The 57,548-nt window shown below is 52.7% G+C and overlaps 1 protein-coding gene and 2 long non-coding RNA genes across 4 annotated transcripts; 2 read left to right on the forward strand and 1 right to left on the reverse strand.

Annotated features, from left to right (window-relative positions):
• Positions 1-19,214: 19,214 nt before the first annotated feature.
• LOC135292808 (uncharacterized) lies at positions 19,215-23,058 on the forward strand. Of its 2 annotated transcripts, XR_010354972.1 has the most exons (4): positions 19,215-19,428; positions 20,468-20,611; positions 21,734-21,793; positions 21,947-23,058. It is a non-coding gene; the product is annotated as an uncharacterized LOC135292808 (long non-coding RNA). The 2 variants fall into 2 exon arrangements; XR_010354971.1 differs by lacking the exon at positions 19,215-19,428 and having other exon boundaries at positions 19,439-20,611.
• An 8,421-nt stretch (positions 23,059-31,479) lies between these two features.
• Positions 31,480-32,880, reverse strand: LOC135292851 (uncharacterized). The gene is made up of 3 exons (XR_010355017.1): positions 32,783-32,880; positions 32,043-32,157; positions 31,480-31,643 (listed from the first exon to the last, which is right to left on the reverse strand). It is a non-coding gene; the product is annotated as an uncharacterized LOC135292851 (long non-coding RNA).
• Positions 32,881-40,531: 7,651 nt separating this feature from the next.
• LOC135292801 (serine/threonine-protein kinase pim-1-like) lies at positions 40,532-48,368 on the forward strand. The gene is made up of 8 exons (XM_064406877.1): positions 40,532-40,723; positions 44,929-45,021; positions 45,211-45,577; positions 46,196-46,375; positions 46,631-46,780; positions 46,956-47,099; positions 47,729-47,864; positions 48,150-48,368. The coding sequence occupies exons 1-5, from the start codon at positions 40,532-40,534 to the stop codon at positions 46,735-46,737; spliced, it is 939 nt and encodes a 312-aa protein (XP_064262947.1). The 3' UTR covers positions 46,738-46,780; positions 46,956-47,099; positions 47,729-47,864; positions 48,150-48,368.
• Positions 48,369-57,548: the final 9,180 nt, after the last annotated feature.

The raw sequence follows: 57,548 nt of genomic DNA on the forward strand, positions 1-57,548 counted from the left end.
ACCTTGTGCAGAAACTGCAAGTGTGCCATGAGGGCTTTTTAATCATGTAATTAGAAAATATGCTATGAGATGAAGGTTAGGAACGTATAATGTGCCCATGAAGTTAAAAAAAGTATAAAACTAGTACTGTGTGAAGAACGAGCGAATGATTTTGTGGTGGAGCTTCCCCCTCACTGCTGGTGATGAACAAACAAATACCTGCCCTATGGGCCCCACACTATGGAGCACTGTTTTATTACCTACTTTTTGGGCACCAATTAATGGCCTAGAGTTGTGGGGAACTCATGCTGGTGTCTTCCCAGATGGTGATGCACTTTGCTTTCCTCAGGAATCACCTCTTCCTCCACCCATCTGGGGAGAGTTCCAATGCAAATGCCTCTTGCAGGCACCTTTTGTCACTGTAGACTGACAAAGGAGACCTTGCAATGGAGAGAGACTCCCTGGAGCTGCTGTGGAGAGCTGAAGGGGGAAGCTTTGTCCCTCAGCTTTGAAGTCTTGTTGGGGGGCTGCTTGTGCTCTGGGGGACGCACACCAATGATGTTTATCCAAGCCCTGCAGGTTCATTCCTAGGCTTCCTGACACGCCACAGAGACTTTGGGGCTGTCGTGTTGTCCTGGCTTGTAAAATAAGCATGTATTCTATTTTTGCCATCTGTTGGGGGTTAGGCAGTTTTTTTCTTATCTCTTTCAAGAACAATGACACTGCCAGGAAGATAATCTCCTGCTAATGGGCTATTGAATTACTCACTGTGGCTGGTAAGATTAGTTACATCATCCCATTGGGAGATGCTCCACCCAGAGGGAGGAGCCAAGCATCCCTGCCACCATAAAACAAGCATTTCTGAGACCACAGACAGCCTTCTTCGCTGGATTTCCCAGAGGAATCAGGAACCAAGGCCTAGCTGCTCTTTCGCCACATTTTCAGAAAGGATCTACACCCTTCTGCAGATCGCCGCTCCAGGAGGAGCAGCCACCATTTGGCTGGACTACTATCAACACCCTGACTTCTCAGGGTGTCAGGTTTTTCTCACTCTGCCAGTGGTTTTTTGCTTGTGCTAAATTACATTGTTATTTAGGTTTTTTTTCTTCCTAGTAAAAAACTGTTATTCCCATTCCCATATCTTTGCCTGAGAGCCCTTTTAATTCTGAAATTGTGATAATTTGGAAGGAGGGGGTTTACCTTTTCCATTTCACAGGAGGCTTTTGCCTTCCTTCACAGACTCCTGTCTTTTCAAACCAAGACAGGCTTCATGAACAACAGACACATCTTTCTGACCCCCCAGATTTGACCAGCACATCAACTATTCCCTCCTCACAACTGCCCAGCTTGGCAGGAATTCCACAGCTCCACCAGGCTTGCTGCTGCCTCAGGAGCCATCAGCATCCATCCTAAGCCCTGCTGCTCACCTCACAGACATGGGGGGTATTGACAAAAATGTCCCCAAGCTCCAGAGTGTCACAGCTGAGTTCAACCACGGGTCCTTGGCCTTCCCCTCTGAGGTGCAGGGGCAGCCTGCTCTCACGGCCTGGGGAGAGATGTCCATTTCAGAACAAGCATTCCCTCTGTTACACTGTCTTTTCCAGGCTGCCTCAGTGCTAGTCCCTGACTCTGAGCTGGATGGAACCAGCTCCTGATGCTGCAGGACAAGATATGGATCCATCTCTTCCCTCAACAGATATCCCTTGGGGCTGACTTCTAATTCCTAACCCATTCCTTGGGCTGGTTTCCAATTGGAGCCACCAGCTGGCTGAGTTTCAAACATCTCTGGGGTCCTGTAATGGCAGACCAAGAAGTAATGGGTAGAAATTGAAGGAAAGGAAATTTAGGTTAGATATTTGGGATGACATTTTTTCCTATGAGGGTGGTGAGACACTGGAGCAGGTTCCCCAGGGAAGTTGTGCACGTTCCAGCCCTGCAAGTGTTCAAAGCCGGGTTGGATGGGGCTTGCAGCTACCTGCTCTGGGGGGAGGTGTCCCTGCCCATGGCAGGGGCCTTGGCACTAGATGATCTTTAAGGTCCACTCAGTCCTTAACATCCTAGGATTCTGTGCTTTCCTTCCCATGCACCTAGAGGAGCTTGGAAATCCATTCAGTGAAGGCACAAAGCTCATCCAGAGCTGGGCAATTACCAAACTACCTGGCCCAGCAGCACAGGACTTTGTTGCCCAAGTCCTCACCTTCTGACCCTCAGCACTGGGCTCTGTTTCCACAGACTGAGAGCTGCAAGGTGACAGCTCCCACACAGGGAGAGAAGCAGCTGCTGGCCAAGGCTGCTCCTTCTACCAACAGCCTGGGCTCAGTGGGGCTCAGCCCCCTCTGCTCTGGTGCTGTCTGGCCAGTGGAGCTGATCCAGGCTCAGGGAGCACATTTCTAACCCAGCTCCTGCCACCTGATGATGGATCCATGTCCAATGGAGCCATCCTGGAGGCCAGGGGCCTGCAGGGGCTTAGTGCTTGTTCACTAAAGCTGCTCTGCTCTGCAGCTCTCTGGCCTTTGAGGAAATGCTGGCAAAGGCATGGCATCAAAACCTCTCCCTGCACTGCCTGGGCTGTGCTGGGATCAGGAACCCAGACACAGCACTCTGAGCCCTGGCCTTGCACGGGACACTCCCTGGGAGCTGCAGGGCCACTGGGGATGTGCCAGCACTGCCCTGCTGACCAGGGACTCTTCTCAGCACTGCCAGGGCAGCCCAGTGGGCTCAGGCTTGCACCATGGCTGCACTGAGGGGGAGAGAAGCAGGGCACAGGAGCTGTACCTGAGATGCTGCAGTAAGCCACACTTCCATACTCCAGAGATTCCAGGGGTTTGAAGGTCACCTGGATTTTGGCCAAACAATTCGGCCTGATTTCTCCCTCCTACAACACAAAGAGATAGCAAAACATTTCTCTTCCAACTTCACATTTCCTGTTTGCAACCACAGGCCTGTGAGCCTTTGTTTAGAGCATCAATGATGAGTGAACAACACAAGGAGCCAAGGAAACCCTCCAAAGGCAGCTCAACACAGCGCTGGAAGCTCTCAATGCTCAGCTGATCAGCTCCCACTCTCCACAAGATTCCTCCTGCTCTGACACAAGCTCTTGCTCACATCATGCTGCTGTCAGCTGCAGTGGGATGCAACTGCCCCTGTGCACTGCTGCCTCTTGGCCTCACATGGGCCACAGCAGTAACCAAGAAGAGAACATGATCCCCTTCCTTGAAATACAAACATTAGTTAAGCTGCTTTGAAAGAAAGCAGAGATTGGGATTATTCTGGGCTTTACTCCAAGGGAAGAAGGGATTTTGCACTGTGCAGACACCAGGCATTCATCACCTCTCACAATGCCAGTGCTCAGAATCAAGGCTCTGGCTGATGGCAGCACGTGGCAGTTTGCTTGCAGAAACAGAAAAGGAAAAGGTTTTCTGTCCCTGTGTGCAGGAGAACTCAAAAGGCCCAGTGAAACCTTCCAGCCTTGTGTCCAGGCTCACAGATGGCACTGGAAGGCAGACTCAGAAATTGTGCAAGGCGAGGTTACAGGAGGCCATTGGCATTTCTGGGATTAACCTTGGGCTGAGTTTGGCCTCCTTTTCCCAGCCAGCCATTGCCAGCTTCAGGTCAGTGTGTGAGCCTCTGCTGAGCCCCACATGTGGGGGCAGCCCCTGCCTACAAGAACTGCTCCCTGTGACACTGCAAGGACACGGAGTGCCCTGAGCTCCAGCCCTGGCAGCAAAGCTCGGCTTTGTCAGGCTCCCAGCCCTGCCTTGAGCCTGCAGGGCAGAAATGCTTTGAGCAGGGAGCTCTGCAGCCGCTCCAGAAACTCCATGTCCTCCCTCCCAGCACACGGGGCCAGCTGAGGATCTGCCCAGTGACCGCAGCCGGGGCAAGGGGGGCGGGGGTAGGGTGCTTGGGAGGAGCAGGAGGAAGAGGAGGAGGAGGAAAATGAGGTTCTCAGCTATCACTTACCATTGGCTCAATGAAAAAAACGTCACTGGAGAGCAGCATGGGCTCTTCTGGCACCTTTGCCGTCTCGTCCTGGACCATGCTGCTCAGGAGGGCAGTGTCATCTCCACCAAAGCCCTTCACCTCCTCTGTGTTTTTCTCCTCTGGGATGTTTTCCTCTGACACCTCTTTGGGTGGCTGCAGCGAACACTGCCTGCAGCCCCAGGGAGAGACAAGGCCAGCAGATGGTTTCATAAGGCACAGATTTGCAGAGAGAAGTGGGAGTGCAGGAGAGCAAAGCACTTGGGCAGGAGCAGCAGCAGCTCCCCAGCAAAGGCTGACCCCAAGCCACGAGGGTCCCACATGGATCAGGGATAACTTGCTGTTCACTGGCACTGCAGGGACTTTTACTCCACACTTGCAAGCTCAGGAGAGCTTTCCAAAGCCAGCAGCCCTCCAGAGAACCTCCTGGCTCAAAGCCTCTGTCACAGCTGAGGGAGAATCCACCGGCCACCTCAGCTGGCTTTTCCTCCCACTGAGCTGCTCGGGGGAGGCAGATAAAGATCACAGAGCACCCACTGCAGGGCTTCCCTGGGAAGGGGAGACCAAGCTGGCTTGCAGCTACGTGTGACCAGCAGCACTCTTTGCTTCTTCCATTTTGGACCTGCCCTGTTCCCTACTCTGCCTTTCACAGGAGCATCCCAGAGCACTTCCAAAGGAAATGGATGAATTCAGGCACCAAATCCCCTCAGTGACATTCAAGGTTTTAGATGCAATATGCATGAAAACAGAGGCTCTGAGAGGGGAAGGGACTTGGTTGTGCAGGAAAGAGACAGCAAACTCCTGGAGAGATCTTTTCATCATCCAGAGCTTTTTGGCTCCCATCCCACTGCATGGTACCAGAATGTCCTGAGAGGAAAAGGATCCTGCACTATCTTTTCTCAGAAGAAAATCTCTCTGCTCTGAGATCTCAAATACTTCTCTGACAGCAGGACAGGGGGAGAAAACCAGCCTGGATGGGCAAGAAGCTTTTGAAGGAGCTAAGGGAAAAAAAAAAGGTGTATCACCTTTGGAAAGAGGGGCTGGCAACTTAGGAAATGTTTAGGGATGTTGCCAGTTCATGTAGGAAGAGGATGAGAGAGACAAGAGGCCAATTAGAACCTGAGGAAATCCAGTCATTGCAATCAACCTTTCCTTCCCAAAATTCCATCTTTGGTTGCAGTATAAATGGCACTGGAATGCTGAGTGCTGAGCTCCTGAAGCCCAGGGACACACACCCTGGTGCCAGGGATGGTTTACTTGGCCTAAACCATTCAAAAGCACCAACACCCCCCTGAGGCCACACGTTCCTTTCAGTCTTGGGCCATGTATCTCACTGAAATGCATCTTTCAAACCAACCTCCTCTTCTCTTCATCCTCTTCTTCCTCACTAGGAAAAGCCTTCCACTGGAAGTGGGCTGTGATGTTACTCCTGTTTTCAATGAACACAGTTCTGTGGCTTGACTTGGTGATCAAAGTCTTGTCCATCTCCACAGAACTTGTGCTCAACCCAATGTTGACATCGACAGCTTCTCCATGGAGGTGTGTGTGGATTCTCTCTTCACCTGGAACAAAGCAAAGGGGAGTCTTTGCTCAGCTCACTGGCTGATGGAAGCACAAGGAACGCAGCAAACCACAGGTCACAGAGCAAAGTGTCCCAGTTTTTAGCTGAATGAGCAGTTCTGTGGATCAGTCCATGGATCACATCCTGACAGCTCTGGGTGTAGAGCGTGGGGATGTCCTGGGCAGCTCCTTCAACACCTTATTTCTGAGTGTCTTTGTAGAGCTGTGCCCCCAGGGTGACAGTGTGTACAGTGGGGTTGGTCCATGTGCTCTGGTGACTCACTCAGATCACTGGGATTTCTGCACCAAAGTCCTTCAGGTGACACTGAGGAGCCCTGCTCAGTCCTGCCTTGCCCAGGCTCTCCCCGGGCATCCCACCAGACTCCTGTCTCTCCTGATCCCTTGCAGCCCTTGCTGCTGAGCAGCAAATATGCCTGGGGGCAGGTGGGCAGCAAAAGGAGGCCCAGAGGAACAAGTGAAGTGACAGCCCACAGCAGGAGGGGACCCAGGTGAGGAAACACAACCTGCCTGGCTCTGCAATAGGACAAACCACTACAAAATGAACACCAGGAAAATCATCATCATCATCATCATTTCCCTGTCCAAACCCACAGCCACATCAGTCTTGGGATATTTTATATTGTTCTGATCTCAAAAACTAGGCTGAAGCATTGCAAATTAGATAAAAAAAGGGATAAAGGAAAGATTACTAAGTACAGAGCTGTTTCTACATTAAGACTGAATGGGATTCCTCAGTCTAGAAATCAAATGGGAAATAGATGTGAGAGGTTTGCTACAGCATGAACAGCCTGGGAAATGGGAACAGGAAAAATTTGTTTTGATTCGTCACAAAAAAGGAACTTGAGGGCTTGAAATTGTTGTTAGACAGAAACTACACATATGTGTAAGGGCCACATAGAAAAAGGCTCTGTGACAAGCCAGTGGGGAAGCAGCATATGGGACAGAGGTGTGCTAGAAATCCATTGCATTGGAGAGAGTCTGATGGAGAGCTCACCTACAGCACTGCCCTGGAAGAAAAGAAAACTTCACCCAGGCACAGACACATGGCAGTGGAGAATCAGGGATCCTCCTTCCTCCACTCAGCAACTCCCAGCAAAACAGGAGTCCAAAATCTTAGCCTGTTAGAGGGGATCCACTTTCTCAAGCCGCCAAACAGCAAGGAGTTCTCAGTTTGCTTTGGGGTGAAGCTGAGCAGGGGAGGCACCTCTGGAGGGAATGGAGGGCATGGGACAGCAGGGAGCCGTGGTGCAGAGCTGTCCTGTGGCCGGGCAGGCCCAGCACTCACCTGTGCTGCAGCACACTGCCAGGCACCCGCAATGGTCACCGGCCGTCAGCGCGTGGAATCCCACTGTCACCTGTCTTGCTTTGGCAAGAACCCCTTGTGTGAGGACACGAGGCTTGACTCCATTTTCATCAGAAGGCTGATTTATTATGATATATATTATACTAAAATACTACATTACAACTATACTAAAAGAACAGAGAGAAGAAGATCAGAAGGCTACCAAGACAAGAATAGAATAGGAATCAATAACAAAAATCCTGTGACTGCTCACAGCCTTGGCACAGGTGGCTGTGATTGGTCACTGATTGAAAACAATCCACATGGACCAATGGAAGATGCACCTGTGGCATTCCACAGCAGCAGATAGCTATTGTTTACATTTCTTTCCTGAGGCTCTCAGCTCCTCAGGACAGGAAAAATCCCAGCAGAGGCTTTTTCCCTAAAATATCATGGCTACAAATACCCCTTGGTCTTTGTGGTCCCTTCCCCCAGGCGGGACTTGGGCTCATTTGGTCACTCAGGAGCTGGGCGGGGGCTCCAGAGGTGGCTGTGGAGCATTGCCTGTGCTGTGCCAGGGACTGGCAGCCACTGCTGGGCTGGGATAGAGGCTCTGGAGGGATTGGAGTTCCAGGGCAGGGCAGAGCTGGGGTTACAGGGCAGGGCAAGGCTGGACCTGCCGCTCCTCTCCTACACAAAAAATGTTTCCAGCCAACAATCTCCTCCAGTCTGTCACAATAGGGAAAGTTGGAGTGAAATCCCAAATTTGGCCATGGGGACCTAGATAACAAGGACGGTTCTTTTCCATAGGAAGGAAAGCACAGAGTCCCAGTGTATGAAAGCCAGGTGAGAGCCTGAGTAGGCCAAAGCCAGCCAGACTTGTCAGGAACGGCAGATTTTGTCTGGGACCAATTTTTAGATTTAGGGAATTTTGGAGATGAAATCCCAATCCTGGCCATGGGCGCCTGGATATACAGGACAGTTCTTTCCCATAGCAAGGAGAGCATGGAGCCTTCCCCATTGTTTTGTGGAGAGATAGGAAGTGACCCTTCTGAAACCACTGCCAGCCAGACGTGTCCTGGCAATATTCCTATTTGGAACAATCCCTGGAAATAAGTTAATTTGGAGGTGAAATCCCAATTCTGACCATGAGTGCCTGGAGGAGAAGGACAATTCTTTTCCATTGAGAAAAAAAGCATGGGGCCCCAGTGTTTCAGCAGCAGATGAGGAGAGACCCTCAACATGCCAAGATCAGCTGGACCAGTAAGGCACTCCATGGGAGGCCAAACCAGCCAGACATGTACCATGTTCCCTTGGTCTTATGAGGTCCTGCAGTATCACCATGGTTTCCTTGGTTCTGTGGGGCCCCACATTGTCCTAATGGAGCTTTGATTCCATGGGGTCCAGCAGTGTCACAGTGGACCCTTGGTTTGAATGGGGTCCCACAAAGTCACAATGGCCCCTTGGTTCCAGAAGGACCTGAAGTTTCACAATGGTCCAAATTATTCCATGAGGCCTTCCTGTGTCACAATGGTCTCTGTGGTTCCCCAGGCCCCATAATGACATGTGACTCCTCTGTTCCATGAGCCCTGCAATGTCACAATGGACCTTTGGCTCCATGCAGCCCTGCACTGTCACAAAGGTCTCTTGGTTTCACGAGACCCCACAGTATCACAATGGACCTCTTGGTTATGTGGGGACCCCCAGGGTCACAATGGTCTCACTGGTTCCATGAGGCCTCAGAGTGTCACAATGCTTTGCTTATTCCACGGGGCCTCTTAGTGTCACAATGGTCTCCATGATCCCATGAGTCCCCTGAGTGTCACAATGGCCCCCTGGTTCCATGAGGCTGTGACGTCTCTTAATGGTGTCTCCATTGTTCCATGAGGTTTTGCAATGACACAATGGACCTTTGCCTCCATGGAGTCTCTCAGTATGACAATGGACCCTTGGATCCATGACACGCCAAAGTGTCATATTGGTCTCCACAGTTCCAGAAGGCCCTGTGGTGTCACATGGCCCCTTGATTTGATGGGGCCTCACAGTATCACAATGATTCCTAATTCCATGGAGCCAGAGAGTGACAGTACAGTCCCCTTGGTTCCATGAGACCAAGCAAAGTCACAGTGCTCTCCATGATTCCATGAGACCCCCACAGTGCCACCATGGTCCCTTGGTTCCATGGGCCCTGTGCTGCTGCATTCCCCTCTCCCCTTCTCAGGCTGCCCTGCCAGCTGAGAAATGCTCCTTGGGCCTCGGCCTTGGCCAACAGCCCCTGGGCTCAGCTCCTCTGCAGCTCAGCACAAACACTGTCTGCTCCAGCCACTGCTGTGCCCAACCAGCTCCTGGTTGCTGGAGGAGCAGCCCTGGGAACTGTTTGTGTTCCCTCAGTGGCACAACATCCCTGTTCTCACAGTGCCAAAGAAAGCTGTTGATGCCAGGTGTGGCCAGGATGAACCATTGCTGTGACTGCAGCCACTCTCTTGGGGCCCTACAAACAGCGCTCCAAAAGGAGCCCTTGGAGCTCTCCTGGGCCAGCGACTCCCTCTGAGTGGGGCCTCTCCCAGCCGGGAACTCTCCCGTTTGCTGCACTCGGGGATCCTGAACAACGACGGAGCCTGGGCCGATCCCCCCACTCCTCCAGCCTCAACCCTTCACCCGCTGGGGAGATGCCAAAGGATCCACAGGGAGCATTTCCTGCCCTCAGGGGAATTTCTCACAGGTGCCTTGCACTGACTCTTTGTGTCTGTGTGCACACAGGAGTGCCTGTGCTTGGGGAAATGTGGAAGAAATGCTGCTCTTGGAGGGGTTGGAGTGCCTTGCATAGCTGAGTCAGTCAGGCCTGAGGTGAGGTGAGGTTAAGTCACAAGGTCAAAGTGAAGTTAAATGCTGCTAAGAGTTGTTCTTTTGCTAAGTCGTTATGTTTAATATAAGTTAATAGGTGAGTTAAATAGTATTAAATGTTTTTCCCCTGTTAAATTTCAAAGTCAGATGTTATAAATTAGGTTAAATGCTGTTAAGCTCCGTTCTTCTGCTAAATTGTGAAGTTGAAGGTATCAGTTAAGGTTAAGGTGTAAGTCAAGTCCTTTTCAGTTTGAGCTCTGTTACCCTTTTAGGCTGTATTCCTTTTCTCCTTTCCCTCACTATCCTTGTGTCACACACACACACACACACACACACACACACACACACACACACACACACACACAAGGGACAGTTTTCGGTTCATTTCTGTTTTGATTGTCTGGAGGTTGTTTTGGTTTTGTTGTTGCTTTGTTTCTTTGTTGTGCCTGAAGTGTCCAGTCAGGAGTGACTCTTGCCAAGGAACTTTGTGGTGCTGTCCCTTAATATTAAATCTGGTTTTGCTGATCACTTGCTGGGGATTTTTCAGCGCTCTCAAGCCCTCGTTTGTAACAGGGTGAAGGAGCCCTGGCCCAGGCTCTGGCCCTGGGGGACACAGGGATGCTGCCGGGGGGTCCCTGTCCCCTTGTCCCACCCTCCATGGCCCCGGCCCCCCGTCCCCGTGTCAGGCTCTGGGGTCGATCTCGTGGAACATCCTCTGGGGGAGGCTGCAGCGCCGGGGGCGGGGGGACCCGGGGGGACAGGGGACCCCACTGTGAACGAGCAGCGTTGGACTGCTCTGGGGGGAACTGTGAGGGGGGCTGGGGCAGAGTGACCTCCCCAGTGACCTCACACAGCCCCTGTGATGTCACAGCCCCCTATGAAGTCACACAGTCACCCTGTGATGTCACACAGCATCATGTGATGTCACCGAGCCCCCTATGATGTCATACAGCACCCTTTTGGTGTCACAGAGCCAACTCTGGGATGCCACCCTGGAATGTCATGCAGCTGCACTGTGATGTCACAGAAGACTCTGTCATGTCACAAAGTCACCATGTGATGTCACAGTCTGTTCTGTGATGTCACAGCCTGCTCTATGATGTTACACATCACCCAGTGATGTCACAACCCCCTCTCTGATATCACATAGCCAACCTCTATGATGGCAGGATCTGCTCTATGGCCTCATACTCTACTCCATGATGTCACAGACAGTTGTGTGATATCGCAACCCCCTCAGTGATGTCACAAAACCATTGTTCTGATGTCATACTGGCACTCTGAAATGTCACAGCACACACTTTCACCTCACAGTCTGCTCTACGATGTCATACTGCCATGCCATGATGTCACATCCTGCTCTGTGATGTCACACAATCCCCTCTATGGTGCTGTAGCTGCTCAGTGACCTCACACAACAAATCCTGTGATGTCACAGCCCAGTCTGTGACCTCACACAGCCCACTCTGTGCTGTCACACACCCCCTTGCTGACATCACAGCTGCTCCTCCTGCCTCTATGACACAGCCACAGAGGTGCCACTGTCACACAGCCCCCTCTGGGACATCCCCAAGCCCCTGCCACTGCTGATCCCTGTGAGCTCTGCCTGTGCCCTGCTGGTGTCCCTGAGCTGCCCTGGCAGTGCCCCAGCCCTGCTGGGCTGTGCACAGGAGCTGCTCCTGGCCAGAGCTGTCTCTCTGCAGCGCTGCCCATGCCAGGAGCTGCCTCTGGGCCAGGAGCCCGGCCCAGCTCAGCAGCACAGACACAGCACCAGGACTTTAATGACCCTCTGCAACTTTGGTGCTCTTTGCATCAGACTCAGTCCCTCAGAGTGTGCTCAGAGAACTTTTCAGGGAGTCAAAAAGAGAGTGAAACACAGAAGTTTCTCATACTTTAAACCGATCCTTCTGAGGGACAGGACTGAGAAAGTGTCCTCAATCTCCAGATAAAGCAAAACACTGGAGGCAGTGATGACAGGTGGGGACAAGCAAGGGAAAGGTGTTTCTGATGCTGAGCAATCCTGTGCCTCTGTCCCTGCAGGCTGTCGTCATCCCCCGGCTGCTCCACCTGGCTGGCCCCTTCCTTTGCTGACAGCTCTGCCTCCTGCCTGCCTCTGCCTGCCCACACAAAGCCTTGGGCTGCTCCAGGCTTTTTCTGGGTGATGTGTTGCACCATAGCCCTGCCCTGACAGGGAAATGCTTTTCTCCTGGTGTCCAGTCTGGGCCTCCCCAGCTGCCCTTAGCACGATTATTTCTTCTTCACGCTCATTCCCACTATGAAGAAAAGCTCCAGCCTCTCTGAAACCACCCTTCACTCCCTCCTGGACTACTCCTGTTCTGTCCGCAGTCTCCACACCACTGAGCCCAGAGCCTGCAGCCTCCTCCCGCTGGTTATGTGATGAGGCCTCCAAACCCCACCTTGGGAGATTTTTGCATCCTATCCAAGGTCTGTGAAGATAGAAGAATAGTGGTCAAAATTATTTTCTCCCAAATCTTGCAGTGACAGAACAAGGCTCAATATCTTTCAACTGAATGAGGGTGGATTTACATTTGTTAAAAGGAGGAAATATTTTACAATTATGAGAGTGGCAGAAAACGGCAACTTTTTCCAGAGCAGTGGATTCCCTATCACCGCACTACTCCAAGATCAGCAGCTTTGTGCAACCTGATCCAATGAAACCCTCTCATCCCCAAAACCAGAATTCCTGTTGTGTGGGTTCTCTGCTGTGCTGGGTGCCCTCACAACGCTTCTGGCCAGAATGTCTGCTGAGGGCAGCCAGGCTGCTGCAGGGGCAGTGACCTCACAGCCATCACCATGGCAGCCCTGTCCCCTGGGCCTGGCTCTCCCCTTTCCTCTGCCCCTGCCGTGTCTCTGCTGGCATGAGGAGTTTTGTCATTCATATCTTGTGTCCAAGGTGCTGGGGCCAATGGCTTCCCAGGCAGGCTCCTGGAGCAGAAGTGGCTTTTCAGAGCCCAGGCAGAAATGAGCCCTGAGGCAGCAGCTCTGCAGTGCTGGCCACCAGGCCGGGCTGCCAAGGGAGGCTTCTGGCCATGCCCTGCAAGCAGCTGCTGCTGCCAAGGTGCCTTTGGTGCCTCAGGCTCTGCCTGGCACAGCTCCCAGCATGGCACTCTGCCCTTGTGCCCGAGCCCTTCCCTGTGCTGGGGCTGGCCTGGGGCTTTTCCTGCAGCGGGACCTGCCCTGCTCCTGGCACAGGAAAGGCAGGTCCTGCTGGAGCAGGAGGCTCTGCCTGCAGTGGGCTCCAACCACTCCAGCAAGGCTCTGTTGACTCCAAAACTGCTTCCTAAAGCAGAATATTCTAATAATTGTTATAGAACCTATACTGTGAAGTAAATAACTGTGGTTAAGTTCTTTCTTCTAATCATGATCAGAATCAATCAGAGCCATATTTATAGAAATATATCTGATATTACATCATTAATTGTATGGGACAAATTGCATTAAGGTTCAATTCCACCTGTACAATCTCTACACCTTTGACAAATTCTGGGGCTAGGATTGGATCCAGCTGATCCCAGTCTCCTCTCTTAAAAGGAATTCTGGAAGTCTGGGGGCCCTGCAGGGATTTGAGGATCCATGGTGGCTGTTGGATGTCATTCCTCTATCTCATAACCCAGCAGGATTTTCTGTAATAAAGAAATAAAGCTTTTCCCTGAGGCTCCCACTGTGCCCATGACAGGAACCCCTGGGAGTGTCTGGGACATCCCGGCTCTTTGGCAGCCTGGGGACTCCTGGGATGTCACCGTGGAGCCCCTGTCAGTGCCTGGGACAGATCGGTGCCTTTGCAGCCCAAGGTCCCCTGGGATGTCACCATGGAATGGCTGTGACTGCCTCTGAGCACAGAAGCTCTTTACCATCCCCAGAAACCCCTGGGAGGTCTCCATGGAGCCCCCAGCTCTGCCCGTGACATTCCAGCTCTTCAACAGCCTGGAATGTCCCCATGGAACACTCTGACGGCCTGTGACAAATCTGATCCTTACCAGGCAACCATCCCCAGCCCCCTGTTGCTATGGTCAGTTTCCATGGCAACCATTCCCAGCCCCCTGTTGCTATGCTCAGTTTCCATGGCAACCATCCCCAGCCCCCTGTTGCTATGCTCAGTCCCTTGGCAGCTCCATGCACACCCCAGGCCAGGGGTGGTTGCCATGGACACCAGCTCAGGCCTGCAGCCAGAGCCCGTTGCCATGGCAACCATTGGCAGCCCCATCCCCAGGGTCATGGGATCCCAGATCCACAGAATTGGCTGAGCTGGGAGGGACCCATCAGGATCCTGGAGTCCAACTGCTGGCCCTGCACAGGACACCCCAACAATGCCAGCCTGGGCCTGGCAGGGCTGTGCAAATGCTGCTGGAGCTCAGAGAGCCCTGGAGCTGGGAGCCTTCCCTGGGGAGCCTGGGCATTGCCCCAGCAGCCTCTGGGCAAAAACCTTTTCCTGAGATCCAGCCTGAGCCTGCCCCGACTCAGCTGCAGCCGTTCCCTCCAGTCCTGTCCCTGGGCACCAGAGGGAAGAGGTTCCCACAGCCCCAGCCAGGGACCCGCTCCCAAGGCTGTTGCCATGGCCACCAGGGCTGGGACCAGCTGGGATACTCGGTTTCCATGGGCTGGGGTTCAGGAATGGGATTCCCCAATTTCCTGCTCCCTCTAAAACCGCGCTGCTGCTCACTGCCCTCCCACCTCCCATGGAAAGCACAAAAGGCAAAGATCCCAGGCTGGGATAAGAACAATTTACTGGGAACAGCAATGAGATAAGGAACAAATAGGAACAAAAGCAATATTGATAACAGAAGGGATAAGAAAAACTATTTACAGGGAAAAGTACAACATCACCACTGAGTGGCTCTTCCTGGCCACGTATTTCCTCCTGCCTGGAAAGGACACCTTTCTCCTCAGGGAGAGAGAGAGAGTCCCTTTCCTGCCCCTGGCAATGACCTGAGGTGGGAGTGAATCTAATGACACGGCTCTGGCCAGACCCTCTTGTTCTTCAATCCTACATCAGCTCACTAGCAGGGGCAGGAAAAGTGACAAGTGTCTTCCCACCATGGATCACAGGGAACATGGATCAGCAGGTCTCTTCCCAGTGTGGGTTCTCCAATGGGGGATGAAGCTGGAGCAGCACACGAGGCTCTTCCCACACTCAGGGCACTTGCAGGACTTCCCTTACTGGTGACTCTGTTGGTGTTTGGTCAAGTTAGAGCTGTGGGTAAAGCTCTTCCCACACTGGGGACACTCGTAGGGCCTCTCCCCACTGTGGATGCACCGGTGCCTGGCGATGTTTGAGTTGCACTTGAAGCCCTTCCTGCAGTCTGGGCAGAGGAAGGGCCTCTCCTCTGTGTGAATCCATTGATGCTGGAGGAGACTGGAGCTGGTCTGAAACCTCTTCTGACACTCGGGACAGTCATAGGGCCTCTCCCCGGTATGGATGCGTTAGTGAGTGATGAGCTCAGAGCTGCACCTGAAGCCTTTCCCACACTCCCCACACTCGTAGGGCTGTTCCCCAGTGTGGCTTCTCTGGTGCACGATCAGGCTGGTGATCCACCAGAAGCTCTTCCCACACTCCAAGCACCTGTGAGGCTTCTCCCCATCAGGAACCTGCTCATGGACCACCAGCTCCAAGCTCTGGCTGAAGCTCTGTCCACCTTCCTGGCACAGGGTGGATCTTTACTCCTCAGAGCAACCTGGGCTGCGTTTGCAGCCCCTCCTCGTGCAGGATCTCCGGGGCTTTTCCTCCCCGTTGGGTTCCTGCGCTGTGGAGCCGCTCAAAACGGCCTCTGCCACGAGGTTCTGCCGCGGGGATTTGTCCTCCCTGCTCTCCATGCTCAGCTCCTGCTCTGGGGGAGGAAGGACAAGGACAGGATGGCATTTGCCTCCGGGCCACAGGCAAGGGCAAGGAGATGCCCCCAGGCTGTCCTGCAGCTGGGGGCTGTGCTGGGCTGGGAGATGGAGCAGGAGAGAGGGGAAAGGGGCACTGACTTCCTCCTCACCTGCTTGCATGTTCTGGGGCATTTTCCTCACAGCCTCAATGGGGGTTGGCAATGGAAATCCTGGTTGGAGGAAAACTAAGGATGAGCACGTTGTGTTTGAAGGTCTTCCTGCCCAAGTCCATCTCTACAAGTCACCAGCGACCTAGGCTCCAGAAAAACCTCCCAAACACCAAGATTCAGGGCTGAAAAACCCTCCCCAGGAGTTCCCTGTCCGTGCTCCCTCCCCTCTGGTGTTCAGGGTTGCCCCCTGTCCCAGCTGCTGGGGTCACGCTTGCATTGGGGGTCCCCCTTCTCCTCGGTGCCCGCCCTCCCCAGCCTGCTGGCACTCCCAGCAATCCCAAAAGCTGCCCCCTCTTCTCTGCCCATTCAGGGGTGCCGGGGCTTTTTGGGCTCCCTTCTGGGCTCCCTTCTCCCCTCATTCTCTGCTCCGGGCTGCAGGGGCTCCAAGGAGTCCCCCCTGCCCCTCTCCAGCCTCTGCAGGCTCCCGCCCATGGCGGCGCTCCCCCCTCTCTGGGCTCCCCACTTTGGGCTCCTGGGGGACACAGGGCTCTGCTCCTCCAGGCTGCCTCTGCCGCCAGCCGCCACCGCCACCCCCCGATGTCCCCCCGAGGGGCCTTTTCCGCTCAGCCTTGCACTTCTTCATTCTCCAAACATCCCCCCAAAAAAATCCCAACTGGGAGGAACTGGGAGTCACTGGGAACATGCTGGTGATCACTGGAAAAAACTGTGCTTATACTGGGATCAACTGGGATCACGCTGGAGGTGACTGGGATCATCCTGGCAGTGAGTGCCACTGCACTGAGGCTGACTGGGAGTGCTTGGCAGCAAATGGGATCATACTGGAAAGAACTGGGAGTGTCTGTAACCAAAGGGAGGGTGAAAGAGAGCAACTGGAACCATGTGGAGCACAACTGGTTCATACTGGCAGGGACTGGGAGCACACTGGGCTCATCTCTGGATCATACTGGGAGGGACTGGACCGATACTGGGAGAATCTGAGAGCGACTGGGAACACACCCTGCACATCATCCCCCATACTGGGCCTGACTGGGAGCAACTGGGATTATACTGGGACCACACTGGGAGGGCTGGCATGTGACTGGGATCCAACTGGAGCTTACTGGGATCATAGTGGGGTCGAAAGGGAGTGACTGGGATCACACTTTGGGCTACTGGGAGCACCTGAGAGAAACTGGGATCATGCTGCAAGCAAACTGGAGGAACTGGGCAGGACTGGATGCATGCTGGAGGCAGCTGGGATATTCTGGGCGTGACTGGGGGATCACACTGGGAGAACTGACACCTTCCTGGGGCACTGGCAGCGCCTGGAAATGACGGCAGACATGCTGGGACAAGGTGGGAAATGTTGGGGGGTTGTGTGGATTTTGGGGGGTTTGGATTTTGGGGGTTTTATTGGCGCTTTGGGGGGGGGTGTTCTTCTGGGGGTGTTTGGGGGTTTATTGAATTTTTTTTTTTATTTTGGAAGGTTTTACTGAGATTTTGTTGGGGTTTTTTTGGGATTCTCAGTAATTCTGGGGGTTTATTGGGATTTCTAGGAGATTTTGAGGCATTTCACTGGAATTGTGGGGGCTTTTAGTGGGATTCATTGGGGATTTGGGGTTTTTTTGAGAATTTTGGTAGCCTTTTTGGGGTTTTGTGGGGTTTTTTGGGTGTTGTCATGATTTCTTTGGGTCTTCGGGGGAGATTTTGTGGGATTTTTATGGTTTTTGGGACATTTTTGGGGGGATTTGCAGGGTTTAATTGGGATTTTCAGGGTTATTGGGATTTCAAAAGATTTTGTGGGCTGTTATTGGGATTCTAGGGTGTTCTAATGAGATTTAGTGATATTTATTTCGGATTTCATTAGTTTTATTGGGACTTTTGGGGCTTTTAAGGAGATTTTAATGCCTCTCAGCCCTTCCACAAACCCTGGGACAACCCCAAAGGCCCCAGATCCCCAAATCCCCCACAAATTCCACTAAAAATCCCAAATTCCTCAAGAAATTACAATAAGATCCTCCAAAAGCCCAGAGAATCCCACAAAATCCCAGGGAAACCCACTAAAACTCAAAAAAACTCCCCAAAATTTCATTAAACCCCCTGAAAACCAAGCCCCAATAAAATCCCCAAAATCCAAAACTCCCCAAATCCACAAAACCCCCAAAATCCCATAACCCCCCAAAACCCAATAATTCTCTCCAAAACCACTATAATTCCCCTTAAACTTCCATCAAGTACCCAATAAAGCCCTAAAGAAGCCCCAAGATAATCCCCCAAAACCCTCCTAAAATTCATCAAAATTGCCCCAAAATCCCAAAAATGCCCCCCAAAATCCCCCCAGACTCTCTGGGGCCGTCCTGGGTCAGGGGCACCGGCCGGTGGAACAGGAGCCACCTCAGGGGCCCTCGGAGCTCTGTGGGGAGGGGGCACCATGGGAGACCCCCAGAAACGGGAGGGGGGGGTGGAACCCCTGTTGTGCCCCCTCGCCCCGAAACCCCCAGACCCCGGTTCAGGGGGGGCCTGGGACCCCCCGGGACCCCCAAATCTCCCCCGGGACCCCTCCGGGAGCCCCAAACCCCCCCAAGGTTGGCCCAGGATCACCCTGGACCCCCAAAACCTTCCCGGGACCCTCAGACCCCCCAGTTCTCCACAAAATTGACCCCAGACCCACCTGAGACCCCCCTCAAATCCATCAGACTGCCCAAATCCCCCTCAGACCCCTCAATCCCCCCCAAACCCTGGGAAATCCCCTCACACTCCGCTAAAGCCCCCCAGATGCACCTCAGAACCCCCCAGATCCCCCCAGCTCCTCTCACAATCCCCCAAAATCCCCTCAGACCCTCCCAATTCCCCTCAGATCCCCCTAAACCCACCTGAGAACACTCCGGACCCTCTCAAGCTGCCCCCAAAGATCCCCAAAGCCCCCTCAGACCCACCAAAGCCCCCTCAGACCCCCTCACGCCCCCCAAACCCACCGCACACCCCCCTATTTCCCGTCGATCTCCCCAAAATCCCCAATTTCTCCTCAGACCGCCCCAAACCCCCCCAGTTTCCCCTCAGCGCCCTCCTCAGCCGCGCTCGCCTCTGAATCTCCCGCCTCCGCCGCCTGCACGGGCTCCCCAGCCAATAGCGGCGCGCCCCGCCCCGAACCAACCAATGAGGGCGCGGCTCCCCTCAGCAGCGCCCGCCTCCCCGCGGCGCTGCAGCCAATCAGAGGCGAGCCGCAGCGGCGGTGCCGGTGCCGGGCGCTGCAGAGAGCGGGGGCGGCGCTGGGAGCGGCCGGAGCGCTCCGGGAGCTGCTGAGGCGGCCGGGACAGGGCCGGGAGGGGCTGAGAGGGGATCGGGGGGCCGTGGGAGGGTCCGGGGGGCTGGGGGGGCTTTGGGGAGGGTTCCGGGGTGTGGGGCGGGGTCTGGGGAGGGGTCTTGGCTGGGGGATCGTGAGGGGTCAGGGAGGCTCTGGGCAGGGGTCCTGGGGCACTGTGGGGAGATCTGGGGGTGGGGAGGGGTCCTGAGAGGGGTCTCGAGGGGGGTCCTGGGGGTGCTGGGGGGACTTTGGGGTTCCAGGGTGGTCCTGGGCCAACCTTGGGGGCTTTTCAGGGGGATTTGGGGTTCCCGGGGGAGATTTGGGGATCCTGGGGGTTCCCAGACCCCCCCCCCCTCCCGTGTTTGGGGGTCTCCCATGGTGCCCCCTCCCCACAGAGCTCCGAGGGCCCCTGAGGTGGCTCCTGTTCCACCGGCCGGTGCCCCTGACCCAGCACGGCCCCAGTGAGTCTGGGGGGATTTTGGGGGGCATTTTTGGCATTTGGGGGCAATTTTGGGAGGGTTTTTGGGGATTTTGGGAGGGCGTTTTTAGAGCTTTGGAGGGTTTTGATGGAAGTTGAGGGGCTATTATTGGGGATTCAGAGAGAATTATTGTGTTTCGGGGTTTATGGGATTTTGGGAGTTTTGTGGCTTTCGGGAGTTTTGGATTTTGGGGGATTTTATTGGGGTTGGGGGTTGATTTTTGAGGGTGTTTAGTGAAATTTTGGGGAGTTTTTTTGAGTTTGGGTGGGTTTCACTTGGATTTGGTGGGATTCTCTGGGGTTATGGAGGATCTTATTGTAATTTCTTGAGGAATGTGGGATTTTTAGTGGAATTTGTGGGGCATTTGGGAGTCTGGGGCCTTTGGGTTGTCCCAGGGTTTGCAGAAGGGCTGAGAGGCATCACAATCTCCTTAAAAGCCCCAAAAGTCCCAATAAAACTCATGAAATCCGAAATAAATCTCGCAAAATCCCATTAGAACACCCTAGAATCCCAATAAAAGCCCACAAAATCTTTTGAAATCCCAATAACCCCCAAAATCCTAATGAAACCCCACAAATCCACCCCAAAAAATGTCCCCTAAAAAATCTTGCAAAATCTCCCCCAAGACCCAAAGAAATCAGAGCAACACCCAAAAATCCCAACAAAACTCCTCTAAATCCCACCAAAACTCCCAAAAAACCCCAAATTGCCAAAAAACCCAAATCCCAAATACATCCCACTAAATGCCTCCAAAATTCCAATAAATACCTCAAAATCTCCTAAAAATCCCAATAAAATCCCCAGAATTTATGAGAATTGCAAAAACCCCCAACAAAATCCCAGTAAAACCTCCCAAAATACAAAAAAAAAACCAACCAAAATTTTCAATAAACCTCCAAACACCCCCAGAAGAACACCCCCCCCAAAGTGCCAATAAAACCCCCAAAATCCAAACCCCCCAAAATCCACAAACCCCCCAACATTTCCCACCTTGTCCCAGCATGTCTGCCGTCATTTCCAGGCGCTGCCAGGGGCCCCAGGACGGTGTCAGTTCTCCCAGTGTGATCCCCCAGTCACGCCCAGAATATCCCAGCTGCCTCCAGCATGCATCCAGTCCTGCCCAGTTCCTCCAGTTTGCTTGCAGCGTGATCCCAGTTTCTCTCAGGTGCTCCCAGTAGCCCAAAGTGTGATCCCAGTCGCTCCCTTTCAATCCCAATATGATCCCAGTAAGCTCCAGTTGGATCCCAGTCACATGCCAGCTCTCCCAGTGTGGTCCCAGTATAATCCCAGTTGCTCCCAGTCAGTCCCAGTATGGGGGATGATGTGCAGGGTGTGTTCCCAGTCGCTCTCAGATTCTCCCAGTATCGGTCCAGTCCCTCCCAGTATGATCCAGAGATGAGCCCAGTGTGCTCCCAGTCCCTGCCAGTATGAACCAGTTGTGCTCCACATGGTTCCAGTTGCTCTCTTTCACCCTCCCTTTGGTTACAGACACTCCCAGTTCTTTCCAGTATGATCCCATTTGCTGCCAAGCACTCCCAGTCAGCCTCAGTGCAGTGGCACTCACTGCCAGGATGATCCCAGTCACCTCCAGCGTGATCCCAGTTGATCCCAGTATAAGCACAGTTTTTTCCAGTGATCACCAGCATGTTCCCAGTGACTCCCAGTTCCTCCCAGTTGGGATTTTTTTGGGGGGATGTTAGGAGAATGAAGAAGTGCGAGGCTGAGCGGAAAAGGCCCCTCGGGGGGACATCGGGGGGTGGCGGTGGCGGCTGGCGGCAGAGGCAGCCTGGAGGAGCAGTGCCCTGTGTCCCCCAGGAGCCCAAAGTGGGGAGCCCAGAGAGGGGGGAGCGCCGCCATGGGCGGGAGCCTGCAGAGGCTGGAGAGGGGCAGGGGGGACTCCTTGGAGCCCCTGCAGCCCGGAGCAGAGAATGAGGGGAGAAGGGAGCCCAGAAGGGAGCCCAAAAAGCCCCGGCACCCCTGAATGGGCAGAGAAGAGGGGGCAGCTTTTGGGATTGCTGGGACTGCCAGCAGGCTGGGGAGGGCGGGCACCGAGGAGAAGGGGGACCCCCAATGCCAGCGTGACCCCAGCAGCTGGGACAGGGGGCAACCCTGAACACCAGAGGGGAGGGAGCACGGACAGGGAACTCCTGGGGAGGGTTTTTCAGCCCTGAATCTTGGTGTTTGGGAGGTTTTTCTGGAGCCTAGGTCGCTGGTGACTTGTAGAGATGGACTTGGGCAGGAAGACCTTCAAACACAACGTGCTCATCCTTAGTTTTCCTCCAACCAGGATTTCCATTGCCAACCCCCATTGAGGCTGTGAGGAAAATGCCCCAGAACATGCAAGCAGGTGAGGAGGAAGTCAGTGCCCCTTTCCCCTCTCTCCTGCTCCATCTCCCAGCCCAGCACAGCCCCCAGCTGCAGGACAGCCTGGGGGCATCTCCTTGCCCTTGCCTGTGGCCCGGAGGCAAATGCCATCCTGTCCTTGTCCTTCCTCCCCCAGAGCAGGAGCTGAGCATGGAGAGCAGGGAGGACAAATCCCTGCGGCAGAACCTCGTGGCAGAGGCCGTTTTGAGCGGCTCCACGGCGCAGGAACCCAACGGGGAGGAAAAGCCCCGGAGATCCTGCACGAGGAGGGGCTGCAAACGCAGCCCAGGTTGCTCTGAGGAGTAAAGATCCACCCTGTGCCAGGAAGGTGGACAGAGCTTCAGCCAGAGCTTGGAGCTGGTGGTCCATGAGCAGGTTCCTGATGGGGAGAAGCCTCACAGGTGCTTGGAGTGTGGGAAGAGCTTCTGGTGGATCACCAGCCTGATCATGCACCAGAGAACCCACACTGGGGAACGGCCCTACGAGTGTGGGGAGTGTGGGAAAGGCTTCAGGTGCAGCTCTGAGCTCATCACTCACTAACGCATCCATACCGGGGAGAGGCCCTATGACTGTCCCGAGTGTCAGAAGAGGTTTCAGACCAGCTCCAGTCTCCTCCAGCATCAATGGATTCACACAGAGGAGAGGCCCTTCCTCTGCCCAGACTGCAGGAAGGGCTTCAAGTGCAACTCAAACATCGCCAGGCACCGGTGCATCCACAGTGGGGAGAGGCCCTACGAGTGTCCCCAGTGTGGGAAGAGCTTTACCCACAGCTCTAACTTGACCAAACACCAACAGAGTCACCAGTAAGGGAAGTCCTGCAAGTGCCCTGAGTGTGGGAAGAGCCTCGTGTGCTGCTCCAGCTTCATCCCCCATTGGAGAACCCACACTGGGAAGAGACCTGCTGATCCATGTTCCCTGTGATCCATGGTGGGAAGACACTTGTCACTTTTCCTGCCCCTGCTAGTGAGCTGATGTAGGATTGAAGAACAAGAGGGTCTGGCCAGAGCCGTGTCATTAGATTCACTCCCACCTCAGGTCATTGCCAGGGGCAGGAAAGGGACTCTCTCTCTCTCCCTGAGGAGAAAGGTGTCCTTTCCAGGCAGGAGGAAATACGTGGCCAGGAAGAGCCACTCAGTGGTGATGTTGTACTTTTCCCTGTAAATAGTTTTTCTTATCCCTTCTGTTATCAATATTGCTTTTGTTCCTATTTGTTCCTTATCTCATTGCTGTTCCCAGTAAATTGTTCTTATCCCAGCCTGGGATCTTTGCCTTTTGTGCTTTCCATGGGAGGTGGGAGGGCAGTGAGCAGCAGCGCGGTTTTAGAGGGAGCAGGAAATTGGGGAATCCCATTCCTGAACCCCAGCCCATGGAAACCGAGTATCCCAGCTGGTCCCAGCCCTGGTGGCCATGGCAACAGCCTTGGGAGCGGGTCCCTGGCTGGGGCTGTGGGAACCTCTTCCCTCTGGTGCCCAGGGACAGGACTGGAGGGAACGGCTGCAGCTGAGTCGGGGCAGGCTCAGGCTGGATCTCAGGAAAAGGTTTTTGCCCAGAGGCTGCTGGGGCAATGCCCAGGCTCCCCAGGGAAGGCTCCCAGCTCCAGGGCTCTCTGAGCTCCAGCAGCATTTGCACAGCCCTGCCAGGCCCAGGCTGGCATTGTTGGGGTGTCCTGTGCAGGGCCAGCAGTTGGACTCCAGGATCCTGATGGGTCCCTCCCAGCTCAGCCAATTCTGTGGATCTGGGATCCCATGACCCTGGGGATGGGGCTGCCAATGGTTGCCATGGCAACGGGCTCTGGCTGCAGGCCTGAGCTGGTGTCCATGGCACCCACCCCTGGCCTGGGGTGTGCATGGAGCTGCCAAGGGACTGAGCATGGCAACAGGGGCTGGGGATGGTTGCCATGGAAACTGAGCATAGCAACAGGGGGCTGGGAATGGTTGCCATGGAAACTGACCATAGCAACAGGGGGCTGGGGATGGTTGCTATGGAAACTGACCATAGCAACAGGGGGCTGGGGATGGTTGCCTGGTAAGGATCAGATTTGTCACAGGCCGTCAGAGTGTTCCATGGGGACATTCCAGGCTGTTGAAGAGCTGGAATGTCACGGGCAGAGCTGGGGGCTCCATGGAGACCTCCCAGGGGTTTCTGGGGATGGTAAAGAGCTTCTGTGCTCAGAGGCAGTCACAGCCATTCCATGGTGACATCCCAGGGGACCTTGGGCTGCAAAGGCACCGATCTGTCCCAGGCACTGACAGGGGCTCCACGGTGACATCCCAGGAGTCCCCAGGCTGCCAAAGAGCTGGGATGTGACAGACACTCCCAGGGGTTCCTGTCATAGGCACAGTGGGAGCCTCAGGGAAAAGCTTTATTTCTTTATTACAGAAAATCCTGCTGGGTTATGAGATAGAGGAATGACATCCAACAGCCACCATGGATCCTCAAATCCCTGCAGGGCCCCCAGACTTCCAGAATTCCTTTTAAGAGAGGAGACTGGGATCAGCTGGATCCAATCCTAGCCCCAGAATTTGTCAAAGGTGTAGAGATTGTACAGGTGGAATTGAACCTTAATGCAATTTGTCCCATACAATTAATGATGTAATATCAGATATATTTCTATAAATATGGCTCTGATTGATTCTGATCATGATTAGAAGAAAGAACTTAACCACAGTTATTTACTTCACAGTATAGGTTCTATAACAATTATTAGAATATTCTGCTTTAGGAAGCAGTTTTGGAGTCAACAGAGCCTTGCTGGAGTGGTTGGAGCCCACTGCAGGCAGAGCCTCCTGCTCCAGCAGGACCTGCCTTTCCTGTGCCAGGAGCAGGGCAGGTCCCGCTGCAGGAAAAGCCCCAGGCCAGCCCCAGCACAGGGAAGGGCTCGGGCACAAGGGCAGAGTGCCATGCTGGGAGCTGTGCCAGGCAGAGCCTGAGGCACCAAAGGCACCTTGGCAGCAGCAGCTGCTTGCAGGGCATGGCCAGAAGCCTCCCTTGGCAGCCCGGCCTGGTGGCCAGCACTGCAGAGCTGCTGCCTCAGGGCTCATTTCTGCCTGGGCTCTGAAAAGCCACTTCTGCTCCAGGAGCCTGCCTGGGAAGCCATTGGCCCCAGCACCTTGGGGACAAGATATGAATGACAAAACTCTTCATGCCAGCAGAGACAAGGCAGGGGCAGAGGAAAGGGGAGAGCCAGGCCCAGGGGACAGGGCTGCCATGGTGATGGCTGTGAGGTCACTGCCCCTGCAGCAGCCTGGCTGCCTTCAGCAGACATTCTGGCCAGAAGCGTTGTGAGGGCACCCAGCACATCAGAGAACCCACAGAACAGGAATTCTGTTCTTGGGGATGAGAGGGTTTCACTGGGTCAGGTTGCATAAAGCTCCTGCTCTTTGACAACTTCTGGGGTGAGGCATCCTCTTCTCTGGAAGACCAGTTGAAGTTTTGTGCCACTCACATAATTTCCTCCTTCCATAATTGTAAAATATTTTCTTCATTCCAAAAAATGTAGTTCTGCCCTCCTTCAGTCTAATGGTATTGACCCTTGTTCTGTCACTGTAAGATTTAGGAGAAAATAACTTTGACCACTTTTTTTCAATTTTCACAGACCTTGGTGAGAACCCAAACATCTCCCAAGATGGCATTTGGACGGCTCATCACATAACCAGTGGGGAGAGGCTGATGACTCTAAGTTCAGTGGTATGGAGACTGAGAACAGAACAGGAGTAGCCTGAGAGGGATTGAAGGGTGGTTTCAGAGAGGCTGGTGCTCTTCTTCATTGTATAAAACAGCCAGAGAAAGAAATAATGGCACCAAAGGTGAGGAGCACCCTCCCCCAGGAGGCAGGGACTCTACCCAGACAGAGGCCATCGGGTGAGGGGTGTGACTTAAAGAAGATTCCACTCTTCCATACTGTGGGGCGTGCCCCTGCAAGCCCGGGAAAAGACACTCCACCCCATCTGGTCATATAAGGAATGGTGCCAAAATGTTCTTCCTCTTCTTTACCCTCATTGGTTTTCAAATTCTACTGCAAAGCCCCCACCTCAGATTTTTCCATTGGTTGTCCTCCTTGATCCACCCCTTTGCTGTCCCCTGCTCCTTCTGCTATTGGACCCTGAGGCTAAAACTCCACCACTAAACTCATGACCCTTCCCCCTCATTTCTTGTCTTGGGCCTTGGCAAAATTAAGGATCCTGGGTTTTGCTAAACAAGATATATTCTGTTGCCTTCCTTTCCCTGTTGGTCATCGGTGTTTGCCTGAGGTCTGAGACTCCAGGGCCTCAGGGAGTTTTTATTCCATTTCTTTTGGCAGAACGCAACACAAGGGCAGATGGGGGGGCCCAGACTGGACACCAGGAGAAAGGAATTTCCCTGCCAGGGCAGGGCTGTGGTGCAACACGTCCCCCAGAAGGAGTCTGGGTCAGCCCAAGGCTTTGTGTGGGCAGGCAGAGGCAGGCAGGAGGCAGAGCTGTCAGCAAAGGAAGGGGCCAGCCAGGTGGGACAGCCAGGGGATGACGACAGCCTGCAGGGACAGAGACACAGGGCAGGGACACCGTAGGACAGCCTGGGCTGCACAGGGCACAGGGATGTGCAGCAGCTGCAAGGCCCTGACAGAGCCAACCTGGGCAGCGCTTTGGCCATGGCTGCTGGCCCTGGGCCTGAGCCAGGAGCAGGGGACAAGTGACCCTTGCAGCCCTGGGGCCTCATTGCCTCCTTGTCCCTGCTCAGCAGCCTGGCAGGGGCTGCCCCATGGTGCTGCCTTTGGCATTGCACATCCCCACATGCCAGTGCCCATCCTGGGAAGAGCCCTGAGCAAGGAGGGAGGGACAGGATCTGCCTTGCCAGGGGCTGGGGCTGAGGCCTTGGTCTTTTGCATTCCTGAAACACATCCAGGTTTGCTCAGCACCAGAGACACCTTTGCCTTGCTTGTCCCCAGCTGTCATCACTGCCTCCAGTGTTCTGCTCTGACTGGAACCTGGGGACACTTTCAAGTAAGTTGTGTCCCACAGTGGGACTCATTTAAAGTTAAAGGAAGTTTGGACTTTGATTTTGAGTGCTGAGAAGCTTTTTGAGCACACTGCGAGGGACTGAGTCTGATGAAACGAGCACCAAATCTCCGAGAGGGTCATTAAAGTCCTGGTGGTGTGTCTGTGCTGCTGAGCTGGGCCGGGCTCCTGGCCCAGAGGCAGCTCCTGGCAAGGGCAGCGCTGCAGAGAGACAGCTCTGGCCAGGAGCAGCTCCTGTGCACAGCCCAGCAGGGCTGGGGCACTGCCAGGGCAGCTCAGGGACACCAGCAGGGCACAGCCAGAGCTGACAGGGGCTCAGCACTGGCAGGGGCTGGGGGATGTCCCAGAGGGGGCTGTGTCACAGCAGCACCTCTGTGGCTGTGTCATAGAGGCAGGAGGAGCAGCTGTGATGTCAGCAAGGGGCTGTGTGACAGCACAGAGTGGGCTGTGTGTGGTCACAGATTGGGCTATGGCATCACAGAGTTTGTTGTGTGAGGTCATTGAGCAGCTAGAGCATCATAGAGGGGTAACTGTGTGACATCACAGAGCAGGCTGTGACATCATGGTATGGCTGTATGACATCATAGAGCAGGCTGTAAGGTCACAGTGTGTGCTGTGACATTACAGAGTGGCAGTATGGTATCACAGAGAGGGGTTAGTGACATCACTGAGGTGGTTGTGACATCACAGAGCTGTCTGTAATGTCATAGAGTAGGCTGTGAGGCCATGGAGTAGCCTCTGCCATCATGGAAGGTTTCTCTGTGACATCAGAGAGTGGGTTGTGACATCACTGGGTGACTGAGTAACATCATAGATCCAGCTGTGATATCATAGTACAGACTGTGACATCACCAAATCGTCTGTGACATCACAGTGCAGCTCTATGATATCACAGACTGATATCCCAGCACTGGCCCTGTGATATCACGAAGGGGCTTTGTGACATCACAGAGCAGGCTGTGACATCACAGAGCATTAGTGTGTCATCACTGAGTTGCCTATGACATCATAGAGTAGGTTCTGTGACATCTTAGAATGGATTTGGCCATCACAGAGTATCTGTGTGGCATCACAGAGGGGATGAGACATCACAGAATGGCTGTGTGACATCCCAGGGTAGGTTGTGTAATATCACAACATTAACTGTGACATCATAATGAGGGCTGTGGCATCATAATGAGGGCTGTGGCATCATAATGAGGGCTGTGGCATCACAAAGGAGCTGTGTGACATCACAGGGGCTGTGTGAGGTCACAGGGGCTGTGTGAGGTCACTGGGGAGGTCACTCTGCCCCAGCCCCCCTCACAGTTCCCCCAGAGCAGTCCAACGCTGCTTGTGCACAGCGCGGTCCCCTGTCCCCCCGGGTCCCCCCGCCCCTGGCGCTGCAGCCTCCCCCAGAGGATGTTCCATGAGATCGACCCCAGAGCCTGACACGGGGAAGGGGACTGGGGCCATGGGGACAGGGGGACAGGGAGACAGGGATCCCCTGACAGTGTTCCTGTGTCCCCCAAGGCCAGAGCCTGGGCCAGGGCTCCTTTACCCGGTTACAAATGAGGGCTTGAGAATGCTGAAAAAATCTCCAGCAAGGGATCAGCAAAAACCCGATTTAATATTAAGCAAGAGCACCACAAAGTTCCTTGGCAAGAGTCCCTCTTGACTGGACACTTCAGGCACAGCAAGGAAACAAAGCAACAACAAAACCAAACCAACTCCAGGCAATCAAACCAGAAATGAACCCAGAACTGTCCCTGTGTGTGTGTGTATGACAAAAGGGCAGTGAGGACAAGCATAAAAAAATACAGCCTAAAAGCTTAACACAGCTCAATCTTAACGGGACTTGACTTACACCTTAACCTTAACTGATACCTTCAACTTCACAATTTAGCAAAAGAACAGCACTTAACAGTATTTAACCTACTTTATAACCTATGACTTTGAAATTTAACATGGGAATTACATTTAACAATATTTAACTCATTAATTATAGTAAACATAACAACAAAAGTATAACTCTTAGCAGCATATAACTTCACTTAGACCTTGTGATTTAACCTCACCTACATGCCTGACTGACTCAGCTATCCAAGGCACTCCAACCCCTCAGAGAGCAGCATTTCTGCCACATTTCCCCCGCACAGGCACTCCTCTGTGCACACAGACACAAAGAGTCAGTGCAAGGCACCTGAGAGAAATTCCCCTGAGGGCAGGAAATGCTCCCTGTGGATGCTTTGGCATCTCCCCAGTGGGTGAAGGGTTGAGCCTGGAGGAGTGGGGGGATCGGCCCAGCTCCCTCGTTGTTCAGGATCCTCGAGTGCAGCAAACGGGAAAGTTCCTGGCTGGGAGAGGCCCCACTCAGAGGGAGTCACTGGCCCAGGAGAGCTCCAAGGGGCTCCTTTTGCAGCGCTGTTTGTAGGGCCCCAAGAGAGGGACTTCAGTCACAGCAATGGTTCATCCTGGCCACACTTGGCATCAACAGCTTTCTTTGGCAGTGTGAGAACAGGGATGTTGTGCCACCGAGGGAACAAAACCAGTTCCCAGGACTGCTCCTCCAGAAACCAGGAGCTGGTTGGGCAGCAGCAGTGCCTGGAGCAGACAGTGTTTGTGCTGAGCTGCAGAGGAGCTGAGCCCAGGGGCTGTTGGCCAAGGCTGAGGCCCAAGGAGCATTTCTGAGCTGGCAGGGCGGCCTGAGAAGGGGAGGGGGGAATGCAGCAGCACAGGGCACATGGAACCAAGGGACCATGGTGACACTGTGGGGCCCTGTGACACCAAGGGACCATTGTGACACTGTGGGGCCCTGTGACACCAAGGGACCATTATGAAACTGTGGCTCCATAGAATCATGGAGAGCACTGTGACATTTCTGGGCCTCATGGAACCAAGGGAACAGTACTGACACTGTGTGGCTCCATGGAATGTAGGGATTGTGGTGACACTGAGAGGACCCATCAAACCAGAGGTCCATTGTTACACCACGGGGCCTCATGGAAGTGTGGAGAACATTATGACACTTTGAGGTGTCATGAAACCAAGAGACCATTGTGATACTGAGAGGCTCCATGGAGCCAAAGGTCCATTGCGACATTGCAAGGCCTCATGGATCCATGGAGGCACCATTAAGAGACTTCACAGCCTCGTGGAACCAAAAGGCCATTTTGACACTGTGTGGCACCATGGAACCAAGGAGACCATTGTGACACCAGTAGGACTCATAGACCATGTCCCATTGTGACACTATGAGGGCCCAGGAAATAATCAAAGCATGGTGACACTGTGAGGCCTTATGGAACCAGTGAGACCATTGTGATCCTGGGGGTCCCCACAGAACCAAGAGGACCATTGTGATACTGTGGGGCCTTGTGAAACCAAGAGGCCTTTGTGGCACTGCTGGGCCACATGGAACCAAAGCTCCAGGGTGACACAGAGGGGACTCACATCATCAGTGGTCCATTGTGTCACTGTGGAGCCAAAGGAGACCATTGTGACACTGTAAACCCCCAGGATTCAAAGGTTCATTGTGACACATCCGGGCTCATGGAACAGAGAAGTCATGTGACATTGTGGGGCCTGGGGAACCACAGAGACCATTGTGATACTACAAGGCCTCATGGAAACATTGGGACCATTGTGACAGTGCGGGCCCTTCTGGAACCAAGGGGCCATTGTGACACTATGGGACCCTATTGAACCAAGGTGCCATCGAGGCATTTCAGGGCCCCATAAAACCAAGGAAACACAGAACAGGTCTGGCTGGTTTGGCCTCTCATGGACTGCCTTACTGGTCCAACAGACCTTGGCATTTTGAGGGTCTCTTCTCATCTGCTGCTGAAACACTGGGGCTCTGTGCTTTACTTCCAAATGGAAAAGAACTGTCCTTCTCCTCCAGGCACCCATGCCCAGAATTGAGATTTCACCTCCAAATTTCCTTACATCCTGGGATTGCTCCTGGAGGAATATTGCCAGGACAAGTCTGGCTGACAGCGGTTTCACAAGGGTCACTTCCCAACTGTCCCCAAAACACTGGGGAAGGCTCCATGCTTTCCTTCCTATGGGAAAAAGCTGTCCTGCTTCTCCAGGCACCCATGGCTGAGACTGGGCTTCCACCTCCAAAACTCCCTAAATCCAAAGACTCCTCCCAGACAAATCTGCCATTGCTTACAAGTCTAGCTGGCCTTGGCCTAGTGAGGCTCTCACCTGCCTTCCAAACACTGGGGCTCTGTGCTTTCCTTCCTATGGAAAAGAACTGTCCTTCTTGGCCAGGTGTCCACAGCCAGAATTGGGATTTCACCTCCAACATTGCCTATTGTGAGAGACTGGAGGAGATTGTTGGCTGGAAACATTTCATGTGTGCTGAAGGAAGGGGCAGGTCCAGCCTTGCCCTGCCCTTGAACCCCAGCATTGCCCTGCCCTGCAACCCCAATCCCTCCAGAGCCTCTATCCCAGCCCAGCAGTGGCTGCCAGTCCCTGGCACAGCACAGGCAATGCTCCACAGCCACCTCTGGAGCCCCCCAGCCCAGCTCCTGAGTGACCGAATGAGCCCCAGTCCCACCTGGGGGAAGGGCCCAGGAAGACTAAGGGGAATATAAGGCTGACCACAATGCAAGCACACATCTTGACCCTACCTCCTCTTGGAATTTCCATCTGAACACTGCTGGAATCCAGGAGGTTGTAGCTCTGTGTGTGCTTCTCTGAATCTATTTTTTTGTTACTGTTGTTTATTATTATCTCTCAATTGCTCCCAGTGAATTCTACCTGGATATTTTCAATAAGTTTTCCAGAGTTTGACCAATGCAGAGTTCCAGTGGGGATGTTTCAGAGGCTCTTCCTTCTGTTCACACAATCCTGAAATCAGATAGTCCAATGCTCTTGGTGCAACCAAATATCCATTGTCTTTCCTCAGGAATGGACTGTGGGATCTTGGCTCAGAAAAAGTCATTAGTATTGTTGATGAATTCAGTCCTTAAGCTGTTACAGTGCAACAAGTTCACTGAACTATTATCTTTGTTGTATTCATGTAACAGTGTCTAAAGTCATAGTCTTGGCTGAAATATCAACCCTGACATAAGTTTCTGTTGCAAAGACCCACAGATGTTAATTTGTTTACCTGTTCTAAATAATAGAAATTCTTTCAGTTCTAGGCTGTGAATAAAACAAGTCTTGAAAAACAGTTACTGAACGTGGTTTTAATTATTATTATTTAGGGTCAGGTTATCCTCCAACAAGGGCTTAAGCTGAACTAACCTTCTCTACCGACAGTAACTCAAGCAATTTGAATAATTGCATAGATGCTTTTCACAATCACCCACTCCAAGATGAAAAGGTTCAGCCTTCTCTGCGTGATGTCTGTATCAGCCATCTGACACAGAAAGGAGCCTCTCTGAATCACACAGGATCAATCTGAGTGTGCTGCCCTTGCAGCAAATGGGAGCTTTGGATCAGAATGGCCATACTATGCCAAATTGAGAAAAACCCCAAACTCTCTGTGTGTGCTGAGTGTGCTGGGTAGAAAAGGTGGATGTTCAGTGGTAGCTGCTGCTAAAGCAAAGGTTCTCTTCATTGCTTCTGCTGACCTCTCATATGGCACCTACCCCCTACAAGAAAACTGTGTCAATTAGCCCATTTAACCATCTGAATGGCAGCCTTGGAACTCCAGATCTGTCTCTGTTTAAATACCCCTGCCAGGCAGAAGAGCAGAAAACTATGTTTGCTCTCACTTCCCTTTGTAATTTGGTCTCCTTTTTTTGTGCTCTTACGATGGTACAGGCTATCCCACAATCCGTAATGGGCAGGGAGAATAGAAGTTAATATTTTCACAATAAACCCTTTTCTCCCATTCTTTTAAAGAAGCCTGCATAGTTGAATGGAGTCACTTTCTTGGCTGGTAGTAATGGATTCAAATGGTGAGGAGTATGGAATGAGCTGCCGAACTCTGTACATCACTGCAGATTTGTCTTTGGGAGCCAGTTGGCTGGCAAACTAACCCTGTCACATAATTATTGACTGAAAATATCCAATCAAGTAGAGATCATTCTCAGGAATGTGATGTCCCAGCATCTTCTCAACATCAAAGATGAGTGTGGGTCCCAGGATTCAATGACTCCAGGATTCCACTAACCTAGCACTCTGGGATTCCATGGCTCTATGACCCCATGGATGGATTTGAGGACTGTCTCCAAGGCAAGGAGGGAATGTTGGTGCCAGCGGGAGGGGCTGCAGTGCAGGGGCACCAACAGCTGAGAGGCAACTGCTGCTGCTGCTGCTGCTTGTGGGGGTGCTGCTGGCAGTGGCAGTGTCCTGGTGCGGCTGAGCATTGCCATCTGCAGCCTGCGAGCTCCTGGGAGCTCAGGGCAGAGCCCACTGACCCAGTTTGACACTGCAGTTGAGGAGGACACGGAGAACGGAAAGTGTGCCCATGGAGTGGTTCAGAGCTGTGGGAAGGAGGAGGGAGTGAGGATGAATCCCCTGCCCAAGGCTGCCAAGGAAAGGGCTTTGGGAGGGAAAGGAAGCCTTGACCTGACACTAAGCCCTTCAAGGGCCCAGTTGCCCACGTTGAGCAGGATTTCATCAGGCTTTGTCTCAAGACAGTGGCAGGGTCAGAAGTGGTGGGAGCAGCTGGAAAGCAGGGCCGTGTATTCCCTCTCTCCAGCCCATTTGGGAACATCTGGGCAAGGTCTCCATTGTCTGCCTGCAGCCAGCTTGGGGGGCCCTTCCTCTCCTCCTCCTGCTTGGGGGAGCGGGCTTGGTTTCCTCTGTCATCTGCAATGCTGAGCTTCTCTCTCCTCAAACCTGGCTGTTCAGCATTTGTGTCCCTGTGTCTCATACCTTCCTCCCCTTCCTCCTCACCACGAGCTCATGGAGCCTCTCTGGGCAGCTGGACTTGGAACTTGCAGCAGCAGGCGTGCCCTGAGGAGCACCTCTGGCCTCCAGCCTTTCTGCAGGGCTACCCAGAGCTTTCCTCCCAGTGGAGAGCCTCTTTCCTTTCTCTTCCCAAGGCAATACAGTCTGGAACTTGGCTCTTTCCTCCTTTCTTTCTCTTTCAAGGAAGGATCAGCCATGGCTGAAGGAATCTTCCTTAGGTAACTGGTGCTGATGGCCATTGTCAGCATCAATCAGCCCTCTGGAAAGAATGGAATTCCTCCCGAGGGAGACAAAGAAATTGTCCAGAGGATGAAGGAGCGGGAGGTGATCTGATCCTTCGGCAGCACCAGCTGCACCTGGAGAAGGAAATGGCAGACCTGGAAGCCAGGCAGGAGTCTCTGGCATGGCCTCTGTGGGAACTGGAGAGAAAGATCCAATGGCACACATGCACAGTGATTTGCTTGGTTGTCTCTGCCATGTTCATGATCTGGAGGCAGTGTAGGAATGGAGGGGAGAACAGAGAAGAAGAGACTGGCCCAGGGCTCCTGGGGAAAGCCTGGAAAGGAGTGGCCTTCCTGACAAAGCCCTTTGTGCTGCTCAGGGCAATTTGCATCTCAATGGACAGAACTGGACAATATCTTCCGGTATTTGCAGATAGACTTGTTGAATTACCTCTTAAATTACATCATTCCAGTAAGAAAAACTTGGTGCTTGAAATTCCTTAAGTTCCTTAGGTTAAGAATTTCTTTATTTCTCTGTATTGGTTGTTAAATATACTGTACTGATTGCTATGATCTCTATATTGATTGTTAGAAATTCTCCATATTGTTAGAAATACTCTGTACTGATTGTTAGAAATACTTTGTATTGATTGCTGTAATCTCTGTATTGATTGTTAGAAATACTCTCTGTATTGACTGTTAGAAGTACTCTCTGTATTGATTGTTAGAAACAATCTCTGTTTTCAATGTTATAAATACTAGACTTCCATTAATAAGATAAGATTTAGGCAAAGGAATAAACTTTTCAGAATTGTTTGTTTGCAACCAGATGACTTCCTGTTATCTTTAGCCTCTGGCATTCTCCTTGCACAGTGTGTTCCCCTTACAGGCTGAAATACAAACAGCACAGAAGTAGAGACCCTGTGTGCAAAACACAACTAAGGGTGTGTGCTCCTCTAAATGGACAGACATTCATGGGAGGATGTTTCAGGAAGAGGCTGTGGACATGGTGGCTGGAAAGGAGGGAAGGAACAGTTTAGCATGAGCTTTCCTTCAGCAAGAGGGGAGGCACGCAGAGGAGTTTGTTTCAAGTGAAGTCTGACGCTGTCATCCAGTGCTGGCAAGAAGGGTAGAGCAGAGAAGCTGAGCAAAGGGCCTCAGTGTGTTTAGTGCTGATGTTTGGACTTCAATGATGAGGACAAAACCTTCCTAAACAGAACATTAAATCCCAAACCCATAGAACACTGAACAGGTGCATCATTGCACTCGTGAGTCAGGCAGGGATGGGGTGCGACTTCTTTTGTTGCTGAGTAGCGAGTTGATTAAAAGAGGCTTCAAACAAGCGTGGCAAACAGGTGTGGCATGGCTCAGAGGGTGTGGCATGTCAGTGTGTGAGCAAACAAGGATGTGGCATGGCTCTGAGAGTGTGGCATGTCAGTGTGTGAGCAAACAGGGGTGTGGCACGGCTCTGAGAGTGTGGCACAGCAGTGTGTGGGCAAACAGGAGTGTGGCACAGCTCTGAGAGTGTGGCACGGCAGTGTGTGGGCAAACGGGCATGGCACATCTCTGAGAGTGTGGCACAGCAGTTTGTGGGCAAATGGGTGTGGCACGGCTCTGAGAGCGTGGCACGGCAGCTTGCGAGGCAGCTCATGCATGCAGGGCAAGCAGGCAGTGTAGCATCCCATGAACTCTCCCATTTCAGCCAATTCCGAAGTCCTCGGCCCTGGCAATGGCAGTAACTACTTACCATAGAGGTGGTCCTGCTGGGGGAAAAGACAGATTCCCCATTGGACTTCTGTCTCACGGATTCCTGGTTTCTCCTTGCCCTGTCCCCTCATTGGTTGGATACCCCTGGCTGTGCCCTTTCCCCTGGAGACCAAACCCCTCTGCTCTGCCCTTAGCTCCACCCTCCACCCCTTCCCCTTCTTAAGCTGCCTGCTCCACGTGGTTGTTCTCTTTTCATCTGGGTTCCTTGTAGCCACATGTGATACTCTGCTGGAATAAAACCTTGCAAAAAGAGCCTTTCAAGCCTCTATTGCTGAGCCAGCTGTGGTGAGTGTTGAGTGGGGGCTTGACTGTATTGCCTGAATGTTAATTCAACCTGCTTTTCTACAGCAGAGGTTTGTTGGGAGCAGATAGTAGGCAGCAGCACCCACCATTCTAACAACTGCATTTTTAAGGCAGGGTTGCACGTTTTCTTGCTAGTAAGTTTTACTGTGTGTTGTTTGCAGTGTTTCTGTTGGTTGGTTGGTTTTGGGATTTCTGGTAGTAATGGTTTTTATGTGATCGAAAACTGCAGTTAGTAAAAGTGTATGTAACCAGATGGAGCCCTCCAAAAAGGATCCATCTCTCCAAACCCATTCCTGTGTGGAGTGTTTGAGCTTGTCAGTTGTTTCAGGGGGTGTTGGAAGAAATCTGCCTGTGGTGTGAAGATGTGAACAATCTCCTTTCATTGGTCACTGAGCTTAGAGAGGAAGTTGAAAGACTAAGGGAGTATCAGGAAAAGGGAAAGGGAAATAGATTGGTGGAGTTCGGCCCTTCCATCCTTAAGGGAGGCCCACCAAAGACCAAAGGACTCCTATGCCTCCCACTGTATAGAAGAATGCTTGGTAGATGAAGGGGAGTGGAAATGGGTCCCTGCTCGGGGAAGTATTAATAAAAACTCCTCCTGATCCCCATCCGTTAGTCAGGTGCCACTTCAGAACATGTATGAACCCCTGGATCTAGAGAGTCAGACTTAAAAGAAAATTATCTGCCTCCCAATTATGATTCATCTGTGAGAAGGATCACCACTTTTAATATCAAAAAGAGAAGAAGAGTAGTCGTAGTGGGTGACTCCCTCCTGATGAGAGCAGAGGGCCCCATATATCGACCAGACCCACCCCACAGAGAGGTCTGCTGCCTCCCTGGGGCCCGGGTACAGGATATCACTGAGAGACTGCCTGGGCTGATTCAGCCCTCTGATTATTACCATTGTTGACACTCCAGGCTGGCAGTGATGAGATTGAAAAGAGGAGTGTCAGGACAATTAAAAGGGACTTTAGGGCACTGGAACAAGTGGTTGATAGGACAGGGGCACAGGCAGTCTTTTCCTCAGTCCCTTTGGTGGCTAAGAAGAACAGTGAAAGGAATAGGAGAGCTCAAATTATTAACAAGTGGCTTAAGGGTCGGTGTTACCAACAGAATTTTGGATTCTTTAATCATGCGGCAACTTTTATGGCAGCTGGTCTGCTTGGAGCAGATAGGCTCCATCCTTCTGTTAAGGGCAGAAGAATTTTAGCTCGTGAACTGGCAGAACTTGTTGAGAGAGCTTTAAAATAGGATTGAAGGGGGAAGGGGATGCTGTTGGGCTGTCTGGAAGCAGGCCCAAGGGTGGTAAGCCTGAGTTAGGGGTGAAATCAGCAGCCCAGCTGAGGTGCATGGATACCAGTGCATGCAGCACGGGTAACAAACAGGAAGAGCTGGAGGCCATGGTCCAACAGCAGAGCTATGATGTAATTGCCATCACAAAAACAAGGTGGGATGACTCACATGGCTGGAGTGCTGCACTGGATGGCTACAAGCTCTTTAGGAGAGATGGGAAAGGGAGAAGAGGTGGAGGGGTGCCCCTTTATGTTAGGGAGGCTTTGGACACCACAGGTATTGAAACTAATGATGATGAAGATGAATGCCTTTGGGTGAGAATTAGAGGGAAGACCAACAAGGCTGACATCCTACTGGGAGTCTGTTATCGTCCACCCTGCCAAGAAGAAGTGGTGGACAACTCATTCTTTAAGCAGCTAGAGAATGTTTCAGGCTCATCAGCCCTTGTTGTTGTAGGTGACTTTAACATCTGCTGGGAACTCAATACAGTAGAAAAAAAGGCAGTCCAGGAAATTTTTAGAGTGTGTGGAGGACAACCTTTTGTCACAGCTGGTGGGTGGGCCCATCAGGGGAGGGACTGTGTTAGATCTTTTTGTTTTCCAATAGAGATGGGCTGGTGGGAGATGTGGTGGTTAAATGCCGCTTGGGGCAGAGTGATCATGAAATTATAAAATTCTTGATATTTGGTGAAATGAGAAGGAATGTCAGTAAGACTCTTACACTGGACTTCCGGAGACTTTGGCTTCTCAGGAGACTTATTCAGAAAGTTCCTTGGGAAGCAGCCCTTAAAAACAAAGGAGTTCGGGCAAGGTGGGCATGCTTCAAAACAGAAATCTTGAGGGCACAGGAACCAACTGAAAGTTTCTCTTCATGGCAAACAGACCATGGTTGAACAGGATACAATTTAATAACAATCACACTCTTCCCTGAGCTATATGCAACGTCCCAGCAGTGTCTGATGAGTCCACCATCCACAAGTGATTTCCATACTAGAATTAATTTCAGAAAAACGTGTTTCTGTGATAGATATAAACACAATTAGGTTCTTGTATCAGGATGCTCCCACCAGGCCCCCGGGTGCAGAGCCTGGCTCTGTGTTCTCCATCACCTCCTCACTGGCACTGCTCTGGGCTGGGATGAGGAGCCCCTCAGCCTTCCCTGCTCTGGGCTGGACAAGCCCAGTTCCCTCAGCCTCTTCCCACAGCACAAGGCTTCCAGCCCTACCTTGGAGGCCCTTCCCTAACCCTGCTCCAGCTGCCAGACATCTTTCCTGCCCTGGGCAACCCAAATCAGGCCACAGTGACCTGGATCATCCATGTCCTTGATGTCCTGGTCACACTGCTCTGGCCCCTTGTCCCCATGTCAGGCTCTGGGGTAGATCCTGTGCAACATCCTTTGCTGGAGGCTGTGGCTCCAGGTGGAGTGGGGGGATACCGGGGGACAGGGACCCTGCTGGGCATGAACAGCATTGGACTTGTTGGGAGAAACTGTGAGGGGGAGCTGGGGTGGAGTGAGCAACCCAGTGACCTCACACAGCCCTCCTGGGATGTCACACAGCCCCGCTGGGATGTCACAGTGCATTCTTAGATGTCACACAGGTGGTCTTTGATGTCACAGCTGACTCTGTGATGTCATAGTCTTCTCTGTGATGTCAGACCTCTGCCCTGTGATGTCACAGCTAGTTCTGTGACGTCACGGAGGCAGTCTATGATGTCATAGTTCTTGATAACCTCACCTAAGGCACTCTGTGATGCCATAGCCCATTCTGTCACCTCATGTTACCAGATGATCAATTGCCTACAGCAGGTGAGCTCACACCTGGAGCTTGTTCTCCAAAACCCCAGGCCTATGGAAACCACACAATGCCCATTGTGTGAGGAGGGGAACTGGAAGTTCACCAGCCTCAGTGTCCTGCCAGCTCAGCCAGGCCCACTGGAACATTGGGGTCCACAACCACCAGGGACCATCAGAGAGACCCCCAGGACAGAAGAACACATGGGTAAAGGGGAGGAGAAGTATGTTAATGATTTTGGGGAAATTATTATCGTATGTGTGTTTAGTCCAGGGCAATCAATGAATATGTGTGCAAAATACAGAATATAAACAGAAACTTTCCTGTACTCAGCATGCATGGCTTTGGGAGAAGCTATGCTCTGTGCATCTGGCTGAATAAAGAATGCTGCTTCTTAGTGCTACAGTGGTGTTAAGGAGTCTTCTGTTTTACCAAATTGTTGGCAACACTCCTACTGCCAAGGGGAGCTCTGTCTCCTGCTGTTCACAAACAGAGAAGGGCTGGTGGCAGATGTGGGGTTGGAGGCTGCCTGGGGCACCGTGACCATGAAATAATCAAGTTTTCAATGTTCTGTGAAAGAAGGAGGGACAGCAACAAAACTTCTGCACTGGAATTAGGAAGGGCAGACTTTGTCCTCTTTAGGATGCTGATTTGGGGAGTACGGAATCAGGTACTGATTTTTTAAGAGAAACAACCCTTAAAACAAAGGGGTCCAGGAAGGAGAGAGACATTTCAAGAAAATAATCTTAAAGGAGTAGGAGCAGCCTGTCCCAGTGTGGCAAAAGTTGAGTTAGTGAGGAAAATGACTGGCCTGGCTACCCATGGAGCTTTTATGGCAACTCAAAGCAAAAAATTACTTAAAACTCAGGAAGTGTCCAAAGATGATGTTAGGTTACAGAAAAAGAAAAGTGGAGAGGTGATGACTCAGTTAGAACTTCATGTGGTCGCTTTTCTATTAAAAAAAAAACCAACAGTTTTTGTAAAAAAACTAAATGGCAAAAGGAGGGATAAGGAGAACCTCTACGTTTTATTGGACGCAGTAGAGAATAAAATAACTAAAGATAAGGAAAAAAACTGAGGTCCTTAACATCTTGTTTATCTCAGTTTTCAATATTAGGACAGATTGTCCTCAGGACAAGTGTTCTCCTGAGTTGGTGGATGAGCACAGGGAGCAGAACAGGCCCCTGGAATCCAGGAGGAAGCAGCTGGGGACCTGCTCAGCCACTCAGGTGCTCACATGTGTATGGGTTCAGATAGGATCGACCCTAGGGCAATGAGGAAGCTGGTGGATGATCTCCCCAAGCTGCTCTCCATCATTTACCATCAGTCCTGGCTCAGCAGGGAGGTCCCAGAGGAGTGGAGGTGCCAATGTGAGCCCATCCCCAAGAAGGGCTGGAAAGAGGATCTGGGGAACTCCAGACCTGTCAGCCTGACCTTGCTGCCTGGCAAGGTTATGGAACAGATCACCTTGAGATCCACCACAGGGCACTCACAGGATGGCCAAGGGATCAGAGCCAGCCAGCATGGATTTCAATATCTGCACCAATGATCTGCATGCGGGGACTGAGTCCAGCATCAGCAAATTTGCAGATGACACCAAGCTGGGTGCGAGTGTGGATGTGATGGAGGGTAGGAGGCCTCTGCAAAGGGACCTGGACAGGCTGGATCCAGGGCCCAAATCCAACAAGGTGAGCTTTAACAAGACTAAGTGCCGGGTCCTGCACTTTGGCCACAACAACCCCTGCAGCGCTACAGGCTGGGGACAGAGTGGCTGGACAGCAGCCAGGCAGAAAGGGACCTGGGGGCACTGATGGACAGCAGGCTGGACATGAGCCAGCAGTGTGCCCAGGTGGCCAAGAAGGCCAATGGCTCCTGGCCTGGATCAGGAATGGTGTGGCCAGCAGGACCAGGGCAGTGATTCTTCCCCAGTTCTCAGCAATGGTGAGTCCACACCTTGAGTGCTGTGTCCAGTTCTGGGCCCCCCAATTTGGGAAGGACATGGAGGGGCTGGAACATGTCCAGAAAATGGCAACCAGGCTGGAGAGGGGTCTCCAGAACGAGTCCTGTGAGGAGTGGCTGAGGGAGCAGGGGTTGTTTATCCTGGAGAAGAGGAGGCTCAGAGAGACAAGGCGGTGTCAGGGCACAGGCTGGACTTGATGATCTCCAAGGCCTTTTCCAACCTTGCTGATTCTGGGATTCTCTGAAACCACCCTTGGAGCAGTTGCAGGATGAGCCCTGGGCCTCCTCTTCAGAAGCTCCAGCAGCCCAGGTGCCTCAGCTTCTCCTGGCAGCCCCAAAGCCCATTCTGTCAGTCCTGCAGAGCCTCTGCAGCTCCTCCTCATTGCCCAGAACAGGGAACCCCACAGGCAGACACTGCAGCCCAGATGTGCCCCCCTGGCCTGTGGTGCCTCTGGCAAGGGAGCAGCACCAGGCACTGCAGGAGCCTGCAGACAATTCCTGCAGCACTTGGAGGATGATCCTGCTACCCAAGGGACGTTCCTGTGGTGCCAAGTCAGGAACTGCAATGGGGAGTGGGGCCAGAGAGGAAAGGGCAAACAGGAATGGGCTTTTTGCAGGGGAGGGGACAGGGCTGGGCAATAGGAAGAAATCTGGATCATGGATGGGTAAAGAAAGCAAAGGTGAAACCAAGGAAATGCTGAGGGCAGTTTGGGGCTGGCTGCCAGGCAGCCCTGGCTCTGAGCAACAGGGTCTGCAGTGGGACAGGAAACTCCCAGCTGATGGGAACAAACTGTCTGACTGACTGCAGAGGCCAGGACAAAGCTGAGTGGTTTCCCTGGTGTCCCCCAGCCCTTGCTGGCCCCAGGGGCTGATGGCATTTGTGCTGCCTCAGGTTCATGTCCCCACAGCAGCAGCATGGGTGTGCTCCCACCTGCTCTGTGCAATGCAAACAGGGGCTCCTGAGCCAGTGCTGCCGTGGCTGTGCCTGCAAGGATGGGGCACCTCTGTGAGCTGGGGGAGAGGCCAGAGCTGCAGAGGGGGGATGTTGTGGCAGCTCCATGAGGATGCTCTGGGACGCTGCCCTGGGCTGTGCAGTGCACTGGGGATGGATCAGCCCCTGCTCTGCTGCTCCTTCCCGTCTCCCCCAGGGCCCTTGCAGAGCCCCAGCCATGCTGTTTGCCCCCAGCCTGCCCACAGCCACCCTGGGGCTGCTCAGCCTGGGGCTTTTCTGTGCTGAGCATTGGCCTGGCCGTGTTCTTGAGAGAGCCTGGGCAAGGAGCCTGGAGCCCCCAGGGCCTGGCCTGAGGCGTCAGTGCTGCCCCAGCAGTGCCCATGGCCTGTCCCTGCTGCAGCCCCGGCACTGCCACCCCCAGGACTGTGCCCGGCCCCGAGAGCACTCAGGCCCTGCAGCAACACCAGGGCCACCAGGGCAGCGGGGCAGGGCCACGGCAGCAGCACTGGCAACACCAAGTGCTGCTGCTGCTGCTGGGCACAGCTGCTGGGCCAGCACTGATCTGCCCCAGCTCTGCACACAGACATTGCTGCTGCAGCTCCAGAGAAGGCAACAAAAGGGCATCTCTGCAGAAAACTCTGCTGGGAGATTCTTAATTCCTTTAAAGCCACTGAGAGCACAGCTCCTCATTGTCACAGTCAGTGGCCACAGGGAAGATGGAGAGAAACAAAGTCAGAAATGACAGAAACACTGGTCTAGCTTTAGGAAGAATATTAAAAAAAAAAAAAAAGACAGGGAAATCAAAGAACCAAACCAACAGAACTATCAAAGATTAGTTTTGTTACAAGTGATTTGCAGAAATTGGCAATCAGTTTAATGCTTCCTAAGATGTCCAGTCATCAGTCTCCACACTGCGGCCTTGAGCTCCTGGTTCCTCAGGCTGTAGATGAGGGGATTCAGGGCTGGAGGCAACAACGAGTACAGAACTGACACTGCCAGATCCAGGGATGGGGCGGAAATGGAGGAGGGTTTCAGGCAGGGAAATACTGCACTGCTGAGAAATGCATTTCTCCTGCATTTTTCCTTTTCATTTTCTTTCAGTCATCTCCTGAGAGGTCCAGTTTGTTCTGGGGCTTTTCATGAACTGATTGTACACTTGATTTAGATGGACACTGTAGAATTGATTTCAGATGTAGAAGAATCTGAACTGAACACAGAAACAAACTCCTTCTGTCAGCCCATTTTCATCTTCTAGATCACTTTCAAGATGTCCTTGGGGGTGTTGGAATGATGATCACACAGCTCTCCACTTCTGGCTGCAGGCTCTGGAGATTGTTTCTCTGCATTCAGTCAGGCTTGCATTCCCTAAGAGTTCTTGGTAGCCTGTCATGTTTGCTTAGGGTAGAACAGTAACAATGAAAACATTACCAATGACACAACTGCCCAGCCCACAAGGAAAAGAAAAGAACAAGCTGCAAAATTCTTCAAATATTTGTCCTGCTTTGCTGCAAGTGTTGTGCTGCACACACAGTGTGGAAAGCTGCAGTTGGTGGCACACCTTGTGACAGAAGCTGCACCTCGTTCTCCAGGCAAGGTTCTTGGAAAAAGCATAGAGGACTGAGGAGAAGATTCTGGAAAAACTGAAAGAGCTTTTAAGAAATTAAATGAAAATTGAAACAATTCAAGACGTTTTTCTCTATTTATTTTATGCTCCCCTTTTCCATCTTGCACTAGTTGTCCATCCAATTAATTCCAAAGAGATCTCACTGCTAAGATCCATGAGTTGGCAAGTTTTAGACATTTTAAGATACCATGACCTACACACACTTTGGCTTCCCCTGTTTTTCTTGGAAATCAATGCTGGAGAGGTAAGTGCAGTGCTTGGGTCAGGTACAAATTCTGCATTCAGGGAATGCGCTCTGAGAGTGTTTGACCCTCAGCAGGGACAATGCACAGCAGGGACCGAGGGGAATCCTGAGCCACTGTGCAGGAGTCCAGACTCTGGCTCTTGGCTGAACTCGGCAAAGTTCCCGTGTTTGGACAGGCTCAGGGGCTGCCCTCGGGGAACGTGGGGCTCGGGGCGGGGGCGAGCGGGCAACGGACAAACGGACACGGGGACAAACAGCCCCGGAGCTTCAGTTGCAGCAGCGGCAGCAGCGGCGGCAGCTGCAGCGGCAGCGACAGAAGCAACAGAAGATTCCCTTCTCCTCTCCCTCTCCCGCTGTCCCGCTCCTCTCCCGCTCTCCCTTTCCCGGTCTCCCCTCCTCTCCCCGCCTCCCTCTCCCCGTGCCGGGCTGGGCCATGTCCCCGGCCCGCCCCCGGCCCCGGGCGGGGCTGCCCCGTGCCCGCCCCCGCCCGTCCCGCCGCCGCCTGGCCTCAGCCCGGCTCTGGCCGTGCTGGCGCTGGCGCTGCTGGGCGGGCGTCAATGCCTGGGGCTGGGGCGGCATCGCCGGCTTTTGGCTCCGCCTGGCCCGAGCCCGGCCCCGGCCCCGAGCCCGGCCCCGAGCCCGCCCCCGAGCCCGAGCCCGAGCCCGGCCCCGGCCCCGGCGCCGGCTCCTCCCGGGCCCCGCGGAGGACACAGGCGGCGCGGCCGCTGCCGCCGCCTCCGCTGCGGTTGCTCGGCCCCAGCTCCGCCGCTCGGCAGCGCGGCCCCCGGCCCCGAGCCTCCCGTGTCGCGTTCCAAAGAGCGAACGCCGGGGGATGGCCGGGCCGGGGCGGGTGAGGGGCGCTCGGGGGCCGTTGCTGGCCCCGGGCCGAGCGCTGACAGCCGCGTCCCGCCCGCAGGGAAGGCGCAGCAGCGCCTGAAGGAGCGGTACCGGCTGGGCTCGCTGCTGGGGCGCGGCGGATTCGGCAGCGTCTTCGCCGCAACGCGGCTCTCGGACGGCGCCCCGGTGAGCGGCGGGGCCGGCGGCGGGCAGAGGAGGAGGGGGCGGAGGAGGAGGAGCAGGGAGGAGGAGGCGGGCGGAGGATGGGGCTGGGCAGGGTGGACAGCGAGATGAGCCCACTTCTGCACTTGGCTTGCAGGTGGCCATCAAAAGGGTGCCACGGAACCGCATCCATCACTGGGGTGAGCTGGTGAGTGAGCGAGGTGCCGTGCTGGGCAGGGATGAGCCGAGGCCCGGCAGGGTGGAAGCCACCGGGACGCCTCGAGGGAGAGCGGGCGTGGGGCCAGCACAGGACGCAGAGCATCCCAGGCTGGCTGAGGGGTTGCCCAGCCCTGGCACAGCATCAGCCCCCACTGACGGCATTGTGCTCCTCCTGCAGCCCGACGGCACCAGCGCATCCCTGGAGATTGTCCTGCTGGCAAAGGTGTCCAATGGCTTCCCTGGTGTGGTCCAGCTGCTGGAGTGGGTTGAGCTCCCCAGTGACATTGTGATGGTGCTGGAGCGCCTGGAGCACTCTCAGGACCTGCAGCATTTCATTCGGGCACGGGGGTTCCTGTCCGAGGAGGTGGCGCGGCAGCTGTTCCACCAGGTGCTGGAGGCTGTCTGGCACGGCACCAGCTGCAGGGTCCTGCACAGAGACATCAAACCAGGGAACATCCTGGTTGACCTGGCCACCGGGCAAGCCAAATTGATTGATTTTGGCTGTGGCACCTACCTGCAAGAGACAGCCTACATTCATTTTGCAGGTGAGCCCACGCAGGGGTGTGATCCCGGTTCTGGTATCTGATGGCCCAGCATCTCATGGCCCAAGCTGGGTGTGGCAGCAGAGATTCTCCCTTTTGCTGCCCTTCATGGCACGGAGTCTTTAGCCGAGTTGGGTTTGAGAAGGGCTGGGTGGGGAGCCATCTTCCAGCCCTGCTGGCAGCCTTTGCCCACCACTCTTCCCAGGGCTGGGGCTGGGGCAGCCAGCCGAACAGAAGCAGCCGTGGGTGGGGGTAGCAGAGATGGGAGGGCCTGGAACCTGTGTCCCAGCCAGTTTGGTGTGCAGGCGAGAAAGGGCTTGGGCTGCTCCACTCACCTGGTTTCTTCTGGGTTCATAATGTATTTTGGGGCAATGCAGGCAGGGAGGATGAAGGCATGGTTTTCCCTCAGCACTAAGTGTGTTTCTGTCATGGTTGGTCTTTCCAGGGCTTCTGCTGCCCTCTTCCAACACCAGTGGCTTCTTTTCCAACCACAAGTGTTGGAAAGAGGGGCAGTGGGTCACCCTGTGTGCCAGTGGGGCAGTCCCTGCATGCCCAGGGATGCTGGGGCCAGGCTCTGGGAGCAGCAGCAGCCCCCTGATGAACTCCATCTGTATTCCATAGGAACACCATCATACAGCCCCCCAGAATGGACCCGCTTTGGCTGGTACCATGGCGAGCCAGCTACCATCTGGTCCCTGGGCATCATGCTGCACCAGATGGTCTGCGGGGAGCACCCTTTCAGGAGGGACCAGAACATCAGCTGGGACCATCAGCTCTCGCTGCCACAACGGCTCTCTCCAGGTGGATCCTCATCTCTGGGCACGGGGGGAATGCCAGTGCTGGGAGACAGCAGCGGGCTCAGGAGCATCCCGCTCTGGCAGCTGCTGAGGAGGTGGCACATGTCCGGCTCTCCTGCTCTCCTCCAAAACAGGGAACTGATGGGAAAGTTTAGGCCCAGCTCTGAGCACATCCATCATGGCCTGGTCAGGGAATAGTGGGGCAAAGCCAACAGGAGCCTTCTCCAACTGACCGGCGGTTTCTGGTTTCTCTGCCCAGAGTGCCAAGATCTGATCAGGCGGTGTTTATCCATGCTGGACTTGGAAAGGCCCTCATTAGAAGAGGTGTTCTGTCATCCTTGGATGCAGGATATACATCTGCCCTAGAAGAAGGGAGAGAGCCACAGGCACACTGTGCTGCAGGGCCCCGGTAAGTTACAGCTCCACACCTGCCTTGGCCATCAGAAGCAAAGGAACCCAGCCTGTGTCACTGCACCAGGGTCATGGGATGGGAACACGCAGCCCTTGTGCTGGAGCTGAGCTGCTCTGCCCAGCCCTGGTGGCTGCCATCCAAGCAGGTTTTGCTTGTCCTGGTTCCCTGACAGCTGGGGCCCTGGGCAGAGCTCTGACAGCCTGGTCTGAGCCCAGGGAAGGAGAAAGAGCCTCCAGAGAAGCTGTACCGGGTGGGGCTGCTGCTGCTGGGGACAGTGCGGATGACATCAGGGATGACAGCCTCTTCCTGGCCACTGGTAAGCTGAAGATGATGGACTTCAATTCTGGCACCTTCTTCAAAGCCTGGCTCCACAGTGAATTTACAGATGAGTCCACATGCAGGGGGATGCTCCCAGATTTGGGCATTGCACAGCCTGGCCAAGAACCAAAGGTTCCCCCCTTTGCTGGGGTGGATGCAGCTGATTGTTCAGTCGGCTGCCCAGCTGCTTTTGGCAGGGCTGGGGGAATGGGCTGGGGTGGGTACAAAATGGGAGTGGACTCCCGGCCCTGCCAACAGCCCCCAGCACCCACCATGCCCCGGGCTGGGGCTGGGGCTGGGGCAGCCAGCCCGACACAAACAAACCCCCATGGTGGGAGCAGAGGTGGGACTCCAGAACCTGTGCAGGGGCTGCTTTGCTGTGCAGGCAAGGAAGGGCTTGGGCTGCTCCACTGCCTTTGTTTGCTTTGGGATCATGGTTATTGTGGGGGGCAGTGCAGGGGAAAGGGAGAAAGCCTGGGCTTCCTCACCCATGGCTGTTTTTTTCCCTGGCATGCAGGGGTTGGTGCTTCCTCAAGCCCCTGACAGACATAAGATCTTTTACCTCTTTTCTTGTTTCTCCTTTTTGTCTGTAATCTATTTTCAATAATTTATTGTTTGTTTTTCTAGAGGAAGCGTTCCAGATGGGGTCCAGTCTGGATTGGGAAATGTTGGGACCAGCTGTGGCGTGGATGGGCCGTGCCCTTAGAGAAGGCTGAGGACATCGTTTGGGACCAGCTTTTCTTCCAGCTGTGGATGGCGTGAGGTGGGTCCCCATCTGCTTGGCAAGGTGGGATCAGAGCTTTTGGGAGATGGCAGCGAGCACAGGAGCATCCTGCTCTGGGCAGCTGCTGAGCAGGTGGATGTGCCATGGCTGGCTGCAGGCTGGGCACATGTCCTGCCCTCCTGCCCTGCTCCCAAAGGCAGCACTGATGGGCAGCTCTGGGCACAGCTCTGGGCACAGCCAGCATGGCCTGGGTGCCATGGGCAGCTGGGACAAGGGGACAGGAGCCTTCAGCTGACGAGCAGTTTCTGCTTTCTCTCCTTGCAGCCGGGCTCTGCGGATGCTGAGGCTGCTCTGGGCTCTGCCAGGGCTCTGCTGGAGCTCAGCACCGGGCCGGAATCAACCAAAGAAGAAATGGTGTCACCTGTAGCACAGACTTGCTTGAGCATTTCAGCAACACAGCTCAAGTTTGCAGAGTGTACACCTTCAAGGGAAAACATGACACGTGCCAAAAATTAAAATTGTTCAATACCTTCTGAAATCAAATCAATCTGGGATGACTCCAAATGACATTTTTCACCATGCTCAAGCTGTAGCTCAGCCCTTCTCTGAACAGTTCTCTCCCCCACCTGCCTTTTACTTCTCAACTGCTCCCTCTTTTCCCCCAATGAATTCCTAGCCCATTGCTGTCTCCATCACTCAGTGGCCTTCCTTGTTGCCCCTGACCACAAGGAAGGCCGAGCCCCAGGTTTAGGGACTCATGCTGTCAGTGGCTGAGGAGCAGCAATGTCTCAGAGGTCCAGTGGGATTTTAGTGTCATTCAGAGCCACTCTCCAGCCCTCAGCTCTCCTCACTGCTGAGTTCCCACTCCCTTTTCCTCATCCTTGCAGTAGGACGAGCTCTGTGAATCTCCTGGAGCCTCCCCACTCTTCCCAGCCGATGCACCCACCTCAGTGAGGCTGAAGCTGAAGCTTCTCTGTCTCCTCTGGCACTCCAGTTCAGTCCCCTGTGTCGGGAGCCCCAGCCCCAGAGCACAGCACACAGCAGTGCAGTCCGGGCTGGAGCAGCTGCCCTGCAGCCCTGGCTTGGCTGTTTATGGCAGCTGAATGCTCCCTGTTTCCAGCTGTCCCTGCAGGATGGCCCCAGGGCAGAGCCCAGGCGGGCTCCCACTGCAGCCCCTGGAGCTTGGGGCAGACAGTGCTCCCAGAGCTGAGGTTCATGGGGAGCACCCGGATCTGTGCCTCGCACTCAGTGTTGTCAAGTGTTGTGTTCTCATCTCCTATGGCCTGAGGGGTGCCGGGGTCGGCTGTTACTTGTCTCTGCCCCAGCACGGGAAAAAGTGGTTCTGGGTAGGCCGCGCTCTCGAAGAAGGAGTCTGGACTCTTGCTTTTAGGTCTTCAGTCGAGTTTATTATTTCTTATCTACAAAGATTTTCTGTCTGTCCAGCCAAGGTCTGATCAGCAAGACAGCCAAAGGCACTCTCTCCCGCCCATGAGGCGGTTGTCTCTTTTATAATGAAAACTACGTATTAGATATTTACCTTTAATTCCCAATACTTTCTGCCCTTGTTGGCAAGTGTACTCATTCTATGAACCAATCCACACATGCCAACATCATCCTGAACATGGATGCCAAGGAGAAGAAAGAAGAAGGACAGGGCACGCCCAAATTCCTCCATCTTGGGACTCCTGATCCATGCACAGAATTCTAGACCCCCCTGTACAACACATAAAACCCCCCTGTACAGTGCATTCTAACTTAAGTTCTAACAAGTGAATAACATCCCCTCACCATTCAGACCTGAAATTCTCTCATCTCCTCACCTTCAGGTGTCATTTCTTTAAAAGGATCAAAGTCAAGCCACCAGGTACTTTTGGCAACATTCCAGGGCCTCCGAGCCCCCCAAGGGTTGTCTCGGTAGCTCTGGCATTTGGAGTGATGTACTGAGTTCCCACATCTCCCCCTTCTGTTTGCACCAAAAGCACCCTCTTTGCAACTCGACTCATGACACCCCGCACACACAAAAGAATGCATGGAATTACAATCAAGAGGACTATGAGAATCATCAAAATTTGAAACCCTATCTTTAAAAATTCTTTTCCCAAAGGTGAAAGATCAAAAAACTTTGCTATGTCTTCAATCCAAGATCCAGTGATCTTGCCAAGTTTCTTCACACTCTCCTCTATTTTTTCGATATTTTCATGGATTGACCTGGAATGGTCGGAGAGATTCATACAGCACATTCCTTCAAATTCTTTGCACCCATGGCCGTGAGCGAGCAAAAGATAATCGATTGCTGCTCTGTTTTGCAGAGTTGCCTGTCTTACACTGTTCATGTCTTGCAACATGTCACTCAGTGCAAGAGAGACTGATTGAGCATGCTTGTTCAGCCAACAACCCATACGATCCAATTGAGTCAAAGCAACCCCTGATGCTGCCTGAGGTGAGAAAATTGCTGTTGCAATTCTCCTTGCCTTGCTCCAAGTGTAAACCCTGTCATCACAATTCTCATCGAAATGCTGTAAAGATCTTTTTTCTTTGTTTTTGTTCCCTCTGCATTTTTAAATCTGGTGTTAGCATTGAAATTCTTCCAATGCTGCATGGACCTCCCTTGGCATTCGCAGGAATACCATGCCAAATCCTGTCTCCACAAATCAAAAAGAATCCCCTTGGCAGTTGCACTGGGACTTGGAGTGACCCTTTGTCTGTCACCATGGTGTTGTTGCACCAGGCTGACGCATTTCTGTAGAATTCATGACTGGGAGTGACATCAATAGTTTTGTTTGGCTTTGCTTTACCTGAAATCTCAAATTTCATGCATACATTCATTGTCATGGACCCGAAAATCTCCAATTCCTGAGGTTCGGAAGAAGCCACAGGAAGGAAATGTGTCCAAGTACACCATTCATTCACAGGATCTTTAACAACCTGTGAGATCTCGATTGCAGTGTGTCCTGGAATTGGCCATTCATTCACTGGCAATCCAATCATGCATGCTGAAAATGGCCTCCCTGGTCTGGAGTGCGTCAGGCAAATGCTATCTAAATCTGCTGCCTGGGCTAAAACTTCGCAAACATTTTTTTCTGGCTGATTGACTGGCAAATTTGCTTTGTTGTTCAAGACCATTGGCAATGAGACAAAACACATGAACATTGCAAAGTTCATCGCTCCACCTTTCTGACTAAATATCACCATTTTCTACCCAAAGTTTTACAGAAAACCCCCCAAAGTCTTTTATTCTTCTATTTCTTCTAGATTATTGCTTGTAGTTTGAGTCTCCTCCTCCGTCTGAGTACTTGTCTCTCTGTTTCTGGGATCTGTGTTCTTTTGTTCTTGCGTTCGAAACGGCTTCACGTGTCGTGCCGACACCCACTTTGGACCTTGCTCTGTGGAAACACAAGCGAAACCCTTGCCCCAAGTGATTTGTTTGAAAGGACCTTCTATCTGTCCTGATTCTGGGTTTCTGATCAAAACTAAAGGATTCTCCCTTAGTCTTGCCTGTGAACTGTTTGAGAAATGTCTCAAGATTGGAGGATTGGGTTCTGAAGATGAACTATTTAGGAAATTCAACACATACAATGCTTTATTTAATTTCATGTGTGGCGTCGCCTCTGGCTCCCCCCTCCTCTGTCTATCTAGAAGGGATTTTAAGGTATGGTGTGTTCTTTCAATGATTGCTTGACCTGTGGGTGTGTGTGGAATACCAAAGGTATGTCTGACACCCCATTTTTTCAAAAATTTGTCAAGCACCCTGCCTGTATAAGTTGGACCATTATCTGTTTTTATTTCCTGAGGCACACCCAATGACGCAAATGCTTGTAGAAAGTGTCGACAAGCATGGTCTGCTGTTTCCCCTGCATGTGCTGAAGCAAAGACTGTTCCCGAAAATGTATCAACTGAAACGTGAACATTTTTGAGCCTCCCAAATGAGGGATATTTCGTGACATCTGTTTGCCATAGCTGAAGAATTTCCAATCCTCGTGGATTGACCGCTCCTGTTGAGGCTGGCGGCTGTACAAGTTGACAATCTGGACAAGCATTGATGATCTCTCTCACTTGCGTTTTTGTGAAACGAAAGGATTCCATCAATGCATGTGCATTCTGATGAAAAAAGCTATGACTCAATTTTGCCTGCTCAAAAATGTCTGGGAGTGTCTGTGAAATGGGCATTGTCAACCTGTCTGCTCGAGCATCCCCCTCTGCTAAAAATCCTGGAAGTGTTGTGTGAGCTCTGATGTGTGTGATAAAATATTTATGTTCCCTATTTTCTAACAAAGTTTTCATGCTCACCAAATATGAATACAATATTTCATTGTTGGCCTCTTTCAAGAGTGAACCTTCCAAGCGTCTGACTACCCCCGCGACATATGCGGAATCCGTAATCAAATTGAGAGGTTGTTCAAATATTGAAATGCTCGAGTGACTGCTGCCAATTCCACAATTTGTGGAGAACCCTGAATCATCCTCATGTCTGAGTCCCATTTCCCTGTCTCTGAGTTCACCCATGTGATCACTGACTTGTGTGTCTTCCCTGAGCCATCAGTGAATACTGTGATCCCGTCCAGAGGTTCTTCACTTATTCTGGGCTTTGCTCTGTAACATATTTGTGACTGCAGCACTCTGTGTTGCGGAAAATGAATTGTAGAAGTTCCTGGGAAAGCTAACAATGCAATTATTAAGTCTTTTGATTTCTGCATCGCCCATTTAAAATAATCTTTTTTCAATGGTAAATGAATGATTGAAAATTCTTGTCCTGCCATTGTCAGCAACCTTGTTCTCCCCTTGATGATGATTTGCGCCATCATTTCTAGATCTGTAAGAATTGTTTTCGAAGGCCTGTATGGTAGAAAAATCCATTCTATAATTATCAAAGAATCTCTTTGGGATGAATCCCATTGAAAGATCAAGCCGTGGAACTGTGTTTTCTCTCCCAGCACTGCCAACTCAAAAGGCAATGATTCAACGAACCGATGTGCTTGACGCTTTTGAATAGCATCTGTGATTTTTTTCCAATTCCTTCTTTGCCTCTCGCGTGAGTGTCCTGGGAGATCAAATGTCTGTGTCCCCTCTCAAAAGATTGAGCAACGCAGGAATGTCGTTGTTCGTGATCCCTAGAATTGGTCTCATCCAGTTGATTTCTCCCAAAAGTTGTTGCAAATCATGCAGATTGTTGACTTTTGTGCTGATCTCCATCTTTTGGGGTTTTATCGTTCTCTCTGAGATTTTCCACCCTAAATATGTCCAAGGTGCAATCTCCTGAATTTTTGAAACACTGATTTCCAAACCTGCCTTTTGCACCTCTGTGATCACACAGTCACGAGCTTTTTGCAGCTCCTGTTGTGTTGACGCTGCAATGAGCAAATCGTCCATATAATGAATAATCTTCACCTGCGGGAATTTCTTCCGTGCCGGTGACAAAGCTCGTGCCACGTACCATTGACAAATTGTCGGCGAGTTTTTCAGACCTTGTGGAAGTACCACCCAATGGTATCGTTGCAACGGTGCTTCCTTGTTGATACTTGGAACGGAAAAGGCAAGTCTTGGTGCATCATCTGGATGAAGTGGAATGCTGAAAAAACAATCCTTGAGATCGATGATCACGAGTTGCCAATCTCTAGGAATCATCGAAACCGATGGAAGTCCCAATTGAAGAGGTCCCATGTCCTCAATGACTTCATTGATCTTTCTGAGATCATGCAACAGCCTCCATTTACCTGATAGTTTCTTTTTGATGACGAACACTGGAGAATTCCAAGGGCTATTTGTTGGTTTGATGTGTCCCTTCTCCAATTGTTGTTGGACCAGGTTCTTCAGCGCACTCAACTTTTCTCGTTCAAGGGGCCACTGATCCACCCAAACCGGATCATTTGTTTTCCAAGTCAGTTTCAGTGTGGCGAGTGCCGCAGTGACCCCAATTAAAAATCCATCTCGATCTTCGTCCCCCACTGAGCCAACAAATCTCTTCCCCAAACTGTGATTGGCTTTTGTACAACAAATGGACGAATGATCGCTGTTTTGTTTCCCGGTCCTGTGACAACAATAGAATTCTCACTCTGCAGACATAGAGAAGCTCCCCCTATGCCTGAGAGAGATTCCAGAGGCACAATCAAATTCCAATCACGGGGCCAAAAGATGTACGATATTACTGTGACATCTGCTCCCGTGTCAAGCATTCCTCTGACCACTATTGTTCTGTCCCCACAAGTCAACTGACATGTGAGTGTGGGTCGATCTCGACCTATGTGTTTGATCCACGTGGCATGAATTTCAACATTCTCCCTCAGAGGATGCCCTTCCTCATCAAAGATTGACAGAACCTGCCCAATGGCATGTGGTGGCAATGCGAAAGCTCTCGCAACTTGAGTGTTTTCCGCCACGATCAACGGTGGACAGAGGGCTTTTGCCAGAACTGTTAATTCTGTGTTTCTGTCTGCTGATATAACTGATGGATAAACAATGAGTCCCAGGATACTACTTCTGTCCTGCCCTACTATTAAAAAATCTTGTTTTTTGTCCGAACGTCCATGGACACCTGTTGGTATCTCTGCATGACTTTCGTCCAAGAAACACACTAATTTGGAAGCTGCCAATGTGCACTGCGCTCCTGGTGGAAGGAGGTCTGGGTCGCTGGAGAGTCTGCTGAGGACTTTGCTGAGGATGTCTGCTTGATGCTCTCCGATGACTGTTCTGCCTGCTCTTGTGTCATCGCCATCACTTGTGTCGTTGCGCGCTGGCGATTTGTGTGCGCGCTCTTTTTCCTGTTTCCCAGATGTGGTAAAGGATTTCCTTCCACATCCGTCTGAGAATAACATTCTTTCACAGAGTGTCTTCCTCTTCCGCATCGTGCGCAAAGTGGTTTTTGCGGTTTTTGCGTCTGCGCTTGTGCGTGTGCTTGTGGGCAATTCTTCTTAAAATGTCCAAATGCTCCACACTTGTAGCACTGTCCTCCTGGTGGATTGTTTTTCTTTTGGATGGTTGCAAGAATTTCATTCTGCTGTTGAAATATTTTGTCCAGCATCTTTTCTTCCGATTGTTTTCCCAAGTGTTCTCTCAGCTGGTTTTCCCATTCTCCTTTCAATTAATCTCTCACAATTGACGCAACATGCTGAGGCGTTCCCACCTTGCTGCATGCTTCCACCATCTCTGCCAAGGATGGCCGTCCTGGCATTGCAGTGATGACCCGTTGACAATCCGGGTTGGCATTGCCGAATGCGAGACTTTCCAAGAGTGGTCGCTTCGCAGCTTCGATGGTCACCTGCCGATCCACCGCTTGCGTGAGTCGATCTATGAATGATGAATATGGTTCCATGGGACCTTGCCTGATGGTTGAAAATGGGACATCTGGAACTCCTGCTGGAGCGATCTGCAAGATCGCTTTCCGTGCCGCTTCCTTGATGTCATTCAACACTCGCCTTGGAAGACGTACCGCTTGTTCTGCTGGATTGTCATCTGGAGGATCCCCTGCCAACTGTGCTTCAGTGAGGTTCGCGTTTGGCCCGCCTTGATAATTGTTCCTCAGCTCTGTGAGATATCTTTGCCATCTTCTTTCCGAGATGAGATTCTGCGTGTCTGTGAGAATCATTGACACAAGGCTTCGAATATCAAATGGCGTCAGGTCATACATGTTAAATGTCCCCCTCAGGAGCTGTTTAGACTATGGTGAATCCAGTCCATTGCGTTGAACAGCTCTCGCTAAGTCTTTGATCACATCGTGATTCAACCTTTCCCACCTTGGATTCTGCCCCTGCGCATCATATGTCACTGGCATTGTCAGATCTCCTGATCCTTGCAGCAAAGCTTCTTCTGTCAGTTCTTTTTTGACCTGTTTCCAATCCACCATTTTCATTGGTTGTTCCTCTTCTTCCTGTAGAAATTCTTTTGGCAATTGCATGCACAGTGGAGTCTTCGATGTCAACAGTGATTGTTTTTCAAACAGTCTTTGACTCGAGGTCTTTGGCCTCGCTCCTGGACTTAAATAAGGAATTTGAAATTCTTGTGTCTGCATCCTTTTCATCGCATCAAATGATGGCACATATCCTTTTCTTGCTTCTGCTGCTGAAAACATCCATGCCGGAATTCCTTCTGATGCTGCGATTCGTATCACGTCTTCTTCTTGCCCTTGATCCTCGTATAATGTATCTTTAAGTTCTAACTGTGGTACTGTTTTCTTTGATGTTGCCTTCCCTTTATATGTCGTTGGAAAAAACTGCTGCATTGTTGCAGTCCTGCCACGAGATAACGTTGTGGCTCTGCCCTGCATTTCGGTCATCCCCCCACTGGGTTGCCTGGACAGGTGCGATGACGTCACGAGCTCGATCGGCTCCTCAGCCGTATCGATTGGCTGCAGCAGTTGTGTTTGTGGAACCCGAGCCTGCACGGATTTTGACTGAGCCAGCAATGGAGGTTGAACACCTGAGCACCACCCTGAGATGGGAGAGGTCTGAACCACAGGGTTTGGGATCGAGGAAACCGGATCCGGAGAAGGGGTGGAGCCCCGGGACACGGAGCCCCGAGATCGGCCCCTCCTCGCCCAAGACGTCACCGAGGATCGGACCCGCCCCCGACCGCGCTCCGTCCGCATTTTCCGCGCGTGTGCTCTTTCGGGAATGCTTCCTGTCTCCCCTGGACTGACGTCTCTGTCTCCGTCCCACTCCCCTTCTGATGTCTCCTCCCCAGTGTCTGTCCCTGACTCTCTCTCCTCCCTCTCTGACGCTGTGTCCACACCCTGTCCCCGTGTGTGCGATCCCTGCTTCGCCCGTGCCCGTATTTGCTCCGCGATGCGAGCTGACCGCCGCGGTTCTGTTTCCGGGTCCTGCGTCACCGCCGTGCATCCCCTACATCTACTTACGGGTGCTGCTCGGAATTCCGCGGCTGCTTCGAGCTTGTTGCCCGCGTCTGACGTGGACACTGTGATTTGGGAGCCCTTCCCGGATGTCCCGCGTGTCTCGCCCCCCGTGTGCGTCTTTGGCACGGCGCCCGCCAAGGCCGCCACCCCCGGTGTGGGTCCCCCAAAACCCATGCCAAAACTCGTGTTCCCCACCGCTTCCGCGCCCCCACCGCCGGTCACAACCGCCGCCGTCGCCGCCGCGCAGCCACGCCCACCGCAAGAAAGCGTTTCCCCATCCCCCTTCGATCCCCATCGGACCTCCCTTCCCGATTCTTCCGCCTCCCCCGCCCCTTCGTCCCCCGAGACTCGAAATTCAGGAACAATCGTCCCCGACTCCTCGATCTTGCTGGGTGAAGATCTCTGCTCTTCTGGGGTTGGGATTGTATTTGCGTCTGAATCAGAGCCTGAACCCCCCTCAGTTTCTGGGGTTTCAGGGCGTTTTGGAGGTCTCTTGGGACTTTGGGATGATGGGGCTGAAAGCAGTGCCTTTTCCCCTTGCTCCTCTCCCTCGGGAGCTGTCCCCCCCGGGCCAATTGGAACCAGAGCCAATCTCTGCACTGAGCCATGCTCTTTTTTCCCCGCCCTTGTGGGAGTTGTGGAACCTAATTCCCTGGCTGATCTCCTACATTTTGCAGAGATAGCCTCTAACATAATTCTCGCTGGAGATAACAGCTTGAAAGCCGTCTCTTCCCTTCTGGCAGCTAAAAAATATAAATGCCTGTTAACTTCTTGCCAAAAGCCTACCTCAAACAACACATGTGTTTCTGCAAATGGATAATTATATCTGACCCATAATAATAATTCTTTGAGCTCCTTTCTAGAAACCCCCTCTGCGTACG

The sequence above is a fragment of the Passer domesticus genome, unplaced genomic scaffold (genome assembly GCF_036417665.1).
Source record: "Passer domesticus isolate bPasDom1 unplaced genomic scaffold, bPasDom1.hap1 HAP1_SCAFFOLD_51, whole genome shotgun sequence".
Taxonomy (NCBI): domain Eukaryota; kingdom Metazoa; phylum Chordata; class Aves; order Passeriformes; family Passeridae; genus Passer; species Passer domesticus.

Excerpts from the sequence above, each read along its gene's own strand:
- LOC135292801 (XM_064406877.1), top strand. The coding sequence starts at position 40,532 with ATGGCCAAGGGATCAGAGCCAGCCAGCATGGATTTCAATATCTGCACC. Across the intron at positions 45,022-45,210 it reads TCCATCACTGGGGTGAGCTG|CCCGACGGCACCAGCGCATC; the intron begins GTGAGTGAGCGA and ends CTCCTCCTGCAG. Across the intron at positions 46,376-46,630 it reads GCCACAACGGCTCTCTCCAG|AGTGCCAAGATCTGATCAGG; the intron begins GTGGATCCTCAT and ends TTCTCTGCCCAG.